The sequence below is a fragment of the Paramormyrops kingsleyae genome, chromosome 20 (assembly GCF_048594095.1).
Source record: "Paramormyrops kingsleyae isolate MSU_618 chromosome 20, PKINGS_0.4, whole genome shotgun sequence".
In the NCBI taxonomy this organism is placed as follows: domain Eukaryota; kingdom Metazoa; phylum Chordata; class Actinopteri; order Osteoglossiformes; family Mormyridae; genus Paramormyrops; species Paramormyrops kingsleyae.
The window spans coordinates 20,714,115-20,775,352 of NC_132816.1; the positions used below are offsets into that span (position 1 = coordinate 20,714,115).

At 48.8% G+C, this 61,238-nt stretch overlaps 4 protein-coding genes across 5 annotated transcripts; 3 read left to right on the forward strand and 1 right to left on the reverse strand.

Moving 5' to 3' along the window:
* Positions 1 to 2,085: 2,085 nt before the first annotated feature.
* fscn2b (fascin actin-bundling protein 2b, retinal) lies at positions 2,086 to 14,594 on the forward strand. Its single transcript, XM_023820302.2, has 6 exons — positions 2,086 to 2,302; positions 2,468 to 3,312; positions 10,129 to 10,285; positions 10,829 to 10,950; positions 12,063 to 12,230; positions 13,249 to 14,594. The coding sequence occupies exons 2-6, from the start codon at positions 2,490 to 2,492 to the stop codon at positions 13,452 to 13,454; spliced, it is 1,476 nt and encodes a 491-aa protein (XP_023676070.1). The 5' UTR covers positions 2,086 to 2,302; positions 2,468 to 2,489; the 3' UTR covers positions 13,455 to 14,594.
* Positions 14,595 to 16,370: 1,776 nt separating this feature from the next.
* Positions 16,371 to 24,636, reverse strand: faap100 (FA core complex associated protein 100). Its single transcript, XM_072703721.1, has 9 exons — positions 24,453 to 24,636; positions 24,205 to 24,372; positions 22,837 to 22,951; positions 21,888 to 22,738; positions 21,241 to 21,397; positions 19,563 to 20,478; positions 19,357 to 19,473; positions 19,027 to 19,113; positions 16,371 to 18,946 (listed from the first exon to the last, which is right to left on the reverse strand). Exons 2-9 carry the CDS (start codon positions 24,356 to 24,358, stop codon positions 18,818 to 18,820), a joined length of 2,526 nt encoding a protein of 841 aa, XP_072559822.1. The 5' UTR covers positions 24,359 to 24,372; positions 24,453 to 24,636; the 3' UTR covers positions 16,371 to 18,817.
* Positions 24,637 to 24,733: 97 nt separating this feature from the next.
* On the forward strand, positions 24,734 to 26,738 carry birc5a (baculoviral IAP repeat containing 5a). Its single transcript, XM_023820218.2, has 4 exons — positions 24,734 to 24,939; positions 25,065 to 25,174; positions 25,467 to 25,584; positions 26,152 to 26,738. The coding sequence occupies exons 1-4, from the start codon at positions 24,832 to 24,834 to the stop codon at positions 26,236 to 26,238; spliced, it is 423 nt and encodes a 140-aa protein (XP_023675986.1). The 5' UTR covers positions 24,734 to 24,831; the 3' UTR covers positions 26,239 to 26,738.
* Positions 26,739 to 28,858: 2,120 nt separating this feature from the next.
* On the forward strand, positions 28,859 to 41,952 carry tmem235b (transmembrane protein 235b). 2 transcript variants are annotated; one of them, XR_002839287.2, is made up of 5 exons: positions 28,859 to 29,315; positions 33,271 to 33,351; positions 35,969 to 36,106; positions 40,486 to 41,335; positions 41,471 to 41,952. XR_002839287.2 is itself a non-coding variant. In XM_023820287.2 (4 exons), exons 1-4 carry the CDS (start codon positions 29,138 to 29,140, stop codon positions 40,797 to 40,799), a joined length of 711 nt encoding a protein of 236 aa, XP_023676055.2. In that variant the 5' UTR covers positions 28,859 to 29,137; the 3' UTR covers positions 40,800 to 41,952. The 2 variants fall into 2 exon arrangements, 1 of the variants encoding a protein (XP_023676055.2); XM_023820287.2 differs by having other exon boundaries at positions 40,486 to 41,952.
* Positions 41,953 to 61,238: the final 19,286 nt, after the last annotated feature.

Sequence of the window (61,238 nt, forward strand, 5' to 3'; positions counted from 1 at the left end):
GCCGGCTTGGGTGCCATCTACAGAGCGGGGGCCGACGTAGTGTCACTTTGTGTGGGGCAGGGGGCGCGGCGGTGAAGCACACCTAGGGCAGCACGTGGCCTTTGGCCAGGCTTGCATAGGAACACAGAATAATCAGAAGCTCTGTCTTCAGTTAGATCTGGGAGAAAAGGATTTGGTACTTAGTCCAGACTGCTGCAGCGAGTATGTGGCCTAATATCTAATAGTTTTAGTGCTATTGACAGAAAATTAAGTTATAAGACAAAGTGAGATCCCAGTGATGTCCCCTGGTCTCCGTTATCATAATTAGTGTATCAGGCCTGGATCTGTAGCCTGGGGCAGGCTGTCGGCCAGCCCGCTTTGTGTGTGTAGATATGCCTGCTGGTCTCTTCCTGAGGAGGCCTGCCGTTTTCTGTCGAGGGAATGACTGGACCCTGCAAAATGCTTAATTAAAACCTTCGTTTGCCACTGCTGACCCACCATGTTAAACGTGGTTTTACTTATGTACTTAGTTGCCATCTACAATGTATCGTTAGTTTCCATTGTAACCGACTCAAAAGAATCTTAAACGAACAGAAGCTGAAAAAATTCCAAGGATTATTTAGACTTACACTGAGTCTGGGAAATTGGTGTAATCCTCTTTCTGAAAGAAAGAAAGAAAAAAACAGACAAAGGAAGATAAAAAGTTTATGCAAGGTTTGCATAAACAAGGCATGCTGTCCCTAACAGCAGCAGCTCTGCAGAGGAGGACGGGTGCGTGTTAGGACTGCATGTTATGTTGGTGTAACCTTGGCAGGCTGGCTGTCTGGGGGCTGTTTGTTTACTGTGATGTGCGATTGTGCAATATGAGTGTGTGTGTGTGTGTGTGTATTAGACACTCAGATGGTTAGAGGCTGACAGATGGAGTAACACTCATCTAACCAATCAGGACATGGGGGGGGGGCATGGATGGGATTGGAGTGGATTAATAACTCAAAGAGATAAAGCGTGAGATTACGGGTCAGCAGATGCATGCTGTTGTGGTTGTTCTCCTGCCAGGCGTGTAACGCATCATCTCCGTGGTTTTATGAAAATTTTCATATCTTAATCATTCAGAGGAGACTGTTATCCCGCATGATTCACAAAGCTGGGGGTCTTTAATACATCACATTGTGATACAGGCATGGAGTGGATGCAATTTCCTCTAATGCATCTGGAGCAACAGTTGCCCCTTTCAGGAATCCGGCTAGTTGTTTTAGTCACATGTTTGGTTTCTCCTACTGCCCACACGTCACTATCTGTGTGCATTTAGAGTGTGTGTGTGTGTGTGTGGGTAGGGGGGGCGGTAACCCACAGCTTCACACATACAATGGACCCACATACAGCACAAAGAAAAAGGTCCTATGAAGGTGGACTGGAGAGGCCCTGAACCGGAGTGGAGCCACGAAACCCCATCTGACACTGAGCTGGTAAGCGGACACCCTGGGCTGGGCCAGGCGACTCCTAGCGCCCATAGGTGAGGGCTCACGTTTCCCAGCGTGCCAGGAGACGGCGGGGGGATCTGCCACCTGCAAAGGCTGGAGAGGCCCAGCAACAGAGAGCGCAACCTGGGGGGAGAGGAAAAACAAGAGTCTGCATCTGTGACGGCCACGTTAACTGGGCGCAAAGGGAAGAACAAAGGGAAGGACAAAAGCCCCCCCCCCCCCCCCCCCACACTCATTGCTGTCATAGATTCCCTAAGTACAGGATCACTCTGCTCTGGACGGCTTAGAGACATCTAGGGGGCTAATCCATGATGCACTTGATTAAGAGTGCTAAACAAACACACAGCCGATTTTGTTAGGTAGGTAAGGCGTGGAAAAGTTAGGGGAGGGGACAGAGAGAGAGAGAGAGAGAGAGAGAGAGAGAGAGACAGACAGAGAGAGAGAACACAAGATAGAGGGAGGGGGAGTGAGAGAGGTGAGAAAGCAGAGCTACATCCATCTTCCTTTATCATCACACCAGGGTTTCTCATTAGCAAATCAGGGGCTCAGTAATCCAGCAGGAGAGGGAGGGAGAGAGGGAGGGAGGGAGGGAGGGAGGCAAGCAGAGCAGGAGAGAAACGGCAGGATCCGCGTGACGTCAGCGGCGCCAGGGATTGAGGTGTTGAGTCCTGCTGATTTATCGGAGCTGATAAGGAAAGAGAAAAAAGCAGGAGCCCGTGGAGGCTTCCCGGGAGAATCGGGAGACAGACAAAAGGAGGAAGCTAAAGAAAGAGAGAAGCTAGAACTCAAGAACATTCAAGACAATCCAAACTTAAGGACAAGGGCAACCAAGTGCAACACATGTAAGTATAAACCCTTCAGAGGACTTACAGGACGATAAAGGAGGGGGTGCTATTATTATTATTATTATTATTACTATTCGCTAATATTTTCAGCCATTTCTTTCTACTCCTGGTGCTCACCCCTCGCCTCCCATCCCTAATCTCCCCAAACCTCCTGTAATCCAGCAGCCTACGAAGTTAGACCAAGATGCCCATGAACGGGATAAACAAGGCGCTGAAACTGCAGTTCGGGCTCATCAACCACGAGAATCGCTACCTGACGGCGGAGGCCTTCGGATTTAAGGTGAATGCGTCCGCGACCAGCATGAAGAAGAAGCAGATCTGGGTGCTCGAGCAGGATGAGAACGACAGCCAGGTGATATACCTGCGGAGCCACCTGGGCCGATATCTGGCCTCCGACAGGGACGGGAAGGTGAGCTGCGGAGCGGAGAAGCCGGAGACGGATTGCCGCTTCCTGATCGTGGCACAGTCAGATGGCCGCTGGGCACTGCAGTCTGAGCCCTACCAGCGATACTTCGGAGGCACAAAGGATTACTTGTCTTGCTTTTCCCAATCCATTGGTGAACCGGAGCTATGGGCCGTACACCTGGCGCTGCATCCACAGGCTAACCTGTTAAGCATCAGCCGCAAGCGCTACGCCCACCTGGCCGTGTCTGACGATGAGATCTCTGTCGACAGCAACATCCCTTGGGGTGTGGATTCCTTGCTCACTCTTGTGTACCTGGAAGGCAAGTACTGCCTGAAGACATGTGACAACCGCTTCCTTAATCACGATGGCAAGCTGGTGATGCAGAGTTGCCAGGGCACGAGCTATACCCTGGAGCTCAAGTCTGGAAAGCTGGCCTTCAAGGACTGTGAGGGGAAGTACCTCAGCCCTGTGGGCCCAACTGGAACCTTGCGTTCTGGACGCTGCTCTAAGCCCGGCAAAGATGAACTGTTTGACTTGGAGGAGAGCCGTCCACAAGTGGTTTTCCAGGCAGCTAACAACAGATTTGTCTCAATACGACAAGGTAAATAGCTCATCTCAGATCTTGTAGTTGCTGGGTCAAAGTACTTCTCTGTAAGGTCTTTGTAAAGACTTTTCAACTAAGAACCATGTATCTGTAGATTTTTTAATTAGTATTTTCATAAATAGCAATTTAGGTTCTTGGCCAGATGTAAGCATACAAATTTTATTTGAATAATAAGTCAGCAGGTTATCGTGCAGTAATTTGGATTTGTTTGTACTGAACCGCAAGCTGAGAATCTGTGCACATGACTTCATGTTGCAATTAGGGACCAAGGTCGACTGTATGGTCGAAGGATCGATCACACATGAAATGCAGGACGCTGACAGATATGTCTTGTGGCCCTTGTTGTTTCGCCCAGTCTTTCTGTGATGACTTTACGTTCATGTATGCATTCCACTAAACGCTTGCTTCTACGGCGGCATGATATAACCACTAAATGTTTTTGACTCGTTCCACCACATCTCCGATCCAGTGGTGTCAGTTTATGGGTGATCTGTCACGTCGAAGCATCGTCATCCTTCCATTTATTCATTTGCGCTACTCTGTAAGATTTCGTCTTACGCAGTAGACACAGTGCGAGGACAGCACTAAGCTGTGCATTACCCCGTCTGAAGCTATTGGCAAAGAATACTCAATGATCCCCAAGCTGCAGGCCATGACGCACTTTACGTTCACTGCAACTGTTTCACTGCGTTTGTCTGAAAGATGAGAAACAAGCAGTCGCCTTATCTCTGCGGCAAACAGTGAAAAGATGCGAACAGAAAGTCGGTGGTGGGGAAGTTAAATCAGCCAATTACATAACTAGCCAAAAAAATGAAAGAGGGCCATTTTTGTCACTAGATAACAATATAAACATTTTTAGTAACTGTGATATGAAATGGCTGCTATAGAGACTCTCTGAATAGACAAACACTCCGGCCCATTCAGGCTGACCTGAAATGCACAGTGAGTCTGATCCAGCAGCCTGCTGTAATGTTCCCCTCCTCACTGTCCATTGTAAATTTCCTAAACCGTGGCCGGCATTCAAAGCACACCGCTCATTTCCAGCAGTCCCCCCCCCCCCCCCCTCAGGGCTTTCTAACAGAGACTCCTGTCACCAGGACCATGTACTGCAAACCTCGAGGGGTTAGCCAAGCCCAGCTAATTGTCCGTGTTGCATATTCGGAGCATTTCCGACGACCGAATTCAGGTGCAATTGGAGAGACCCCTTTTTTTCAATTACTATCTCGAATCTGATACCAAACCTTCTCGTCTCACTCAGCAGAACCCGTATCTAGATCCTGGATCCGCATGGAGAGATGAGGCCAAAGCTAACCTGGCTCATCTTAAGAAAGAAAAAGTGTCAAAGTCAGGTGCAATGAATAATTAATTTGAGGCGACATTTCATTGATGGTGGAGTCTGCTTTCAGAAACACAAGCCCTGGTCCGTCTTTATGAGGGGACAACAGGCACCACAATGGCACCTAAATCAGAGAGTCCTCCGGGACACGTGGCCTGACAGGGAAAGCGGCCTCGCTGAAGAATAATAATGTAGTGTGTGAAAGTGCCGCAGAAGGCAATGAAGGAAGGAGGTAGCAAAGAGGAGTAAAAGGAGGCAGGGAAGAGGAGTGGAAGGAGGTAACGAAGACAAGTGGAGAGTAGCTGAGGTATTTTTCAAGAACAAACCACCTTGGGGTCTAAAAACGATGCATCATCAGTGCAGGACAGGTGCAGAGCTGCCCTGCTGCCGTTAGCATCACAGAACTATAAATCAACAGGCTTCTGACGCTGGAACATGGAAAGAGCAGCGGGGGGCCGACATCTAGGAGGGGCGGCAAAACTTCTTGCCATGTGGAACAAAATGAAAGGATGAAAAGAATGAAAAGATTCCTGACGTAATGGTGACTGGTTGTGTTAAGGAGCAGTGCGGTGTCTGGACTTGAGGACGGGGATAACGGGGGTGAAGTAGTGGCAGGATTCAATCAAGCTACAAATCACCCGAGTTTATATAGAAAGATCCATAAGTTACGGTTACGCCTTCATTCGAAATGGCTGCCACTGCAGTTAAGATCCGTGTCTGGAGAACAGATCCAGAGTTATAACTTGAGCCAGTGGTAGTCACCAGCTCCATTTCTTGACCACCATACCACCTGCTGCCATCATTTAAAAAAGTTAAGCAATACTCACATTTCTCAACACACAATTAAATTTGAGCCATATGGCTGTTTGCGTTTAATAGCTTCCCAGTGAAACAGGCGAGCCATCTTGGTGGTGGGACGTGAAATTCCAGCATCTCCGAAACCAGTAGATGCAGAGCTTCGGAATGTTCTGGGCCTGCCTGCACACTGCTGCTGAGTCCACATCTGTCTATGATCACCTCAGCCTTCGTAACACGGGCACATTTGTTAGAGTCGGAGTTCAGGGTGTATCTCACTGCAGATATCCACGTGGCTGATTGCGTCTGCTATTCCACTGCCATCTGTTTTTGCTCTAGAGTGCAGTGACACCGTGTGTTACGGCAATCAAACGCAGACCATGGGGTTTTCAGCCTAACGTTTATGGAGCCCCGTGTTGGATGGATGGAGTAGCCAATGTCTTTGAGGAGGTGAACAGCCTTTTTCTCCATGGCCAAACTCCAGCTGCTGAAAGCAATTTGGTAGAAGCTATGACACTAATGAGCTTAGTGGTTCCTCACCAGCGAGTGTCTGGGGATGATGAAGGACAGTGGCGATGGCTTCCGAGAGGGCACGCTAACGCTCCCTAATCATTCACGACGAACGGGAAAAATTCCGCCCTCATTAAATCGAAGTTCTTTAAGCCCAGCTGCCACGGCAAATATTAATGGGCTTACAGAAAATGCAACCTGAACGAAGCGAGTAGGAGGCCAAAATTCTTCAACCACTGTAGCCACAGTGGGATGGACATGATGGATGGCTGGATTCAGGTGACAGGGTTTACAGGGCACCTATCTAGTGCTGAGTGAGAACTGACCACCAACACAAAAGACGAAGTACCAGGGGCCCTCGAAAGACACTTTATCCCATCCATTGTTGGCTCTCGGTTTTTCCTTGAGCGTTCTGTGGATTGGGGACCAATCATGGAACTCAATGGGACAAGCTGATTGTGTGCCAGCAGTGTGGAGGAGTGTTGAAGGCTGAAGAAAAAGGAATCAAAAAACGAGGGAGGAGAGAGAAGGGGAGGGCTGGGGGGGGGGGGGGTGAGAGAGGGACATGGTGTCAGCTTACCATCAATTATTTAGCCTCAGCTCCGAGCACCTTGCCGATAAATTACCAACGCCGTCTCCTGTTTTTCAGCTGGCACTCCTCGAAGTGGCCAGCGCCAGGAACTGGAAATGCAGCTCGAATTCTGGATCTGATTTTGGGACTCGTCAGCAGACATGTCCTCAGGTCCTCTGAAATCCATTACATCCCAGCTTGGTATAGACCACAGAAAGCTGTTTTTTTTGTTAATCATCTAATGAAACTCGTCCCATTCGCACGTCCCAGGTGTCAGTAGGGCACCGTCATCCACTAGTTCAATGAACAGTAAACCGAGAAAACAGACTCTGTGGTTGCTGGAGGTCATCCGCGGGCTTATAGGAAGGTGTGTCCCATAACCGGTGTGGTTAAGTGGTGTGAAGCAGTACTCCAAGGGTAAGTGTGGAGCAGCAGTCAGTGTAGGGGCCGTGAGCAGTGCAGACATCTGCACCGGTCATTAGTACAGTATGAGAAACAGGGATGTAAACAGCACAAGGGCTGGGGACAGGGAAAGCGGTCAGACTAGCAGTTAACCCCCCTGCTCTGCTGAGACAAGAAGCCACCTTTGGTGAAACCGTTTTGTGTTCCATAACTTCAGCAGCAAAAATAAAACACAAAGACTTCTTAATCTCTCGAGGCCTGTATGGACATCACAGTGGGCTGGAGGGATCGGTGCTGGGTTATGATTCCGAACCGTTACTGTTATAACTTACACACCTTCCTTAACACCACGCCTACAACTACTTATCATGGAAATAGGCAGCCATTTTGCACAGGAATATATATACCACACATCAGACTTTATACCAGGGGATATTTAGCTAATTATTTTGGAAGAAGATCGATAGATGTCCTTGGTTTTCTCATAGGGTCCAAATAGATAATGCTTACACTTCACTGATAAGTTCTGTGAAATCCGTATTGACCGCAACAGTTTAAGACCTTATTTTGCTGTCTTATCCTCATGTCAGATCTCTTGACAGTATTGTTTCCTTTGTTGAAGTGCCCTTCAATGTACTGTACTTGCCGCAGAGGAAACAGTGACCCCTACTGGTCCACCCACCCTATATTCTGGCCCGGTACTAGCAGTTTGATGGCTGGCAGAGGTCGTCCATCCAAGCGCAAACCAATCCCAGCCTTACATAGCGTCAGGGGTGATGTACCTGCTGGCAATGAATTATTCACTCACATATTTAGAAATAACATGACTCCGTGTAAAGCAATCAACATAAAATCATAATAAACATTCAGTGTCCACCTTCGAGAAGGGACACGGGCAATGAGGCCAGGAGTAGGTCAGTTTGAGGGGGGGAGGGGCAGGATTAGACATGCCTGATGGCCACTCGGCGTGTCACATGGTCCTCGGGAAGTCGAAGGGAGGGCAGCTGGCAGGGAGAGCCGGGAGCTGACCGCCACACACAGATTCGCCGGCCTGTAAGATCCCCCATCAGCCTCCTGTGTCGGCCCGCATGTGGTCCGGTCGCCGCGCCCGGCAGGGATGGAGCCGTCCGCTTTGAAGCGAACCTGCTTTGTTCTGACTTTTCCTGGGCCGGGCCCCCTAGCAGCCGCGGCAGCTCGCGGACGCAAAGCCGCTTAATGGTACCTGCACTGCCGGCTTTGCCAGCGAGGAGGGAATTACAGCCAGTTAGCTGACTGGGCTGGGGCTGGGTGGCTGAGGGCAGGATTTGCGCAGTAAAAAGGATTATGGAAAGAACAGAGGGATATTTCTGTGGCATCTAATTTGGACAGTGGCTAACACAATCTGCCGTTGTCGCTTTTGTTTTGCGTGGGCTGTTTACGCATTTGCCCGTTTCCTTCTTTTTTTTAAGCGCGGGCATCGCTCAGGGTGAAGGTTAAACAAGAATCGCTGTCGGAGACAGAGACACTGCCCACAGACGGAGTGGACTGACCCTTGTTATAGATGGGAGATCAAACCAAGTTCTGTTTTTAAAAAAAAATGTCAGCTCTATCACCCCCCCTCAACAGTTGGCACTCGAGGAAAGGTTTCGGGCTAATCTCTGAGTCCTGAGGGCCACCCAGGGCTCACACGCGGGCCCCCGCATCACTCCCAGAGCTTACGGGGGCTGGGTGCTGAGCACGGCGCAACATTGGCTCTGGGGACGTCCCACCCTGCAGTGCGGGGCCCGCCCTGGCTTTTAATCAAGCCGGAGTCGGAATTTGAATCATTCATGAGACACATGGGCCTGCAAATTCATTAGGGCCCGCCTTCGCGAAGACGACAGAGGCCTCACTTCAAGATGAATTCATTTGAATATCGGGACCCGGCGAAGGCTAATCAGTTAATGTATGCTAAGTCGCTCTTTACCCCCCGCTGAAGTTCATTCGTCAGCCGACCAATGTCCGCACATCCTTAAAATGCGCTACAGATTGAGCTCTGATTAAAATCAGTTCATCCAAAATCCCATCACTTGATTTACTAAGGCAATTTACAATCCCAAGGATTCAAAGAATTTGAAAATGTGTTTTTCATTGCAAGTACTTCCACGCTATTACATTATGAGGCTGTATATACTGATTCCCTCCAAATTTTAGACTATAAACTCCATGACAACAGCACTTATAGTTGCAAATCTTCTGCATAACACTGCTCCCTGGAAATTCCTGCCCACCTACAGGAATATCTTCCATAAAATCTTCTTTCCTGTTGTCTAATACATTGCTTCCAGCCTGAAATGTTGAGTGCAACCTCTGAGTCACGGACATGAAAGCTGAAGCATTTTTGTTCTTCCTTTTACTTTTATCGATGTCCTTTATAAGTAAAAATTAAACCCCAGCACAAAAACCAAAGCCAGTAGGACTGGCGAAGTCGCACAGCAAGGTCACAGCCCTGTGGAGAGAACGCTAGCTGCACTGTGCGTGTCTCACCACCAAAAAGTGGCAAACTATCGATTGTCATTAAAACAAAATGACACAGAGCCTTCTGCAGACAAAGCGAGCTCCTCCAGCCTCTCCACAGCTTGGTGGCATGGTACCACACAAGCTGCAAGCTGGCACTTCGGGGCCGACCCATTTGTGGGGGCAGTGAGGCTGGATGGACTCCACAGACCCTATGTGCATAATAAATTACAGCCCATGACCAATAAGCCCTCCCACTGGAGCCCGGGCCCTGGACAACTTCCCTGGTTTTCCCCCCGAGATGGTGAGCTGGGACCCCTGTATCGGGACACACCAGGCACAAAGCGGGGGCACACCTTAAATCGGCTAAATTCGTAATGTGCAATATATACATAAAACTTTGGGGAAAAGAAGGTCAATCTGGTTAATTCTGTGGGTCCGGCATGTGCGTAATAAACTCCAGGTGCTCAGCTCTCAGGAGAGATTAGCTCACGGCTGGTGTTTCATATAGCGCTGCTTCGGAGGAGTACGGGGGGGGGGGGGTGTAACGTACAGGATCGTCTTGGCTCTCCTCATACAGACGGATATATTATGACAGCTTCACTGAAAGCCGTACAGTAGCACTGCGCGCTTGGAGTGAACAGTTTTTAAAAATCAAAACAATGACTCTGACGCTTGGAGAGAAGCTGGCTGCAGACTTGATACCTTCTCATTTCCTGCGAAGGGGTTAGCATCTCGGCTAATCAGGATGACGAGACGGAGATGGAGACCTTCCAGATGGAGATCGACAAAGAGAGCAGGAAGTGTGCGTTTCGGACTAAAGCCGGTGACTACTGGACGCTGGTGTCCCACGGCGGCATCCAGTGCACAGCTACGGAAGGGTAAAGAATTCCTTTACGTTCTCTTCTTTACACCCATCTATTGTTGAATTACTCAGAGCTGCCACTGATTACCAAGGCCAGCTTGTAGCAAACCTAGAATATGTCAGGCAATGGCAGCCTAACACAGTGACATATAGTCCATGTGCACCTTATATGTGCATCTGTGACGACTGATTATATTTCAAGGGTTACTTGAATTTCACGCTCTATTGGTAACTCTGACCCAGTCACCTGACCATAACGATTAGGTCCTTATCGCTCAGATCTTATTAAAAGTACCGAATGCAAGCGTACTGTCTGAAATGTCCAAGACCTTGACAAGCGCCAACTTTAATCGAGGATATTTGCTTCAATGTGGATAGAGGCCTTCACATCCACTAGCTATGGTAGAGATCTCTTCCAATTTCTGGGCCATAAATGACCCACGTTAATGGTTTCCCAATGTGCTCAGCTCGCCCTTTTCCTGCTTTTGACATTTGTATGGAGCCCCTACCTTAATGAGCACTAACTGCCCCCCTTCTCCTCTCACGTCCATGACCTCAGGGCCGCCGACACCATGTTCCAGATTGAGTGGCGGGACCGCAGGGTGGCCCTCCGCGCCAGCAATGGCAAATACGTCTGCACGAAGAAGAACGGGCAGCTGGCCGCCGTCAGCGAGGCTGTGGGTGAGTGCTGGGGACCCGCCCGCAGCCCTCCAGTGCCCGCTCACCTTACGCTGGGCCTCCCACGTGGCCCGGTTAGATACCACATGGTACCGTGATCACGCTCAGCAAACCTTTATACTGCTCAAAATCTTCAGACAAAAGACTAGTGAATCATTTCGGCTAGCGAATTCTTGGTGGTATATAGCAAAACAGGAATCAGGCAGATCTGACTTTCCTCGACTCAAGCATGCAGACTTCAGCCACAGGACGTGGTTTATGCTGAAGCAGGAAGGCACACAACTGCCCCCTAGTGGCCATACGCCCAGGGTTCAGTCTGGCATTTTGTGGCGCTGTGGTCTTTAAGGACCATGATCCAGCATGGTAGTCTATCCTCTAAGAGTTAAAGTGGGTAAATAAAGGCAGTGATTAGCTTAATAAGGTGGTTCAGTGCTGAGCTAGAGTGAAAAAATCTCCAGGTTCCCCCAGTACATTAGAGGATGTTGCTGGATTTATAGGAATTTGTCTCTATTCTGGTCATGGTCTCCTCTCCTTGATATTCATCAGCAAAGGAACTGGCACATCCAGACTGGTGTCTGTTACACAAGACAACAGGGCCTTTTCTAGTGTGCTGTTTGGTTATAGGTAGACCAGGGTCCATATAACCACCTCACATAGAGCAGAAATCCAGCGAGTATTCAACCTAATCTTCACCATCTGCCGCGTAACGATGTCCATTTATACCAGAGAATTGTACCTTCACTAGGAACCAGGTAGGTGGGCAAACAAGTACAGTTGGGGTTTGGGATGAAGGGGAAATGTAAAGTTGAAGACCAGCGTCAATATGTAAGTAGGTTGGAATTAGCCCACCAATAAGAGGCTGTCTTATTTGGCACTGATAAACAGATGGCTCCTAATGGGGGGGAGGTCACTGAGCTTGAGACTGGGGATCTTCTGGTCCAGGGTTACAAAGCCCACATGTGGACAAGCTGGGACCAGGCACTGACATCATTGACAGATCGTTATTAGTGATCCAGTGCTGACCCAACAGTGTCCTTGAGTCGCCAGCTGGAATCTCACCAGTGCTGGGAGGCATCCAGTCCTTGGGTTTTACAGTCTTCCACCTCTGTCTTCAGGAGAGGACGAGCAGTTCTTGTTGAAGCTCATCAACCGGCCCATCCTGATCCTACGGGGGGAAAACGGCTTCGTGTGCCACCACAAGAGCTCCAACACACTGGACACCAACCGCTCCGTCTACGACATCTTCACTCTGCATTTCAGCGACGGCGCCTACCACATCAAAGGTGAGCACTCCCCGAGGGACCCCGAGATGCCACCATGGACGGCACCTTGCTGAGATGACCTCCAGCTTGTACCATGTGGTCCTAATGGTCCTTCAGGTAGCGTGATCAAAGCTGACTCATTTCACGGAAAAACAAGAAACTGTTGCAACAGGTACAGCATTTGCACAGATGTGAGTGGTCAGGAAATTAACAATGTTATCTAGTTAGCCATCTTCAATTCAGTAAGGTGGGAGACTCTCTGGTCATAACCAAACAATCAATCATTAACCTCAATCTTACACACAAACTTATCAAACCTTATGGAAAAAAAAAATAAGTTTCCTGATGTCATAAACAAAGCTAAGAGCATTCGTGTTAATTGAGAATGACGTACTAACTGTGACAGATTGCGATGTTTCAGTTATGAAAAAGCAGACTGAAAAAAAGAAATCACTCATGCCATAAAATATACAATTACTTGGAAATTAAGGACCTGCCCACAATATAGACGTGCCATATAAAATTTAACTAGCTGTATTTCCGCAGTAAGCCACCTGCACATTGCTCATGATATGCTGAGCAAGCGAGAAGCTTGGACGTTACAGGTGGTAGACGAGCCAAACTGACTTAAAGTATCCGTCTTTCAAACATGTCACAAATGCACATTCTGTTGATTAACCCGGTCAGCGTTTAGTTATGCCTTGCTGAAGTGCTGTCCGAGCTACATGCTTATAGATATTAGCCGCCGGAGTCGCTGTAAACGTGCAGGCGGAGAGTCGGAAGCTGACAGATACTGTTTCCTGCTTATGCTCTGTGTCACCTTCGTTTCAGGTTAGTCAGCATAGGCAGTGGCATTTGTGTTTGACTCTCACTTTAATTTCTGTTGGCACTGAAGCTGACTATGCTGCACTTTCTCTGGCCATGTGGAAGCCTGATGAAAGATGAGTTAATAAATGCAGCACATGTGGAACAGGGGAAGGGGACGCCATCCCCGTTAGCTCGGGCCAGCTTACAGCGAGTGATCTTTCCTCATTCCCAGGTACCAACGGGAGGTTCTGGTACGTCTCCAGCAGCGGTCTGGTGTGCTCAGATGGGGAGACCCCCGAGAATTTCTTCCTGGAGCTGCTGGAGCAGGGGCGAGTGGCAATCAAGGGAAAGAACGGAAAGTACCTGCGCGGGGACCAGGGCGGCACGCTGAAAGGCGATGGCGATGCAGCGGACAGCTCTTCCCTCTGGGAGTACTGACCCCTGCTGGACACAGCAGGAAGTGGCAGTCGCTGGCTCAACCAACGGAACAGCACAGAGAGGGGAATTGGGTTTGACCGTTCTCATCTCTGTTCAGCTGGGTTCTTCCCTATCAAAAGCAGTACAACTCAAAGAAATAATTCATATATGTGAATATACAGCATTTATATATTTTTCCTTGCCACTGTCCAACAAAAAACTAAGGTTAAAGGTTCAGTTTTATTCACACAGGCTTTATTTCAGAGCACATAGCCCAGGAAGCGATTTCTAGAAGAGCTTTAAGGCTCATCTGCACTTATTCCTGACAATAAAAGAGTTAATCTCCAGGCATTACATTTCCTTGAAACAATCTGAAAAAAGGGCTATTTGTAAGGACTTGGAAGTTATTTTTTATGTTTTCATCCACTTATATTTCTGTGGGGAGGAAAAAGAGTTTCTGATAAGCTTCACGTCCACTTCTATTGAAGAAATATGCAATTTAAATCAGAAGGTCATTACATTTTCCAGTCCTGATTAGGTGGTAAACAAGATTCAGGATATTATCAGTGAACAGTTCAAGAAGAACAAGCATCATTGATGATAACTTGGAGTCCTCAAGGAAGTATTTTGGAGGGACAGAACCTTCTGGTATAAAAATTGCCCTCTACTACCAAAAACATGAAAGGCCTGCTCTTTGAGATCCAGGTACACTGGCACAGAATTGTTTGAAATGTATATGGTGGCCAGACCATCATAATGTTTGAGATGAAGGATTTCATTAATTCATTAATCCTGCTGTAACAGACATGTCTTCCAAGTTCCTTAGTCCCCATGTGGCAATCTAAAGTCCTCAAAATGACTACTATGGTATACTGCCAAGGGGCTTTAACCGAGCTCCGCAGACCCTGCCACACAATTCCTTCATCTCGTCCCTGCTTACCCCAACCCTCTCCTTATATTGTCTATGTTTTGCCAATCCTAAAGTAACACCTTCCAAAGCAGTTTACAGTTAGAAGTTACAGTCAGTGTTGTAATAGTAAGCTTATCATACACTGGTGATGGACAAAATGACGCTTCCTGAGCCATTTGCAGTATTTTTTGACCCCACTAGATGGTGCTCTCTGTTCCAAAAAGGGCACACAGCATGCCCCAAAGCAAGCCAAGAGCACCATCTAGTGGAGTCAAAAAATGCAGCAAATGGTTCATGAGGGGTCATTTTGTCCATCACTACAATGGACTTAACATATCAGTAGTAAGCAGGATCTCATAAGATGTGGTCACCAGGATAATATATCAGGTTCCTCGGGAACATGAACCCTCGTACAAACTCCAAACGGAACCAGGGCTTTGTTACCCGAGAAACCAAAGCCAGTAGGTTGGAGTGTCAGTCTATTACTTAACAGGATTTCATTAAAGTTAGAGGCAAGCTAGTATTCTTTTGGAATATTATTGTCTGAAATTGTTATGGAAAGAATAAACCACAATAAACGTGACATTTCTCCTCGATCTCAGGGTATTTGGGGCTGTGTTTTCTTCCACTTGGCACGAACGTGCCACACTATGCAATCTGTTCATTAACAATAATTACCAAGATTAATTTCCTTTCTTCTTCATGCAAACGGTTATTTTACAATTCCAGTTATCCACAGGTGAATACGGTGCCACCTGTTAATTAGATTTTAAGGCCAGCAGGCTACATAAAGGCAGAAGAAATCCCATGCTGTGCAAGTTCAGCTGCTAATGACCCTGCCAGTCATGCATAAGGAGCCGATCTCACAGCCGGTCTTCAGCTTCCCCCCTTTTACATTAATGTTAATCGGTTTGACCTGGGTCTCACCATTGGATTTAAACCTCTCCCATCTCCTTCACCTTTCATAAACTAGTCCAAGTCCAAGGTAATCCTTTTATGCCAATCTTATACACCATTGTCAAATAAATATATTACAACAGGTGCAAGGAAAAACCCATTTTGAAAACATCATAATAAATCATTATGCAAACCAATATTTTCACAATTTATGTTAATGTAGCTATAACAAGAAATAACCTATTGCTATTTCATTGGACTGTTTCCCCGATTTGAACAGATTAAATATAGAGCAGAGAAGGATTAATATATTAGCATGTGCTGCATACTCTTTCCAGTAGGTGTCAGTCTTTGCACCCTCAAAACTGAGGAAGCGCCATAAACCTCTCAGGAGAGACTATTTTGCTTATCGTTACATAAATGTTACAGTCCCAGCATTACATAACCTTTTACATTTTTCCATATTCCAAAAATTACATGGGTCACATAAGCAGCACAGTAACCAGACTGCGTGGATTGCAGATGGAATAGCAAAATAAAAACAGGGATAGTGTTACAGAAAGGGTCCTGCTGTAACAGGCCATGTAACAGCATGAAAGGGTGGCTAGATTAAGTAAAGTCCCACAGTAAAATATCCAGAGGTGTAAACTGGTATATTTAAGTCGCTGTGAAAAAAACGACAATCAAATATGAGCCATGAATTATTACAGTAGTATTCAATCACATCAGCACCTCTCTAGAAATGAAGAAGAATATGCAGAAGATGAAACGCTGCCTAAACCACAAGAGCAAACGTTCTGCAGATAAAATACAAGGACCACCCAGGGAAAACCACAGACCACCAGTCACAGCACCCTGACCTCAAGGCAGACCCATCGCACACGTGAAATACACAGCTGTTTGACTTCTGCAAAACGGTCCATCTTTGCAAAGACAGAGAGGATCATGGGAATATTTACATTTCATCTATACACACAAACCTTAAGGCTATAGCTCTAATAACAGACAGCAGCAATAAAGGCAGTACCTCCCCCAGAACGCTGCCAACTCCAATCCCAGAAACTCAATTTTATCCCTGTAAAGGGACTTCTTTAACTGACCCAGTAAATTCAGACAAAAAAAACTGTAAATGTCTGTAAATGTGTTCATTTATTATTATTTCAAATAATCAAGATCAAAAGGCTGAACAGACATAGTTACCAACAACATAAAAAATTTGGTACGTTAGGGCAATGTTTTTCGACCTAGCCCTCTGGGACTGCCACTCTACGTCAGGGGTCTCCAACTCCAGTCCTGGAGAGCTACCGTCCAGCAGGTTTTCTATCATACCCGGCTTCTGATGAGCCACAGCTGTTCTCAGGTAAATGCCAGGCATAGATGTGGCTCATCAGAAGCCAAGTAGGATAGAAAACCTGCTGGATAGTAGCTCTCCAGGACCGGAGTTGGAGGCCCCTGCCCTACATTTTGGGTCCCTCCCAGCTCCCTGCCAGATAGTCTACAATTTTGCTGCTACATTTTGGAGTAAAAACATGGACTGTCTGTGGGCCCCCGAGGACCATGTTAAAATACATTGTGCTAGAGCACTTCGTGTATGAAAGACTAAGGGACCCAGAGGCATTCCACAGCACCTATGGGTATCAGTCGTTAAGATGATCTCCAAGCGGAGGCACACCATCACCTTTAGGGGCTTCCCCATGAATGAAGGCGGAAGCACGTTCTCAGATCTGGTATGGTGAAGACCGAGTCCTCCTGCATTACCCGCCTAGGGTCACCATAAATAACCTGCATGTGACTCACTGGTAAATCCAAGCCAAAAGGAGGCGGTCACTCCTTTTACGAGGACTGTGGTGACTGATCCCTGAACTCTTACCACATGCTACAGTGGACTGTCTTCACACCAGAAGGCAACTTGAGGGAGAACGTAAAAACATCAGCTTCGCAGAAGATGCGTCTCCATCTGAAGTTCTTCTCACCACGACCAGACATACAGCATCACCCTTAATTCCTGTGTGGGCAAAAATTATACAGGTGCACCTCTAACACCCTCTACAGGGCAAAAGATGAACTACACAATTATACGCTACAAGTTTACCCAATTCTGTTGTGTAGACTGTGGCATGATTTACTAGATCAATTACAATTAGTTAGGACTATATACCACACAAAGACAGCAACTGCAGTTAATTTTTTATACATCATTAGGAACCAGACTAACTGGATGGTGTGGTGAAAAAAATACTCCAGTGCCCCCCAGCACATAAATCCCCGAGAAGGGAAGAGTCAGAGCCCACTGGAGAGCAGCTGCTTGTTCACAATCAGTTATTATTGTCAGACGTGAAAATGTCCCATCTAATTAAATGATACACGTGGCATCCAGCTGTGCTCAAACTGCTTCTCTTTTTGCCATAGTAGCCCATTACTCACGATTAAGCCGGCAAAAGCTTGCATTTATTTACTGGTATGCAAATGGAACGTCTTAGTGGGTATAAATATGTGTTTCTGGTTTGGCTCTCAAAGAGACTCTCACATTCAAAAAATGGGAAAAGGGGCAGACATGACATAGCCGCCCGATGGGCGGAGCCTCGGTGCCTGTGATCGGACAGGCAGGGCCCGATGGGCGGAGCCTCGGTGCCTGTGATCGGACAGGCAGGGCCCGATGGGCGGAGCCTCGGTGCCTGTGATCGGACAGGCAGGGCCCGATGGGCGGAGTCTCCGTGCCTGTGATCGGACAGGCAGGGCCCGATGGGCGGAGCCTCGGTGCCTGTGATCGGACAGGCAGGGCCCGATGGGCGGAGTCTCCGTGCCTGTGATCGGACAGGCAGGGCCCGTAACCCCCAGCTTCATGGGTGCTGCTGCCCTTCACTGCTAAACTTACTCACGTACCTGTGTGCCAGAGAGAGCAAGACAGGGTAGACAAAAAAAAAAAATGTCCCCACAGGAATCAATAGTGTCACTATGTTTTTTTTTTTTTTTAAATAAAAAAAAAAGAAGAAGAATGGCGTCTCTAGGAAGGTGAAGGTCAGCAGTATTGCACCATCCTGGTGGCTAATGAGCGGAGGCTAGGCTACCAGCCGCTGGTGTCATGTAGGGTGAGAACAGACAGCAGCCCCTCCCCCGGCCCACTACCCCTTCAACTCATAGCCACACACGTTAAGCTTAACAGCATCTGACTCTAAACAACCCCGGACCCCCTCGCCAACATCAGGCGCCCGGCCGCCCTCCGCCGACGACCGTTACACGTTCCCACGATGAGCCCTTCGTGCACGAGCATCCGGCAGTGAAATGTCACGTAAAAATGTGGGATCCGCCAGGCCAAGACGGATGAAACGGTGCTTCAATATGAGCTCAGCTGAGGGAAGCCCGTTCTTCCTTAACAGCACGCTGCACATTTATTATTACAGCTCTTCAAATACCTGTATGTAGGACTTTCTCTCAATTGACTTTACTCCAAAATTACTTTTCTTAGTTTGCAGGTTAACTGACTAAATTTTACTCCTTTACATAACACAAAGTACACAGAGAGAATGTAGATCCATAGGTCACTGGTCACTGGATTCAGCTGGATTCCCAACACGTGTCAGAGGATGAGGAGGGGCTGCGTTCTCAGCTGCGTGTACACGCGCAGCAGCGTGTCCGCCGCTCGCCGGGTCACCCCGGCACCCAGGGACACCAGATCGCGAGCCTCCCAGATCTCCCGTAAGAGCGCCTGCAGGAGAGGAGCACAGAGTTAGCCGGCCAGGAGTGCGGGGAGTCCCAGACAGGAGGGGTGGGGGGGGGGGTGCTCACTTCAGCACGCTCCAGGGCTCCTCGCAAGCTCCGCCCCTGCAACTGTGCCAGATCCCCAGTTGCCTTGGTGACCCCACCCAGCAAGGCCTGCGATCGAGACAGAGGGGAAGAATCTGAGCCACGACACGATCAGGGGCAGCACACTGGGTGACTCTAGGTTCATTAAAAATGCCACATAACCAGCTATTTTACTGCAAAGCATTTACATTACATATGTATGAATTCAGTAGATGCTTTTATTCAAAGCAGGATCCCCAGAGCAACTGGAGGTTAAGGGTCTTGCTCTGGGCCCAGCGACCTTCCCTGAGCCACACCAACTCCCCTCAGTACCTGGAGGCGGTGAAGAACAGCATGATGCAGCCCACAGAGCGAGACCAGTGAGGAACTCTCCAGCTGAACCTCCACAGCCAGAAGAGGCCCATCTGAGCTCACCTCCTCAACCGTCACCTGGGCCGACCGGGGAAATTGAGGTTAAGACCAGTAAATGATGGCATGAACTCGCAGGTGAGCAGACGCCACAGACCAGAGACACACACCTCTTTGGCCATTAGCTTCAGGCGATCTCCTTGAGGGCAGCGAGCACACACCACAGGGGAGCTCAGGTCTGCTCTGGAGCGGTTACCAGGGCAGCTGGACACCAACCAGGCCAGCAGAGAAGCACAGAGGGACGGGCCGCCTAGCGTAGAGCCTGCTAACATGGCCCTCAGCAGTGCCGATGATACCCTTAGAGTCGCAGTGAAGGGGCCTACCCCCCAGGACCCAGGACTAGGCCCACTGCGGCCACAACTCCACTGCTCCCACCTCCGGGCCCGCAGGAAGGTCTGGATGGGGTCTGCTGAGCTGCTCACGCCGGAGCAGAAGCCATCGGCGTTAGCAACAGGTCCATCAATGTGCAGACAGTGCAGCCAGTCTAGGGTCACAGCATCAAGAGCCAGACTGACCAACCCAGAATCGGAGACCAGCCTCGACCACGGGGTCCCTCTGAGCAGAAGACACTCAAGCTCCGAGCGTCCCAGCATGCTTTGCAAAGAGTAAATGAGTGAAGAGCAGACCTTCACAGGAAAACGTAACTCATTCCCGGCTGCCAAGGGCAACGTCACTTTCAGGGTTTTACCAGGAGCCAGTTCTTCAAGAGGGAAGCTGTAGGTTTTGGTGGCCATGTCTTCCGAGGTCAAAGAACTGTATGAAGGTACCACCTGTATACACAAAGTCCAACCACATTCGAGCACATAGCTGCTGGAGTTTTCCAGAACGCAGCTTAAGGTCAAGGACTCCTCTCGCAGTAGGCTGACCCACTTGGTCGTAAGATGAAAGCTGATTGGAGGCTTGCAGTCAAGATGCCCCTCCCTCCCATTCTGACTGGGCAGCAGCAGACAGCAGATGTTAAATACTTGGTTAAGTTTCTTGAGAGCCGTGTTCCTCACTTGAATACTACTTTTCAACAAGGATGCTCTGTGTAAAAAGATAAACAAGTGACTCATTGGAAAGATGTATGTATCAAGCGTGAGGAAGCCAACGTGGTATAAAACAAGTATAGCAAAACAAAAATGGTCACAGGCAGGAATGAATGAATGCAGAACTCAGCATCCATGTTCCTGGGGATTTGTACTGGTGACATACACTATATGGACAAACGTACTGGGACACCAGCCTGTCCAGCATCTCACTCTGAATCAAACGGTATTAACATGAAGTTTGCTAATGCTTAGATGCCATAATAGCTCGGACTCTTCTGGTAATGGTTTCCAATAGATGTTGGGACATTGCTGGTGGGATTCGCTGCCATTCAGGTTGGGTGTTGACGTTGGGTGATCAGCTCCCTCTCTGTCAGCTTATGTGTGCGCCACGTCGCAGCCGGACTTGCTTCCAGATGTTCCCACTTCACAATCACTTCACTTGTGGTTGACCTGAGCGGCTCCAGCAGGACAGAAATGTGGAGAACCGACTTGCTGGAAAGGTGTCCAGTGGTGTCCAGTGGAGGTGCCAGGCTGACTGGCCTCTTCTGTATGACCCCCCTCCCCCCATTCTGCTGCCATTGTTTGATGCTGCAGATTGCATGGCTGTGTGCTTAATTATTCACCTGTATGTCAGCAGTGGGTGTGGCTTATGTGGCCCAATCCTTTAAATACTACGGGTGTCCCAATGCTTTGTCCATACAGTGTACACTGCTGCACCGAAGCTAAGGTGTATACACACTCCAAGAATCACACCCACCGCTCTGCAACATTCCCGATGCCAGCAAGAAGGTCCTTCATTTTTTGGCCGACCTGAGAGGGGGACAGCCTTGAGGGCCCCCCCCCCCCTGACCCCCCCAATGGGGTTATCTGCAAGAGCCTCCCTCTGTCAGATGTGGCCATGAGCTGCACGGCACCTGGCACAGACAGAAAAGCGAAATCAGCACACGGCACAACCACAGGACCACACCGGCAGGCAGGAGCGAGGCGGGCACTGCAGGGCCCGTCCCAGTGCAGCTCCATACCGCGAACAGCAGGTTCAAAGACAACGCACCTCCATTTCACAGCTCACCTGCATGTGTGCTACAACTGCACCACTCAACCGTGCAGTGAAAATATCTACATTTCCCTGTAATTCAAGCAGCTCCCAAGATAAAAGGGTAAGTATTTTCACGCACAATAACAGGCACACTACTGCACAGCGCAGCCTTCAAGGGGACAATTTCAGTCGGCTCTAAAAGCCAATTAAAAATAATTATTATTACGCATTTATTGATTTAGCTCGGCTTTCGCTGAAACTGAGACATCGTCATCCCCGTCTCCCCTCGTCTAAAGTCACGTCAGAAGATGCCAAACCAACAACCCAAGATTCTCAGCGACATGCATAAGAGCTTCTGGTTCTGGTACCTGTGGAGGCCGTCGTAGGCTTGGCCAGTGCTGTGACACCGCAGACGTTCAGGCTGACTGGGTTCTGAGAGGAGGAAGCGGGTTCCAAGCCCGTGGTTGGCTTCTGCTCTGTGTTGCCCAGCGACAGGACCAGGAGGTCTGAGCGAGTGCTGTAGTACAGCCGTGTGCCGCTGAGGCAAGCCGTCACCACGGGGCCAGCTACACCCCACTCCCTGAATGCCAGCACTGTGCACCCCTCCTTCTGCTCAGCCAATACCAGCAGCACCTTACCAAAGCCGCCAACCACCACCAAGCCCCCAGAGCTGCCGTCACCAGCCATGGAGATGCCGAGAAAGACGATGGGCTCCTCCAAGCTGTGGAGAACCTTCACCGCAGGACCCACATCCCCAGGCTGCTGTAGGGCGGGCAGACTGCAAAGCCTCCCGTCCGGCAGGCCGCAGACGAACATGGGCAAAGGGATCAGCGATGAGTCAACACCAAAGAGCAGGCTGAAGAGAGCCGGGTCCAGCATGTGGCAATCGCTGCCCTCTGGTGGCTGGGATGTCAAACTGCACCTCGCGTACACACAGAACAGTACTGGGCGCTGAGCCACGCTCTGGCTCCTTGCTCCAATGGCACCCCCGCCTGCAGGAGTAGCAAAGATGTGGCGATCTGCGACCTTTCTGTGCTGTGCTGCACTGGCTTCTGGGATCTCATATAAGCTAAACCGCCACCTGCCATCCGCCAGCCCCACTGTCACTAAGACACCGTCTGCCACCACAAAGGAGCTGACGGCAGGGTCTGCGATCACTTGGGAATTAGTGGCAACACTTCCTGAACCGCTGTCCTCAGACGAGGGGACCGAGGAAGACCTGTGGGGGAGACCACACAAAAAAAGGCCTTTTGCGGTTAAATCTGTGAGCTGTGTCATTAAAAACTTTTATCCCCAGATCTTAATATCCTAGAGTACCTGAGAAGCTGTGGAAGAGGGACGAAATGTATCCCGTCGTGCTCACAGAGAGCGTACATGCCTTGCTGGTTAGGACTCGGCACCAGGCACACGACAGGGCTGGGGAACGTGTGAACTGCCTGCAGGGTGACAGGCAGGGGGACACAAGAATATAGCGGGCAGCATCGGAAAGCAGGAATGGCAGGCGCCACCCCCTCGGGCACTGCAAAATAACTCACAGTTCCAGCAGAATAGCTCGACATGAAATCACTGGCCTCCCCTGAGCTGTAATAATCTTTTTTTTGCTGTGAAATCATCAAATCAGCAAACCTATTACATTTCTTTGCACCGCTCTCCTTAGGAGAAATATAAAAATATTTTATTGTTCAAAATACACATTTTAACAATCCTAGGGGTCCGGAGGATTGAACAGACAGACACTACCTTCCCAAAAATCTAAAAATGCCATTTTAAATGATTATAGCCATTTCCTAATATAATCACGTTCCTGAGTGTCTCCTTCAGGCACTCCAGCCTTTTTCCACGGACCAAAGACATGCAGTTTAGTTTATAAATCACCCTTAATGCATGCTGTTGCCTCTGTTTGTATGCATTACATCCACCTCCTTGCTAAATGCTGTAAGCGTACTTAAACATTGCACTTGATTACTGGTTCTGAGAAAATGGATAGAGGTTTAAATGAATGCAAAAATGAACTGTTATTTTGCCAGGCTCCGGAACCTGAACAAGATAAGCTACATTTATAAGCGGTTACGGAGAATGGATGGATGGATGTTATTTTGCCGCCAATTAAATTTTAGAGTTGAATTTCATTTTATTATCCCATAAACAGCGGTTTCTGAAGTATCGCGTTTGATGAGGTTTAACGGACAGGAAGTTCAAACAGGTACAAATGTAGCTCATCTGGCAAAATAAAATCACGCAACGTCACACAAATTTTGTGATAATGTAGTTTATAGGCCTTCACGGTAGATCAAAATGCACACGATTGGCAGCAGTGCTGGGAACGTAACGCTACGTATCTGCAAGCATTAAATGGCAGGGCTGCCAGCTCTCACGCATCTGGCCCGAGTCACGCTTACGCAAGAAATCTTAAGGCAAATCCATATCATTCCATTATAAACCGAAAATGAGCTACATCAGAAGCTTATGGGGTAGTCTGCAAACCCTACAGACTGTTTATAAGGTAATAAGACTGTTAGATACATATTTGTGTGTGCAGGCTTGTCTCAAATTGAGAATCTCACTCCAGCCAGCTCACCAAGGTTGGCAACCCTAAAGAAGTGAGCTGAAAGTGAACCTGCTCTATAATAATAATCACACCGCTGAAAGAGGTTACGTGGAGATTAAAAGTCTCTGCCGAAGTACTTGCCTTCACCGTCTGGCCCTCAGTGCTGTGCAGGAGCACCAGATTGCTGCCGTTGCTAAGCAACAAGTCGGTCCCGGCCCAGACCAGCGTCGCCGACCCAATTGGACGATCCAAAGCGGCCAGAGACCTGACCGAACACCTTGATCCCTCCATCAGGATACCGGCTCCTACAGAGCGCGTCAGCCTGTTATTAACCTCACCATGAAGAAGCCGTTCGTATTTATTTACAAGGCCGACAGCAGCTTACTAGTAGGTAAGTTTTAAAAAAGATGATATGTATTACAGGTCCAGTACAACCTGATAATTTGATGGTAAAATATACTTTAAAATGAAATTTCACTGATAAATAAATCCGAAATATTCCTCTTCTGAGCAAGAAACTTCCTCCAATGTCCCGCGCGCTGCGTCGTAACCAATCGCAGCCCCTCAAAAAAAAACTACGATTCCCATGATGCCACAGTGACGCTCGACGTCCCGCCAATGGGAGCGCTCGCAGAAAATTTAAACCTGGCCACTGACGAAGTGAGTTGGATCTGAACTAGTTGAAGCAAGTACGAGAAAAGGGGGAGACTTTAAACGTTGTTTCGAGACTGATACGTTATACCACATAAGTGGCATTTAGTACAATGGATCTATTCACTTACGAGGAAACTAAGATGTACTTTTATGAGAACAGGCTGAAGACGTATTCGGGATGGCCGTTCGAGGATGGCTGCGCTTGTACTTCGGAAAACGTGAGTGCCGGGCAGCGGGGCTGCGGCTGTTTACCCGGGGCTAAATCAGACCGGGGCTGAAGCTCCTGCTTCCTTTGTAAGGTAACAAATGTCGGATTTGACGCCTGTGTTGACCCCCCACTCAGATGGCCAAGGCCGGGTTCATCCACACGCCGTCGGAGAACAGCCCCGACACGGCGCAGTGCTTCTTCTGCCTGAAAGAGCTGGAGGGCTGGGAGCCGGAGGACGATCCTGTGTAAGGCGACTGTCGTTAGGCGAGATTCACGATGAAATGTGGAAGTCTGATTTACTTGTGGAGGAAATTTGGGGGGTGGGGGGCAGGAGCTGCTCATCCTGTAGTTGATGTGAGTTAATCATCTCTGTTTATATTTATATAAATGTAAATATCTGTTTGTAATATCTCTGAGAACAGCCATTAGGGTACTCTGTGAAAAAACATAGTGATGTTGGAAATATTCTGCAGTGGTGTATTGGTCTCTGGACATCTACGTGTGTGTGTTAAAGCTGCCTGTTCCTTCACATCGCAGGAAGGAGCACAAAGTCCATTCACCAGCCTGCAGTTTCATCACGCTAAAGAAGTCTGTGAACGAGCTGACAGTGGAGGAGGTCATCAAACTGCAGAAAGAGAGGGAGAAGTTTCTCGTTGTAAGTGCCTGTTTGCCTGCGATCCACTGTGCTGATGTGGAAGTCTGTCGCGTGAAAGCGTGTTGTCCTTTTGTAGGACTGCAGTTTGAATTGTCACATCAAAGATTTCTGATAATGATGACGGTCACCTCGAAGCTGCTGTAATGATACAAAATTAATAAGCTACAGCTGCTGAAATTTGTGGTTTCAATTACGAGACTGCTTTAAAGAAACTCGCATGGCGATATAATGCTTCTGCATTTCCTGAGGAGGTCCTTGGACTCTTAGCATTCAAGGAACGATATCAGACTGTAAGTGCCTGCTAGACATCTCAATTACAGTTTCATAATGAGGCCGCATTTCTTTCTTGCTCTTAGAATGCAGAGCTCACTAAAATACGATTATAAATCTATAGACAATATTAAAATTCACATTTCACAGTATTCTCAAGTGTTTGTCAGACTGGTCCGCCGTACTGAACTGCATCATGTTTGGAGATCCCTGAAGATGGATGGAAGCAGTGAAGTGCTGTTCCCCCCCTTCCCCCACCCATAAAACCTTATTGTGTCTGCAACTTTGCCCTTTCAGAAAAAGAAGTGCAATCACATCATCGAGAGATTCGAGGATGCAGCCAAATCGCGGAGGGCCGAGTTGATTAAAATGGCCATGGACTAGGAGTGACGGACTGTGGGTTCTGTGCAGACTCCAGTCCTCAGTGATCCTCCTGAGATTTTTAATTTGCTGTTTCTGATTTTTGATTTTGCCACTCTAGAGACCGCCTCGTCCACTGGCTGAAATATCTATGCTTTAGTTTCCTGTCTCTCTGGGTGGACACATGCATTGCTGCACAGGCATTACAAGAGAAACGTTTTTCTCCATCTTCAAAGTTCCACCTCCTGCCCCTAAACTGCTGTTGCCCTCGGTTACCGTGTGACGCTGACTAGTTGCGCAACCGTGGCTGTTTTCAGTCATGGTCCCACACAAAGGGGTGTATTCTCCAGCCTGTCTGATTGTTGTTGTCATCGATTACAGCCCCCTCCTATTTTCATGTCTGCCGCTTTCATTTCCGTTGTTTGAGTATCTGTGTAGTTTTCCAAAACTCCTGTGATGATTTTACTTCAGAAAATGCTAGCAAGAGTTTGTCTGGGATCTGTCAGAGCCTTTTTTTTTTTTTTTTTAAATATAAATTTTTCTGTTTTTAAAATTCTGTAAATAAATTTGCGTACATTTGGTGACCTTTCTCTCTGGTACCTCTGCTGGTTTTCGCGAGCTGCGTCAGGGTTGCTTAGATGATGGCGACGTGGGTCTTTCAGCCGTGTGATGCCCGGGAAACTGTCTGCTTTTTTAAAAGCTGCAAAAACTCAGGAAGGTGATGTAGTTCATAGCTTCTAGGGCCTCCGAGTATGGGCTGCTCAGGCAGGCTGACAATAACCCACTGACCTTTATGCATTCATACTTTTACAATGTTGGTGTAGTATTTAGTAATGGCCCATTTTTCATCACTCACCAGAGCGAGCTACTCTTACTTTGTTTTTTTTTAGCTGTAAATAATACTGTGGGGAGCGTAAACCTTGAATTACTCAGCCTTTAATATTTGTTATTTTAAATAACTGGGGTGGTGTCTCTCCGCTCCAGGCTGTACAGACCTTAATCTCTGCCCCCTATTCTAGCACCATTACTGTAATAGCACCATCGGAGCTGGTATATATGAAGTTGCCTATGAAGATGGGTTCGTTCGGGAGATTTCCAGCATCTGTTCTTGTGGCTATGGGGTTGTGTTGACAGAGATGCATGGCAAACATTAAGTAAAATCCTGCTGGTTATTTCTAAGCAACAAAGTGCATCTTGTATTAGCCCGCAATTTGACGGCGTGCTTGCTAGATACCCATGGGTAATGCATATGTTAAGTACAAATGGATGCCGGTTAAGCTCGTTTTAGTCCACTTGTACTGGCTGCTCTATTTAAATAATTGGCTATAATGAGTGATTATTACTGTGTGCCTTAGCTGCTTGTAGCTCCCTTTTGTGTCGGTATGAAGGCGATTTCGCACATTTAAATGTTTTTTTGTGTCTGTTTTATACCTGGACATGTTTCTCAAATTATAATTGTACCATCCGGGACGTGGGGAGTTCTGGTCATTTATCTGCCTCCTGGTAAGGGATTTAATGATTCAGGTGTTCTCCACTCTTAATCTGGTAACCCTGTAGACCAAAATGAACTGATGCACGCGCGAATTATGCCGTTTTAAATGCGATGTTCATAAAAGCTGGTTAAACAGACCGAATGAGGCCATTCGGGAATTCGATTCACGAAACATCGTGTAGGGAGACCCGAGTCATTTATCTGCTATTAGTCAGTTGAGCTTATGATCACTAAGCATTTTCTGGTTTAGAGTGAATTCCGTCATCAGCCGCTTCCGGCTGTATAGTGAGTCTTTCTGATAAAGATACCCATAGCAATGTTTCTCGTAGCCCTAATTGTTTTATGAATGACAGTTTTTGGCAGATTCACACACATTCTGGCGCCACCTAGCCTACACATTTCATTCAGAAATCTCTAGTGAATTTTGGGAAATCGATTTATTACGGTTTTGTGAAACAGTCACTAATCGGGGAAAAAAAACAGCCTGTCGATTTTTCTGAGAAAATGAGTTTAACGTAATTATTACCATTTCGGTACAATAAATGTCTCCTAATATTGTCAGAAGGTGCCTATTTGGTTAAAAGCCGATTCTTCATTCTCTTTTTTTCTCCAGATTTAATGTAATGGCATGGCGTTTATTAAAATTGTCATCAGTGGAAGAAATGGCGCTAATTTATTCGGCACAGTGAAGGTTCCTTTTTCACTTCCGAAAGCCGGGTGTTGCTGCATTAATGCGTAAAGTGCAAGATAGATAGATTTACAGAAAAAAAATCTCCACTGGCCTTCGTAATAAAATTATTTTATTTAAACCCATGTATTGCATTTATATCCTATTTTATCCACCACGCTGTGCACGTGAATATGTCAATGTGTAGAGGGGAAAGCTTAATTATATAAGCTAATTTTGCTAGTTTTCTTAAAGTCCATGATCGTCGAATGTGACCTTTTTTTAAAAACCGGAGATTTTGCTTCGCTTTTGATTAAGCTCTGATTGCACACCAGGCCCAGCCCCATCGACAGCATCTTTTCCTTTCACATATTTCCCCCTGGAATATGTAATTTATGCAACAATGACGTGGGCCACAAGATTGGGAATTCATTGCTTTCGGCAGTCGACTGAAAGGTCCATTTCATTTCCTGTCGTTGCACCACTGTAAGCCTGACAAGTGCTTGGTTAATTTAAGTGCAAACTTAGTCATAGATAAAGTGCAAGTACATTACACTAAGATCTCAAGACAAAACTGAACTCCACATCTCCATAAAGGTCTGATTCGTCCCACTAGGGTTCTCAAGTTATTGAGAGAGAGAGAGAGAGAGAGACCGAAAAAGGACGGAATACGGGCAGTCCGTCTGCGTCATGCCACTTTGCGCTTAGGAAAGTTGCACGGAAGTGCCTGGGCATCCTTCCCGGTAACAACCTCGGGCGGAAGGATGAGACTGAGCTACGGAACCACGGTCGTTACGGCTGGCATCGCTGGCATCGTGAGCTTCGGTCTGCTGGCTGCAGCAATCGGGACCGAGTACTGGTACATCATAGTGGTGAACAGACCCAACGAGACTGATTCAGAAGACCTGAATTCCCATTCTGGACTGTGGAGAATATACGAAGGTAAACTTAAGGATGCTGATGCTGATTTATAACGCGTGTTACGAGTTGGCGAGATAATAGCTATTGTGAGTCTATAATTGTCTGTATTAAGTCCATGTGACGGGAAAGAACCGACACAGGTTTGATGCAATCGTTAGTTCTGAGACTAAACTGTGTAATCACCCTATATTTGAAGGAATATTCAATTGCAAATATATAGATTGCTTAACTGTGCTGAAGGGTTTACAACAGGTATCCGGTGCGTGAAAGTCGCAGAAGATCCCTGCAGCCGAACCCCTGAAAATGACTTATTACAGCCTACTCGGTTGGAAAAGAGAATAAAATCAATTAGACTATTTGCCACATACGACAATATTATCAAACTCGCGGGGATTATACGGTATGGTACAGGAGTTCCATCATAACATAGAGTTGATGTAGAGAGTTTTTCTTAATTTAAATTATAGATAAGCTCAAATGCTGCCCATTTAATTTTGCCAATTTCTAAAAGCGTTTTAGTATTTTGTGCCTTTGCACTTCAGCTATGTTGACACCACAAACCTAGGCTACTACGGGGGGAGCGGCACCACTTTTTTAAAAGCCGTCGCACGGACGTGGCGGAAGCGTGTGTCGGATTTGAAGACCCGCTCCATACATGTGTGCCCGCCGGGTGAGACGCGCCAGCTCCGGGTCTGCACGTGATTCCCGACTGAAACGCACCTTTCGCGCCGTGCCGGTCATCTGTCCAGCTGTCATTTTTCCCATCTGAGATTCTTGTCGCCGTACGTGATTGCGACCGTTTTGCCATATGTTAGCTACTAGCCTATATAAAATAGCGTTGCGTGTTTAATTATTCATACTTCTTGGTTCACTCGTACTTAAAAATGCTGTTTAGTAGGTGTATATGACCTACAGGTGTACTCTAGTTATTAAGATATATTCGACGCATAAAACGAAAAGACTACATAGAACCTGTGGATTAAGACCTGGTAGTCTTACAAAATTAGTAGCACTGGTTTGTTTTATGCAAAAACAATTAAAAGAAGAACTGATCATTGTCTCCTAAACGCCAGATAACATCACATTTTTAACACTAAATCTCGTACAATGTGAAGGTAAGAAAATGTAATTGCGACTCTCCCGATTTCCCTCCGATCTGAAACATAAAGCACGATTTGAGCCGCTCTATAGGTATACCATTATTTTATGGGAGGGAGAACGAGATATTTAAAAGAGTATAGGCCTACCTTATGGCGAATTGATTACTATTGTAGAATGCATACTAGCATTACTTAATTTGACTTGTGTAAATTAACGTGGGGACTGTACCGGTTCATACAGATACGGCGGATTATTACAGTGTCCCGCAACCCTCACCATTATAACAAGGGAGCTTAAGTTAATTTATCAGCACTTAATTATTAACAGTACTTGCATGAACTTTTTTAATGACCTACAACGAAGCAAATGCACCATGAATTGCAAATGAACAGGCAAAAACGGACCTTGCTACTAAGACACAGACGAAAGAATAGTCACATTACTAGCCGTAGGTTGCACACACCGTAAGTATCTGCAAGTGACCAGAGACACATCAGGATGCGACAAGGATCACGTTCAACACAGGTAAGTACAATGCACGACTTTCAGGGCACGACACTAATATTTAGGACTACATAGACAAGAACTATTTGCAAGATTATTTACACGAAATGTGCTGGGAGCTGCACGTGAGCTCCCCCCTAAGGGAGCCATCTTGAAGATGGGCGTTTCTCAATACCAAGAACGCAAAGATCGCGCTTGCTGTCTTGGCAAGACCGGTCTTGCTAACGTGCCACACAAGAACGAACTGGGGATGCAGTGATTCATGGGGTTGGTCTCGGTTGGCGAGGATGCAACCGATGTATCCTTGATATTTGGGGCGGGGCAAGAACGACATCCGGGGATTTTTACCGTCATGGAAGGTAAGGAGCGTGCGCTGATTAGTGTGTTGCTGCACGCACCAAATGACAAACCACCTCAGGGATGAGAGTCTGACTGCAGCCATGTGGCAGGTGATACCTCAGCACCACACTAGTCCGAATGGACCGGTGAGTTTTTTTCTGGTGGCTGGAGTGCCAACCCTGCCACCAACCCCCAAGTTTCTCCCCTGTCAGTTGGAGGACCTGCCTGCAGGGCTGGATGTAGATTAACGTCATACCCAGGACAAAGCAATTGCAGGTTAAGGGCCTCGCTCAAGGGCCCAACGGAGCAGTCATGGAAGATGGACATAAGATGGGTACACGAGAACTCAAGTATGGTCAAGTATGCATATTTGAAAAAAAAAAAACCAAAACAGTTCCATTGCAACATAATACACATTAAGCATAGGATTTCAGCAATGCTCAATGACCGTAATTGGACACCACAGAGACACGCAAGTTGCATGTGATTTTCAAAAAATATGATGTGATTTTCTTCACTGAATACTTGCTGGGATGGTCATATGCGGAGATTTGTGGCAGAAGTCCCAGATGGACATTTTCATTTGTACTTTATGTTAGCTTTCACTACATCATTTGGAGAGAAATAGTTCATTTGTGTGTTTTAATTCCTGGCAGCATCAGTCCTGTAATGTCTGCTTGTGTTATTTCCTGTTCCTGCAGGTTACAAAATCCATGTTGGCAGTTGCAACGCTATCCTTTTACACTGTGAGAGATGCACCCTAACCCCTGCCCCTGGGGATTGTGCTTAAAGCATTCAGTTTAGGCGGTGTGAGCTGGTCCAGGTCGGGGGGTGGGGGTGGGGGTGGGGGGGTGTCGTTGATGGACTGTTTAACATGCGTTGAGTTTAGATGTAAACGCTGGTGTGACATACCTCTCCAGATAAGGCGGTCATAACACTCTGGAGCAGCGGCAGGTGCCATTCAGGGTTAAACTTTTTTATTATTATTATTATCTGAAACCTTTTTTTATTATTTCAGTTCGTTTAAGAGTTTAATTAGACGTTTGAGTTTTACACCTAAAGCCAGTGACTGGAGACTGACTGACTCTCTGTATAATGATTTTAATGAGCTCATTATGGCCTGAGGCAGAAAAGGAAGCAGCATTCATCGTCTGAGTTCTCAGCACCATTTGGAGGGTTTTTATGCTAATGCCCGATTAGCCACACAGCTAATAGACTCTAGAGCAGTCTGTTAAAGGCGAGGGGGGGCAGCCTACCCCCCAGATGTATTTAGTATGAGGTCCCTGATTCTGTGTTACTGGCTGGGGAAAGTACTGTAGACCTGATTTTCACTCTAATGTATTTGCGATGATTTCTATGCGCTCGGCGAGGTCTGTGTGGATGCCTGGAGGCTTCCACCCCAAGCCGGGTGAATTCGTTCAGACAGCCGGGCGTAGTGTTTAAGTTACATTACAGCCAGTTAAAACTTACATTCTGCCTCTGTTGGGACAGTATGGCAGAGGCGTGCGACAAACACCGCCCACCATCTCTGATAGTCGCGTTAATCTGTTTTAATGGGGTATGACTTTATACATAAATCTCCAGCAGCTTCCTCCCCACCCGTATTAGGTCCGTTAACGTGCCCGCGATTACTACTCACCCACATACCTAAATCGCATTTCAGCGTATTGCATTTTTAAATTTAACGGCATCGCAGACATTTGCTTCTGCATCCAATTAATCTCCTAATAGTTTGCTTTCCAATGCGATCACCCGGCGTGCCTCACACAGATGTAACAACATCATAGCAAAGCGACTGAGAAAAACTAATTAACACTGGAAATTAGAGGCAATTAACAAATTAAGGTCTGGGAGATTAATGCGAGAGGTAACCGAGTAGAAGAAACAAAGTCCTTTTAAATCACTTGTAATCAAACTGAAACACAGTCCTGGTGCATTTCCTGTAGCTATCCATGCCGTGCTTGGATAATGAGACGTGGTGCCTCGTGACGCACTGCATCGCGGACCTCAGCGTACTTCTCTCTGATTGCAGGCAAGGATGACATCTCCTACAACATCTATTCATTCTCTGCAGACACTTCCAAGTACTCGGAAACCGAGAAGCATCTGCTCGGTGAGTGCAAGTGCGCGCCCTGGCCGCGAGGCGGAGAACTGCACGTAGCGGCCAGGGTATCTCTTCTGGGGCACGGTTGGATGGGGGTAGACGCCATGTCAGGACTGCAGACATCGTGTAGGGCTACATCCTCCTGCCCAGTGATGTAGGGATCCAATTATTCAGTACAAAACATGTAAACAAGGAGGTATCGCACTGGGAAGGGGACATATCACCTGCCACACATCTGCCGCCACCATGCATCAGTGAAGACTAGCTTTGCTCCGTCATATGGGCCCAAACGCGCGTGAAAAACCCGAAGCGGATGAACTGCCTCCCATGTACAATCATTCTAGCTTGGCTCTAATGAAAAAGCGGCATTTTGAAAGTAACTGGCAGGAACAGAAACATGCGTCTCCTGGCTCTCCTAACAGACTGATGAGCCATAAGAGGTCAATCATCGGGTTTCCATGACAACAACATGTGTAGAGAACACATCCGCCTAAGTTTTCTGTCGTTTGATTGGTCGAAAGAAAAGAAAAACACAGAGCATGGTATATGCAGTCGGTATATTTGTATTATTTGGTGTGTAGTGACAGTTTTGACTCGTGTATTGTCTTTATTAACAGACAGACACTTAATGCTTGTGGCTTGGGTGTGTGTTTTAGTGCTTGTATGTTTGCATTTATGTGCAGTGTTTAGCTGTGTGTGTATGTTTAACTGTAGTTTTACAGGCATGTGCCTGAATCTGCATCTGCATGCCTGTGTGTGTTAAAGGGGCAGTTTACCCTAAAACTGATAAACGCTACCCCAGGTAGCAAGACGAGACTGATCCGGATCTGGGCCAAATGTTGGTCAGAAATCACCACACACCCGTAAACCGGATCTAGCCTGGTGTCTTTCTGCACAACGGTCCAGTACTGGTCCGAATCCGCTTTCTGGATTTGAAACAGATGAGGACCGTATATGGCCAGAGTTACATTGAATGTTACCCAATCTGGCCTGTATCTGCACCAGAGTCAAAAGTTAAATTCAGATGTGACCTAAGCAGGGGTAGTGAGTGACTCAGTGGGCTAAACCTCTCTGTCTGTGATTAGAAGGTTGCTGGTTCGAGCCTCAGCAGAGGGGGCTGCCCATTGGCTGACCCTGCACTGTGCCCCCCAAGCTATGGGGAGTAAGATGGGGGTCTATGCACAAATAAAACATGTTTGTTTGTTAAATGTGCCTCAGACTCGTTTTTTTCCAGACTGACAGCAGAATAATTCTGCTCCAGGATTCTGCCTTAACACACGCGGCTGGTGAGTGGCTCAGTGGTCTAAGTCTGTGTTGATTAGCCAGAGGTTACTGGTGTGAGCCTCCGCAGAGGGCACTGTCTGTCAGCTGCACCGTGACCCCTAAGCTATGTAAGATGCAGCCTAGTGAAGGGAAGTGTCCCAATGTACCTGTGCTTATGCACAAGTGAGGCATGTTTGTTGCTTAAATGTCCTGGAGCAGATACCTTAATAAATGCTTTTATTTGTACATATACAGCTACACGTCTCTTTAGAGTACAGGGTCAGTCAGCACCCCCAGAGCTGGGGGTTAAAGGCCTTGCTCAAGGGCCCACAGACGTGTAACCATTCCAGCGGGGCCGGGGCTCAGGAACCTCCGGGTCACAAGCACAGAGAGTCTCAGCCACATTTAATAAACAATCATGCATCATCAGTACAAGAAAACGTACCTCAGAATGCTTCATGTCACTGACCACATCTTACTCTTTATTACTTGGAGGTCACAGTGCAGGGCCAGATAACACACAGTGGACTCTGCTGAGGCGAGGGCTCGAACCCACAATCTTCACCCACAGAGACTTAGCCGACTAAGCCACTCACAGCATCCACTGGGGCTGTATCTGAATTTAACTTTAGTCTCTGGTGCAGTTACTGGCCAGATCCAGTTTACGGGTCTGTGGCAATTTCTGAACATTTGGATCCGGTTCAGACTCATCTTGGTATGTGGGGCGATCGCCCCCCAGGTTCTTAGCGCATCAACTGCTCATCTGGTAAGTGACTGATCATACGTATACAGTCAGGCGAATGCGTGCCGGATCTTCAGAGTGCATACAGAACAACTGTAATCATTCAAAACTCTGGACAGATTCTGGTATAGACTCTCCTGCCTGAATGTCACTGGCACCCAGATTTAAGGAGACGCAGGCGGTTCTGGCCCAGAAACTGTTGCTATGTGGGTATGTTCTAGGGGGGCTTTAGTGCTGTCTATCCATCTCGGTTGTTCTGCTGGCAGTTGCCTAATGTTGTAGATATCGGCCGTGGGAATGTCAGGCTTCTCTCGAATGTAATGGGAGTGAACGGCATTCTTTCTGCGGAGATTAAAGTGTCAAAAAATACATCAGAATAATTAAGATACGAGCATGAGCACCCTGGGGCTATCTTATGTGCAGTGATATGATTGGTGTGTGGAGTTCGGTGTGTGTTCAGTTTTGGCACTTTTCCTTTGGTATTTCTGTGCTTTGTGTGTATAGGTTTGTGTGAATGTGCCCATGTCTTTGCAGAGTTTATTTGTAACTTTGGCAAAACGTACGTGTGTTCATGCCCTCACATCCCTGGTCTGACTCTGTGCTCTCTGGCGCCCCCCACAGGTCTGCACAGGGTGATCGTCATTCTGCTGCCCCTCAGCCTGGTGCTGCTGGTCTTCGGAGGGATCTTGGGCCTCGTCAGCTCGCTGGCCCGGAGCCGCACCCTGCTCCTAGGGACTGCCGCTTACCTTCTGCTTTGCAGTAAGTGCCCGCCCCTGGCCAGGGCGAAACCGTGAGACTGCAGGGCCGTTTTTCCACTTGCCAGCCACCTGCAGGTCTTCATCAGCCCCTGTTTTAATCTCTGCATCTGTGCCTATCACGGCGGTGCACAGCACTACAGAATGTGTTCTGAGCGCTGCTGGAAATAGCCGGACACCCCCCTGTTTTTCTGGACACGGGCAGCTTCAGGCTCCTGTGACAAAAGCGGCTATTTTGGACTACCGTTCCCGCAGGGAAAAGGGTTTGCGGATAATTCGTGTGTCAACAGGGTGCTGGCTGCTCGTCCTGGGTATTGGCCAAATAGGGGCGAGTATCCTGCTTGGGGGGGGTCGTGGTTAAAGGGAGCCTGTGCTGGGCTGTTAAAGTCGACCCGGTCACAGTGAATGAAGCCTCTCATTTTTGGTGGTGGAGAGGGTCACAAGTGTTGTTGCCATGTGGAGCAAATTGGTCTACAGGCACCAGCCGGCGGTCTACAGGCACCAGCCGGCGGTCTACAGGCACCAGCCGGCGGTCTACAGGCACCAGCCAGTGGCCTCCCTTTCTCGGTTCTCTACGGCTCAGTGGGATGGTTCCAGCCCCATAGCACAATAATGCTCTGTGGGCGCCACACATCTGAAGATGCCATTGAAACTGAAAACACAGGGATAAGGATTTTTTCCTTGAATATCCATCAAAGGGCTGTTGATCCAACTGTCCCCGAAAACACAAGGAGTCATAAACTAAAGCCGTCATAAGCTGCGACAGCCACAGGGCAAAATTCTGCCCCCAGCGGCGTCGTGCGGAGGCTTCATGCATGGATTCAGCTCCACGGCTCCGGAGCAGCAGCCACGTGTCCTGCCTGGGTCCAGCATCGCCGGCCAGCTCTGGGTGCCGTACTCCATCCCCTGCAAGCGCAGGCCGTGCACCCGGCAGAAATGGATACAGATCAAAGCTTGATCATTTTACCTTCAGATACAAAAACTGAAAGAAAGATGCACGGGTCTATGAGGAGTTAGTTGCTGGCAGGCCCTTTGAAGATGCTTGGTGGGCTTTGCTGCGTGCTGTTAGCTTCCAAATGAAGCCCTTTATTTACTGCTGCCCCATGCCATATCCCATGAGCCTCTTCTGCTGTCAACAACCTGGCAATATCTATCTTACCTGAAAGATGTCCGAAAGGGGTTTTGGGCTGGGAGGAGTTCATAAATGTCTTCTCTGTAATAAAGAAAGGAATTTCAGTTGGGCATGCAAATTATTGTGCTTTCTTTAGACAAATAGGAGACCACAACAGGCCAAACCACCACTAATGGGAGACCACTGTGGACCAGACCACTACAAATGGGAGACCACAGTGGACCAAACCACTACAAATGGGAGACCACAGCAGGCCAGACCACCATAAACTGGAGACCATAGTGGACCAGACCACCACGAATGGGAGACCATAACGGACCAGACCACTACACACGGGAGACCACAGTGGGCCAAAACACCACAGACAGGAGACAACAGTAGGCCAGACCACCACAAACACGACACCAAGGTGGGCCAGACCACCGCTCAGGATCAAAGCCATTCCGGTGGCCTATCAGAAGAAGCCTAGGGTGTGATGAATATAACATGGTTCGCACACACAGACACGATTGTGTTAAATTTATTTATAGACATCTGGAACGACCATCATAGCTAAAGGGACATTCAACTTAGGCTGGAAATAATTTCTCATAAATTAATCATTTTTTCATCACCGGGCCATTTTGTACAGACCCAGGAGAAAATTGCCTCTGGCCCCCTTTGAGGAGTGACCTGTCCGTTCTTTCTTTTCTCTTTTATTTATTCCTTCATGGACAGAGACTATGTGAGGCAGTAAATATCACGGCAATAACTTAAATGTAATGGTTTCATCTGCAGGACCTTGGCCAAGCTAACAGGGGAAGGAAAGTAACCATAAAGCACACCCCCCCCCCCCCCCCCCGCTACACCTCCGCTGCGCGGCTCAGAGCCACTAAGCACTTTGTCATCCACTCAAACACATTGTGTGTTTGATTATACAAGCTTTCTTCCTATTAAATTCCATTGCAATTGGGTAATTTAGTAATTAGAATTCCATTATTTATAATTAAAAAGTCTTAATGGGTGAGCCGAATATACTTTTATACCAGAAATACTCTTGAATAGCACTTGAATGATTGCTTGAGTTCAGTTGGCAGTGCCCACCAGCGAATCATCTTTTCCTCTGCTGATCATGTGATCGGGAGGCTCTGTAGATACTCAGGCCCTGTATTCTGTCCCCGGCGGAACGGCATTCGAACAAAACATCAAAGCCCCTCATGCCGCCGCCGACTTCAGGCATCACATCAGGGGGTTTCAAACGTCAATGTCAATCTCAGTGGCAAGCGTGGGAATTCGGGAATATGTCTGCTGATGGAGGTTCTCGACATGGACACTGCCTTGTAAGGTAGTGTTTACATGCTTTGCCTTTCTCAGATTCCTGGCCCTACAGATTCCTACTGTTACAACGAGGAAACAGGAGCAGGTAAGTAGCAGATTAGATGTTAGCTTCAAGCGGCCATATGAGGGACTGAGCACCAGTGCTCACTTTAACATGCCCAACTGTGCTGGGGGACAGGAATCAGGCCGGCTGTGCCGGGGGGGGGGCCAGGTTGGTTGTGTCGAGGGGGGGGTCGGGGAGTAAGGCTGGCTGAGAACCTACTCCTTAGCCCCGCTGAGCAGAGATGTGTCAGGAAACGACTCCGGTAACCCAGGCAACACATGACAGAAAAAGAAGCATCCAGAAAATATAACATCTGGAGGGCAGGTGATCAGATGGACCCGACGCCCGTCTGAGGCTCGGTCCCGTGGCCGCGGCTCCCAGTCAGGGGACTCAAAGGTTACGCAAAAGTAGGTCTCCGAGAATCTTGGCATTCAGCTCACGCATCCGCAAGGTGGGAGGGGGCGTGGGGGCCTGCTGAGAAGGTCAAGGGGAAGCTTAGCTCAGAAAAAGCCCCCCCCCGTGCGGCCACTACACGCTGGACCCCCCCCCCCCCCATCAGGATGGAGCTCAGCTCATGGACATCATGAAGGACTACAGAAACAAGTCAAGCTGTTAGATTCTCTGCACCATTTCGCGTGTCGGCAGTCAATTACACTGCAAGAGGACATGATGTTACGAGGACGCGTTGAGAGGGAATGATGTGCACCTTAAATGGGGGATGAGCCCCCCCCCCCTGTGTAAGTTGGCACTGCTTCCTCTACTGGTAAGGAGGACCATGTCCATCATCGTTATTGGTGCATTTCTACACAACGAGGAGGTCATATTTTACACAGGATCTCAAAAAAATCACCTCAATATCCAATGCTCTTCTCTTTTCATATCGCCATGTTTAATGGGCTGTCTTTATGTCTTTATCCAAAGTGGTCTATCTAAAGTGGTGTATAATTGAGAAAGCAGGATCAGATCGTCTCTAGAGCACATGGGGGGGGGGGTTTAGGAGCCGCACTCATGATCCCAACAGGGAATCCATACTGCCAACCACAGGATTCGAACCGGCGACTTTCCAACCGCAGTGCTAATCCCCGTGAGTCTATGGGCCCTGCTTTTATCAAGCTGGTTTTGTAAAAGTCTGGTCATTTTGTGCTAACTAAATAAAAGCTATAATCTGTGTGCATCCTGTCTGCATTTAACTCCATCTCTTTGTCTTTTGCATTATTATCAGTTAGAGCGGATTGCTATGGGATGGAAACACTTTTCTGACGCATTTTATATAAATGGGTGTCATTTCAGATACATGAGACCTCACTGCACCCTTCGTCCCACCCCAGGGACGCAGAGACAGGTGCATAGAGTCTGCAGGCCCCATAAAATGCATTGAGGCCTCATCAGATCTGTGCCGAGCAGGATGCAGGAACCCAGCTGCGTCATGCGATTTCTGAACTCAAACCCTTTTATTAACTGTGGCCATAAGGAAGTCTGGGGGGTGATTGTGCCCCCCCCCCAAAAAAAACAAACAAAAAAAACACCACAACCCCTTTATATAGGCCTGATCCAAAGTTCACAACTCCTGCAGTGTAAAAAAATTCACTGTCACCATGGAGCGAGTGGAGGTCAGAGGTCGCTTGGGGCTGAGGAGGCCCCTAATTCCTTATGCCCATGCTGAGTGAGGCTACAATGTACTGTCGATTAACATTTGGTTCCGCCCACTTCTCTGACCCATGATTCCCATTGAGTGAACCTGAGCAGTGATTGGACGGCCCATTGAGTGGACCTGAGCAGTTATTGGACGGCCCATTGAGTGAACCTGAACAGTGATTGGACGGCGCAGTGTACTCCCGCCCACGGTGGGGCTTCTCCCGCTCATGTCCTCCCTGTCGCTGTGTCTCCCCAGGCCTGCTGACGCTCTCGGGGGTCAGCATCTACGTCAGCTACTCGCAGCAGGCCCTGGCGGAGCTGGAGCGGGAGCTGGGCCCGGAGGAGCTGGCCCACGTGGGCGTGTCCTTCGGCTGGTCGCTGGTTCTCGCCTGCCTCTCCTTCTGCCTGGAGGTGCTGGCTGGCGTCCTGCTGCTCCTGGCTGCCAGACTGGCTCTGCTGCAGCGGGGGCCCGATTTCACCGCCGGCTTGGCCTGGGCTGGGGCCCCGGGCCCCGAACAGCCCCCCTGCCTCTCCTACCTGCCACAGCCCAGCCTCTCTGTCATGGAGTAGCCCCCCTACAGCTCCCCACCCACCATAGGTTGCGTCCAAATCCCAGCCATTATTTCAATGAAGCTCAAGAGAGAAGTCAGACGCTTGCATCTAAACGGGCAGCTTCTTCCAGCTTCAGCATCAGCGTTTACGCGGGAAAGGCTGAGCCTGTGGACCACATCTGTAATTATCAACTTATTTTCATGCTCCATGTATCAATAATATAGACGGTAACACTTTCTATGAATGCCATGTCTGTGAGGATGCATGAACACAAGTATCTACAGTGTGAGTTTAAGTAAAGTGTGTCACCTTCACAAGCGGCATTGGGACAGGTGGCACTAGTGGCTGGGACAGAAGCAGCTCTGGTGTTTGTTGGGACGTTCCTGGGCAGAACGGCTCTCTGCAGTGAGGGTGGAGACGCATGGGACACCATGGCCCCTCCAGAGCAGCCGACGCCCCCATAACGGACCTTCTCGGCCATGTGAAACCCACCCCCCCGTCCTCACACAAGCTTGCCTCTCTGAATTGCGCATCGCAAATTAGCCCCAAACACGGTAAATATACCTGCATCGTGTGCTTTTGTATCCGGCTAGATTGTCGCATTTTATTTTGCCATTAATTTGTTTACTCGGCAGACGTTGTGTGCAGCCCTGTCATACAGCAATTAATGCGTAATTTGTTCCTGGCAGAGAACTGGCACAGAATTCAGCCGCATCATCTAATGTGAATGGATTCACAAATCAAGGACCGCTACTGGCTTTAATTCACTGAAATTTTATCACAAAATTGCAGACATCCGTTTGCCTGTGATTTGGACGGTTGTATTTCATTGTGAGCAAACGTCAGACTTGGCTGAAGAGAATCGTGCGGCTTTACCTTGGAGAACTCGCAAAAACCCACAGAAAATTTTGATTTTTATGCCTTACTGATTTCATTGTTTCTTTATATTTGGCAGGATGCCTGAATGTGGTCACCTGATATGCGCAAAATGTGTCTCTAAATGGATGCCTGAAGATGTAAACGATGTTGTGTTCCAGTGGCTTTGCTGCAGCCTGCACTGAGGGTTCATTGTCCTTTATCCTACACCTGATGTAAAGTAACCCTCTGATTGATTCATTTTCCTGTTTCTCTGAACTTCACCTGTGGAGGCGTCCAGAATAAAACAACATAATGTGCCACATACCGTTTTAGAATTATATTAGTGCCCTAAAACTGCATCTGAATACATTTTTTCCCTCCAGCATGGCTCACATTTCACATCTCAGGTCTGTAGAAAAATATCCTAATGGATTTTTTTTTTTTTTTTTTTTAATGGACATTCATCTGCCTCGCTGGTGCCAGGGGGCGCCGGAGAGACTTGACCTCAGTTTGCAGGAGGTCAGCGCCTGTGGGAAAGGACCTCCCTCTGCCCCCCAGGCAGCCTTGTGTGTGGGCTCAGAACCAGGATCCCAATCAGCAAACTACCAGAATAATTAGCTATTTTTTTTTAAAGACTTTTCCTTTATTTGCATGATGAATGCTGGAACACACTGCCCCCGGTGGAATGGGAGCTGAATTGCACATACACATACTCAGAAGGTCATTAAAAAATAAAGCCCCCGATGTTTTCCTGGGGAATTAGAAATGCAGTGCCAGTGCCGGGTCTGGTAACGAGGGCCCCTGCAGAATTAAGGCGGCCTGTCACCAAATTTAACCGACCTGGGCACCGGATGAGGCAGCTGAGGACGGGTCCCAAGGTCACCCTATGCAGCAGGCGAGCAGCTCATTCATCACGTGGGCATTGGGTCAAAGACCGGAAGCCCCTCCCAGCTGGTGCAGGGTCAAAACCGTCAACCTTGCGGTTTAAACCGCACAGTTTGGTCACAGTCGCAGCATGCTGATGGCATCCCAGCTTCCCCAGTGAACGGTTTCACTGGGACACAACCGACCTCAGCATTTGGGCACAGCAGATCGTCATAAACAATCCAGTCCCACTCATGAAGCCCCCCCTCATGGCACCTTCACGGCCCCCCCCCCCCCTCCAGCGTAAACAGTGCTGAGCCGTCTCTGCAACTCCACAGACAGGGGAACGGATCACAGCCAAAGCCGTACGAACAGATATCAGTGTAGGGGCCCCGTGAGCAGGACAGCACCCCCCGCTGGAAGGAACGGCAGTGGCGCGGCAGCCTGAGGCCATGTGATTGCCTGCTGACATCATGGCGGCGTCGCTGTCTCCGCGCCGAGTGGCGGGGTAATATCGGTTTGCCGGGAAGCAGAGCGGCCGTGTCCGATTTCTGAGGAGCCGGAGTGGATTACAGAGACACAATGCCGGCGAGGTACGCTCATTCCGCTTATCGCAGGGTGCGTACGTGCGCGGGAATCGGATAATTAGCCATAGCACTGGAGCCGGTTCCAGTAAACAGGGACCTTAGGCTGGAACAGGGATCTCGCCAATCTCTGCTCCACAGGACCATGAACACCGTCGTAAACCTCACAGGCAGTGCTAGGGCGGCCCCGCTGAGGGGTCCTCGCTCGGCCTTTAGTGCTGACCCCTGCTGCTCACGCGGCCGATGGACACTCTAGACATGCAGCCCAGATCGTTAATACAAGGAACGTCACAACTGGTGCTTCGAAGACTGACGGTATGCTGTCATTTGGCAGTGAGGATCATGTGACCAGTTCCTGTTCCAGGGAATCGTGGGTAAACTGTCTGGCTAGTTATGCTGGTTGCCCAAAAAATCCTGTTGCCTGTCTATTTGAACCCAACCAAGTTATTTTTAGAATTTTTCAGATTCGTTTGACCTTTTTGCAAAACAGCTGATGACCGACTCTCCTCTATAATTGTCCTGTAAGCGGCTGTGATGCACAGCAGTTTGGCCTGTGAGGGCTGAAAGCTTCCCAGCGCTAAAGAGAGCCAGGCTGCCTATTACTGGCAGCGGTACCTGGCAATGGAAACGAATTCATGTTTCAGCCTGTTAATTGTCCGGCAGCTTAGCGCAATTAATGTGTCAGCCGTTAACAATTCATCATGTCTACATCATCGCAAGAAGATCGATAAAGGTTTACAAATAAAGACAGAGAAATGACATCCCGACATCATCTTTGTAATAGCACTTCCTGATAAAAAAAGAAAAAAGCCTTGTTAATGCAGTAGGATCATGTGAAAATGTGTGAGAAATTCCATCAACGGCTCCCCCGGCAGCGCTCTGGTCCGGAACGGAAAGCACGTGTGCACAGACTGCGGCTCAGACCCCGTGGGGTTCTGGGCCGCCTTCATTTGGCCCAGGTGACTGCGAGCGGAGGCATGGAGCAAAGCACTGTGGGATACGCGCCTTCACACACCTTCACATTGCGTTCTTTCTGAGGTGGGAGTTTGTGGTGGGGGGGTGGGGGGGCTGGTTTATGACCGTACTGTTTAATTAGCACCCGGCTGGCACCTGGTTGAATTGCCATGCCGGGGAATTACTCTGGCCTGACAATTAGCGCATGCCACGCCCCCCCGCCTCCGAGGACACGAGCCGGAGTGTCCCCGGAGATGCCTGCCACTTGTTTTGCGCTCTGCGGCCCTATGTTGGAGTGGGGGGGTGATAATTGTGCCTTCACACCCCGCGTACGTGTCCTTTTCACCGACGATGAGTTTCTCACCCAATCAGGTAAAGCTGGCTGGCTCCTTGCGGGGGGTCCGGCTCAGGGAGAGCAGACACGGAAAAATGAAAGGCAGTGGGTGGAAGGTGGCCCCCCCCTGGCAAACAGGAGGGGGCCGGTGATGCGACGTCTGCAAGCCGCAATGTGTTTTGGCCGCTTTGGAAAGGATGTGGTCATTGTCACCATGCTGAACGGAATCTCCAGACCGTTACCGCTGCGGTCCATAAATCACACACTTGCCCCCCCCCCCCCCATAGAAATCCGATCTTCCTCCGCCAGGGTCCTAGAGGAACACGACCCAATAGAGTTACTCCGCATCTCTGTAATGCTGCACCCCAACAACCCGCTGGAATGAAAGGCTGCAGATGACTGCAGTTTGAATAATGACCCTACCTACCAGGGTGGAGTCGTAGGGACTCCGACAACTTCAATGACTCGACACCGCAGGCGTCTCCATGGTAATGCGGCGTGGTCAAGGGCTGCGGGCAGAGTCCATCACCTCTGCTTTCATGAGCGTGAAGTCAGACTGCCTCTATATATAGCTCTACATGTGCTGTAGGCTGGGTCACATGTGCCAGGTAGGCAAGTCCAGCCAGTCATAAGCAGAGCACTGCACATAGCCCCAGGGACAAACACAGACCATCCCACAACATAAACCGACAGTGGAATAGCCAATCATAAGCAGAGCACTGCACATAGCCCCAGGGAGGAACACAGACCATCCCACAACATAAACCGACAGTGGAATAGCCAGTCATAAGCAGAGCACTGCACATAGCCCCAGGGACAAACAGACCATCCCACAACATAAACCGACAGTGGAATAGCCAGTCATCATGAAATGCCCCCAGGTGCTGTTTGTCACCCCCCCCCCCCAGAAAGCAGGGTACCAGTCCTTAATCAGAGGTTAAGGGACTAAATCATTCTACTGACTCTGGGATTTGAACCACCGACCTTCCGATCACAGCACAACCCCATTGTTTCTGAGACTGGGGCAGCACAAGCTGCTCAGAATGGCTGTCTTTGCTGGAGCAGATGTTTTCAGGAGCTCTACAAAGACAGGCGGACATCTTCCCTGCTTTTGAAAGGGATGCACATATCCGAGCGATAAAAAAGGATCACGGCTGGATCTCTGGGGACGGACTCGGGCTCCATATTTTTCTTGACATTTATTTACTTAGCAGTCAGTTTTGCACAGAAGTAAACTTGGCAGCGAATCACATTGCAGGTTCTTCCTTGAGATATTTCTTTTAACAAGCCAACCAATTACCACATCCGAGAATCCAGGGTTTGACTCTACCAATCAAGAACAGGATACTTACAATCAGTTACCAACCAAACCATCCATCTTCTGTACCCACTTGTCCTGTGCAGGGTCAGGGGGGTCTGGAGTCTATCCCAGAAGCTACAGGCACAAAGCGGGGACCATCCTAGGGCGGGGCACCAACCCATCACAGGGCACACACACATTCATACTTACGGACAGTTTGTTTTTGGACTGTGGGGAAAGCCCACAACAGCAGAGGGAGAACATGAGAACTCCAACACTGAGCAGAGGCTCAAACCCCGGTCTCTGGGGCGTGTGAAGCAGCAGTGTAAACCACAGTGTCACTGTGCCTCCCCTAACCAAACCAAACGATGAGAATGCTGAATTATTTTAACTCTTTCCTTACTAGGACCTTACTAGGACTTTATTAGGGTTCGAGAAAAGAACCCAGACAAGATCTAGAAAAGGACATGGGAAACAGTTTTCGGGTTTCTCTGTAGCTGACATGACCAGCTCCTTACATTTCCAGTGCTGCAGTGCCCCCCCAGCACCAGTAAACACATTTCAACTGAAACAGGCAATTACGGCACAGTTTGCGTAATACCCCCGCCTCTGTCAACTGTCCCACCGCCATGAGGGAGAGATCGAGAGATCGGCTCTTTATCTCTGCTAATGGCCCTCAGATATTAAGGATGGGGGAGGAGGGGTACGTCTGGGCGGGCAGCATTGTGCCGGTAATGATGTGACATCCAAGTCATCTTCTACATGACTTCACCTACACCAGTGGTTCTCAATCCTGTTCCTGCCCCCCCCCCCGGCATAACATTTTCATTCAACCCTCCCTTAATCAGGCTTATATGGTCCTTAATAGGCTAATAATGAATGTAACAGGTTAACAGCAGCATGGGCTAGGGTTAGGAACAGGATTGAGAACTACTGACCTACGTTAAGGATATCACGCTTCATACAGCATTGTGTAGCGGAGACGTTCGGTCCAATGCCCCAAACTAACAGTCTCTGAAGAGGCAGGCCTGAAGGTGGTACTGAAAACTAACTGATCGATCCTCTTTTAAAAAAAAAAAAAACACTAAAAATGCACCACAATCCTCAAACCGCAACTGAAAAGTCTACATGTACGGCATACTTAAAAATTAGGGGTGCACCGATCGATCGGCGCACCGATCTATCGGCCTCGATCACGTTAATTTGAGGGGATCAGAAATCGACCATATTCCCATGAGATCCACCGATCTTAGTTATATGCTTTTAAATCAGCCTTTTTTCCCATTCCCGAGAGAGGTGCAGTGCAGGCTGCCTCCCTCCCGCCCGCCCAATACGTCACACCTGTGCTGCCGTGCAGGAGGAAGAAGAAGAAAAAGGAGGAGGGGGAGTTCGAGGCAACATGTCCTCAGTTTGGAAATTTTATACCATAAAAGAGAATGAGCAAAGATTCGCAATTTGCAATTCATGCCAAGCGGAAATAAGCCGTGGAGGGGTAACTAACAAAGCGTTCAATACTACAAACAGCAATGCTCATTTATATGTTCATTTATATTTGAGGACACTACCTCATGTTTTGTGAGTATTCATATCAATTTACTCAATAAAAATGGAAACATTGAAGTAATTGTCTTTTAGTTATGAAAGAAACAAGATCGGCAAAAAAAAAAATCGAGATCGGCAGGTAAGGTTGTCTAAGGATCGGTGATCGTTGATCGGCCAGAAAACTGCAATCGGTGCACCCCTATTAAAAATAAGTTTAAAATCCATGCAAATGATGTGTGATTGATTTAACAGGGCGACTCCAAAATGTTTCTTCCCACAAATGACTGAAGTGAAATGCCATCCTTATTTAGCTGGTATGATAACAAACACAGGGTTACACAGTATACAGCACCAACACCTCTTTTCTCTTCAGAGTACTGACACGTCTCAATATCTGCTAGTACTCAATAACAAGAGGATTACCGGCACCTGGTACTCAATAACAAGGGGAATACCGGCACCTGGTACTCAATAACAAGAGGATTACCGGCACCTGGTACTCAATAACAAGAGGATTACCGGCACCTGGTACTCAATAACAAGAGGATTACCGGCACCTGGTACTCAATAACAAGAGGAATACCGGCACCTGGTACTCAATAACAAGAGGATTACCGGCACCTGGTACTCAATAACAAGAGGATTACCGGCACCTGGTACTCAATAACAAGAGGATTACCGGCACCTGGTACTCAATAACAAGAGGATTACCGGCACCTGGTACTCAATAACAAGAGGAATACCGGCACCTGGTACTCAATAACAAGAGGATTACCGGCACCTGGTACTCAATAACAAGAGGAATACCGGCACCTGGTACTCAATAACAAGAGGAATACCGGCACCTGGTACTCAATAACAAGAGGAATACCGGCACCTGGTACTCAATAACAAGGGGATTACTGGCACCTGGTACTCAATAACAAGGGGATTACTGGCACCTGGTACTCAATAACAAGTGGATTACTGGCACCTGGCACTCAATAACAAGGGGATTACTGGCACCTGGTACTCAATAACAAGGGGATTACTGGCACCTGGCACTCAATAACAAGGGGATTACTGGCACCTGGCACTCAATAACAAGTGGAGTACCACAGGCTTGTACTGAATAACAAAGGGAGTACAGCCACGTGGTGCTGAATAGCAAGGGGAGTATCTGTTACAGCGGTGGGGCATAGTGCAGGCAGGAAAAATAAGGCGACGATCCACTTGCAGCTCCAAGAGACAACAGGGGTTCATTGGGGAAACTAAATCTACAAAAAGAAACCAGGTAGAGTAGCACAGAGTACCATCTAACAGTAACAATACACAGAGTAACCTTAACTGATCAACATACAATGACTGACTGGAGAACACTGCAGGGGCAGGTACTTAAATACACAAGGCTAACAAGACAAGGCAGGACTGGTGAGAACAATCATGAGGCACAGGAAAGCAGTAAACAGGTGGATGTAATAAACTAAATCATAGAACTGAGAGACTAACAGAGACACTAGGAAACAGAATCTAACACTAGGAAAATACCAAAGACAGGTAAAACATAACCAAGGGCACAAAGCAAGAACTGAACCAGAACACAAACCACAAACTAGGAACAAGAGAACTAATACAAAAGAAACACTAGGGAACAAAATCTAATAAATACAAAAACAGAGGAGGTTGGCCTCAAACTCATGACTAAAGGGCTTACAGCCCTATACTCAGCCCATAGAGCCATGCGGGGGTCTGGGGAAGCACACTAAGGACTTGGAGAACAGCGAGGACAGGATGGCCAGCGACACCTGCTGGCCAAATGGGGAGGAGACACAAAAGGCTGGGGCGGATGCATGCTGACCCTGACAGTACCAGCCTCTGGTATGGAATAACAAAGGGAGTACCGGCACCTGATGCTGAGTAACAAAGGGATTACCGGCACCTGATGCTGAGTAACAAAGAGAGTACCGGCACCTGATGCTGAGTAACAAAGGGATTACCGGCACCTGATGCTGAGTAACAAAGGGATTACCGGCACCTGATGCTGAGTAACAAAGGGAGTACCGGCACCTGATGCTGAGTAACAAAGGGAGTACCGGCACCTGATGCTGAGTAACAAAGGGAGTACCGGCACCTGATGCTGAGTAACAATGGGATTACCGGCACCTGATGCTAAATAACAAAGTGAGTACTGGCACCTGATGCTGAGTAACAAAGAGAGTACCGGCACCTGATGCTGAGTAACAAAGGGATTACCGGCCTCTGATACTTAATAACAAGGGGAGTGCCAGCAGCTGGAGTTGAATAACAAAGCAAGTACTGGCCTCTGGTACTGAGTAACAAAGGGAATGCTACTGTAGCACCTGTTTTCCCCCATTTCAAGCACTCGTGTTACCTGCAGAAAATTTTGATTGGGGTGACCACAAGGGGCCGATTACCTTTAGGGGGTGGCATGGAACAAAAATTAAATGCTCAGCCAACATGTTTGTTAAGATCATAAAAGCAACGCCTGCAATACAAGTACTACCGCTAATCTCGAAATAAATACTAACATTTCCTCGGGAAGCACCGCATTTTTCATGGTTCCTTTTTATTATTTTGAGACGGACTGGCAGTAGAGGTGGCCGCCCCTTAGATCGAGCCCTGGTTTGAATGTGTAAAATAGGACAGAGACTAATTATTCAATGCGGGGGAAACTGCAGGTGGTGGCAGATTTCGAAAAGCATAGGGATTTAAGCGTTGCCTTTGATGTTTGGTCAGAGAAGGGTGATGACAGTGAAATTATTTACTGATGAAACTCTCTGGGTCTAAACCTCTTTCAGCGTCCAACACCTTAACATTGGCTTTGATTCATTTCTGTGGCCGCAGAATTTATTACGAGAATGAAAACCAAACGCGCTCCTTTGCTCGCAGCTTGGTGTAAATCTGGGGCTCTGTGATAAGCCCTCATTACGTCTAAACAATAATAACCGGAGCGATAATAAACGTGCGTCTCTGCGCTGTCGCCAAGTGAGCGGGGGACCGGGAGCCGTAAGCCGCTGGAGTTCTGCTGGAGTTAGTCTGTCTTGGCGGATGATGGCTGCGTGGTGCATTGTCTGCTGCCTGAATGTCGTCCTGAGAGCAGAGCGACAGCTGCGCTCTTTGTCTAGGGAGAGAAGTATGGCGTGAATAGGCGGAAGTATGAATAGATCACTCCATTCATCCAGCTGCTTCTGCTGGAGACAGGATTATTATTATTATTATTATTATTATTATTATTATTATTATTACGCAAAAAATCACTTCGCCCCCTGCGCTGCCTAAATCTCCTAAATAAATAACTACTTTATTTACGATTTAGTGTAATGACTGCTGGTGGCCTACAGGGGGCCCCCAAACCTCAGGAACTCACGCAAATGCCTGGTTTGAATGGTGATAAAACCCCTGCTGGCCGTGGGTTGTGTGTGCTGTTATTCGAGATTGCGGGACCTTAGGCTCATTATTCCAGGGAATTCCGAGTAAAGGTGCTGGGGCTTAAAATTGGTGCCTAGATGAAATCCCAAAACAGGTCCCTCTGTCCCCTTGAGCTGGTTTTTAACATGAACAAACACACACACGCGCCTCTGGCTGACTCACACACATCGGTCCAAATGCATTTCCTGTCCCCAAACTGGGGGGCGGACTCACCGTCATCCACACACACACGCGCAGTGAACAGTGTGAGAGACACTAACACATTCAGATATATTGCTCAGTCTGGCATGGCCACCTGTGCTGACAGTGACAAATCATGCATTAATAAGCTATGAGGTTGGCTTTCCCGCTTCGAGAAAGTCACGTGCTTGATTTATACAGCCTGAAAATAAGCTGGAGAAGAACAACAACAAAAAATATTATTATAAAATGAGATTCAAACACATTTATGGGTCAAGATGATTTAAAACCTGAATTATTTGATGGGACAGCCTAAAAAAATGGAAATGACGTTCAGATACTCCCCAGACCTTTCGTGGGGGAAGTGTGAGCGTGATTCTGTGGATTTGGTACCTAGGCTGGTTCCTTCCATGAACGCATGCGCTGAAGTGTGTTTTCCTCTGAAACAAAGAAGGGGGCGCTGTTGCCTCACACCTCCAGGCTCATGGCTTCGAATATCTCCTCCACTGTGTGTGGTGACCCCCCCCAGCCTTGTGCCCTGTGCTGCGTGGGGTGGTCTGGCTCCAGGTGCCGCCCCCCCCCCCCCTCCCAACCAACATAAGCGGTAAGAAGATGGATGAAAGTAAGAAAATATAAAGTAAGAAATGAAGTGAAAGAGAAAGATCCACAGCGAGCTCGGTAATAAGGGTGTGTATAATTTGCTTGTACACATTAATGACTTCCTCAGAAATGGCATTGAAGCAAATAGTGATGGTCCGTCTTTATATCGTTTCTAAAACATCACACGGCAAATGCCCAGGGGCGCTGGGGGGGGGATGTTACCAAGGTGACGATTTGTAAGGGAGTCCAGAATTTCTAGCTCTGCAATTATAAAATAGCGATTAGCACATGAGTGTCCATTTGAATGTAATGCTGTAATAAAAAGCACGATGCTCGACTCAGTCCACGCCGCTCCAGGCAACTTCACTTACCAAGAGACACCATGCGTCGCGTTTCTGATGCAGATCGGCAGTTACCCGTTGAAGGCCATGGATGGTTCTAGCGAGTGCTGACTGAGGGGCGCCATCGTGGACGCAAAATCTGGTTTCTGCTATCCAGGGCCGGTCGGTCCTATAGGCAACATAAGTAGCCGCCCAGCTAGGACCGATACTGCTCTTATCACAAATCTACAACCCAATCTCTGCAAAAACCTAATGAAACACTATGATGTGCGATTCATTACGTTTCATTCCTGACCTCTGCTGGACAGAACAACCAAGCCAAATAACACCCAGCAGTGTATGACACGATTTGCAGGTAAGTTCAGTGTTCAGTGTGTGAAAAACATTAATATTGTGGTTTTGCCTCAGAAAGAAAAATGGCTCGATAATGTGAATCTGTTCCGCTAATGAGGTCTAAAAAAGCAAGGTTATCATCCACAACGGGAATGACGAAAATTTACTGAATGGGGAAATAAATCGATATAAACAACCCAGTATGAGTCTGCCACAAAACTGAAGCTGCAAAAAGAAATAGATTTTAATCAACAAAAATGAGTTTACAATGTCGTCAATGTAAAAAAAAAATTAACATTGTCTTCAATTGAATTGAAGATAATAATCTTTACGGTTATATAAGTGTTATATATTTAAGTGTTATATATATGTATACAAGAACAGGTGATATTAGAAAGAGGTAAACGAACGTGAAGTATTCATGAATTCATCCACACGATGTCGCTCTAACACTAAACGAACATCAGAGATCGTTATATGCGTGTGCGTTTCAACGGTGTTTTCTGTAATTGCGAAAAGAATGAAAATATAAATGGAAGCAAACTTATCACAACACCAGAACTCATATCCTCTCCTAAACGCGATGGAGATGTCTTTTAGAACATGTTATTCGTAAAGATTGCACATCGTATGGTGCACAAATCAAGTGTAATATGACTTTTCCTTTAAGAGTGGGAAAGAGAATTTCCTGAAACCGCTGGACTTATATATAAAAAAAACACTTGAATGATTGGAGAACCTGATAGCGGCAATGTGCGAGCAATGGAAGAAGGCACTGTAACAGCTCGGTGTAACAGCACTGTAACAGCTCGATGTAGCAGCACTGTAACAGCTCGGTGTAGCAGCACTGTAACAGCTCGGTGTAGCAGCACTGTAACAGCTCGGTGTAGCAGCACTGTAACAGCTCGGTGTAACAGCACTGTAACAGCTCGATGTAGCAGCACTGTAACAGCTCGGTGTAACAGCACTGTAACAGCTCGATGTAGCAGCACTGTAACAGCTCGGTGTAGCAGCACTGTAACAGCTCGGTGTAACAGCACTGTAACAGCTCGGTGTAGCAGCACTGTAACAGCTCGGTGTAACAGCACTGTAACAGCTCGATGTAGCAGCACTGTAACAGCTCGATGTAGCAGCACTGTGACCGAAAGTCTGGCATCTGCAGCTGTACTTCACACACCTGGCAATGGCAGTCATATAGAAAGTAGCCTCAGTTTAAAATTTGTGTACTTGTGTGAGGAGACCTAGGGGGGGTTGGGAGGGGCTGGTGTGGGAGAGCTGAGATAATCTGTCCAGCTGCACACGAGTTTCAGCTTCCAGAGACTGGAGAGCCGACCCCCAGTTTTGGCACCCCCTGTACGGGATCCGGTCCAAATGCCCCCTCCTGTGCCCCATGCCCCACTGCTGGCCCTCAGTCGCCCGGCCTCCCCTTCTGACAACTGGTATCATACCCGCGACCCAGTGGCACTTTCTGGTCCATATAGCATGCAGACACACGCAGATATACATAGAGAAATCCCGAAATGCACACCACTGACACTGCAGTCTTTCCAGCTGCAGCCCCTACCCCCCTTCTTGGACAAAATCTGTCAAGACTGAAGTGGGCTCACAGCTGGCCGGGCTTCCAGTAAGAGCTGGGGGGGGGGCGGGGGGGGGATCACTCTTGTCTAACTGTTGCCAGGTCCTTCTTGTCCCGGCTATCAGGCTTCTTCCATGCATGTGGATTATGGGATGTTTCCAGAAAGCTGCAGGATCATGCCAGAACAGGGCCCCCATCGTAGCAGTACCGGCTCCAGCCAGGGGAAGCTCTGTGAGCCAGCGGTGCCACGTAGGGGCCTAGCTAGTCATGTGATCTGTGGCCCCCTCGCCTGTACCCAGGGCTGCTGTGTGCACCATGTGACCTGCACTCACGTTTTCCCTGAAACAGTGTGTGTGATGAGGCAACAATGCAATAACTAAAGAATTGGTGCTCCGCCCATTCCTATATGCCCCCCCCCCCTCCCCCCCAGGGCCCAAAATAAGAGCCTTACTGGAAGGAGGCCCTTGTGTGATTCCTGTTTTTGACTCTGCAAGGGGAAGCGTCGCTGTGCATCAGGGCTCGGCCTTAGGACCAAAGTGATATCCTGGTGACCGGGCTGAGCTTTGGTATGAAGCCCTGATTAGTTCTTGTGGCCCAGGGCGTCACTCCGCCCCCCACCCTCCACTACACCAGCACGCAAACTTCCGCACACACATGTTGAGGATCATGCCCCAGGGAAGCATACACACACGCATACATGCAGACACGCACACATACCAGCACGTCCGTGTCAATCACAAAATCACACGCACACAGCAGTCGCTCAAGCTTCTCACGCTTTGTGAATGTAAACAGAGGAGATGTGGAGTGGGATTCCCAGAACTACTCATTACACAGTTATTCAGCAGTAATGAGGGGTCCTCACAGACCTCTCCTTTATGAGCACTGCTAGAAAACATTCTGAGCAGAGCCACTCCCACTTCCCACTCTGAGCAGAGCCACGCCCACTTCTCACTCTGAATGGGGCCACACCCACTTCCCACAAGGCTCCACCGTCACCTTCAAGAACATATGACACAGGGTGACGGCTGCATGCCTCAGCTAGTACTGTTCAGAAAGTGCCCCTCCCCCCCCCAGCTGACTCTTATACGGCATGTGACACGGTAGGTAGCCTCTGGCCTGTACCCCCCCCTCGCCCAGCTCACCGGCTGCTCCTCTGTGGCGGCAGGTCCAGGCAGGTAGAACCTCGGAGGCTTCCGGAAAGCCTGCGCACGTGTCTGTGTGTCTCCACCTCTTGGGTCGTTCTGCTCCTTCCTGCAGCGGCCAGAGCGGGTCTCAGAGCCCCGAGGGAGGCAGTATGCATCCAATGCTGTGACCTCGCGACCTGTGGCTAGGGGGGGCACTAGGGGCCACTGAAGAGGCAGAGGCACTGGGGGGGGGGGGTGCATGTCCAGGAACTTGGGATGTGGCCAGAGGGCCACTTCCCAGCAGGCCGCTGTCCCAGTAACCATGTGATTTGACCTGGGGGTGGATTGATAAACAAAAACCCTGTGTTCAGATAGATGGATAGATATGCCCCCCCTGGCCCCGCGCAGCCCCTCATGCCCCCCTGTGGCCCCTCACAGCCCCTTTTGCCCCCCCACTTTGGCTCCCTCTGTGACCCCCCCATATCCCCCCAGCCCCCCGCTGCCCGGCAGCATGGAGCTGGCCCCCTCCTGTGTGGGGGCGCTGTTTGATCTCACAGACCGATAGCAGATGTCCCCGCAGATTTTTATCTCAGTGATATTGAAGCAACTACCGTTTCTCATAACATCAGAGAAAAAAAGCGACCAAGGAAACAAAAGCTTTTCCCAGCAACCAGGCGACTCTCTCTCTCTCTCTCTCAGTCTATCTCTCTTTCTCTCTCTCTCTCTTGCTTTCTCTGTTTCCCTCACTCTCTGTCTCTCTCTCTCTGTCTCCCTCTCCCCCCATTTTCTCTCTCTGTCTCCCTCTCACTCTCCCTTTCTTCTCTGTCTCACTTTTCCTCTCTCCTTTTGTCTCCCTCTCTCTTTCTGTCTTTCTTTGTCTGCCTCTATCAGTCATGCACAGTCTTGGCCTTTAATGCTGTCTCCCTGTCGGTCCTGCTTTCGCACATGCAGGGCGTCCCAGGCTGACCTCACGGCGGGTATGTCCCCGGCCAGCGGCGTCTCCCCGACTTCACAGTTACTGTAAATATGAATGAGCACAGACACAGCTGCGGATCAATGAGGCCAACATATCTTAGGTTGGTGAGGGTCGCCATGTTCAAATGAATGAGCCACGGTGTTGGGTTGCCAGTTGTAAATTCATGAGGTTGAATTCTAAAATGTGTGTGTGTTGGGGGGGGGGAGTTGCCAGGTGCAAGTGTGTGTGTGTGTGTGTGTGTGTGCGGTTACCGACCCACAACCAGTCCCCTTTTCGTGATCGACCGCCTCTCTCAGAGCAGAGACCCAGCAAAGCGTCTTATCCTTGGGATGCCCCCCCCCTTCCCCCCACCACGGCACGTCAGAGCGGTCTGGGCCCCTCGCCGCCAGAACCGCCGGGCATCACGCTGTGGGCCGCCTTTGGGTCGGAGCGGCGATTCCGGAAGCCTCCGCGAGTCACACACATACAAAGACACAAAGGCAGCAGAACAGAGGAGCTTCTGTGCAGCAGAAACAAGGGCTGCTCCTTCTCAGGCATTCCTCTGACGGGATTTACAGGAAGCCGGCGGGCAGCATTTACTGTATGTAAAGAGGGGAGTCTGGTTACAGGGCAGCAACTCTGTGTGTGTGTGTGTGTGTGTCTTAGTCCCCACAAGGGGAAAGTCAGTTTTAAAAAAATCTGTGACTGCAATCAAAAAAAAACTAAAAAATGTCTTTTATTTGGGTTGGTTACTTATGGTTAAGGTTAGGGATGGGTAGAGGTTAAGGGTGTCATGATTGGGATTATAGTCTTTCCCATAGAAATGAATAGACGGTCCCCATTTAGATAGGAAGACCAACTTGTGTGTGTGTGTATGGGGGGGGGGGCGTACAGAAATCCTCCTCCTGCCATGATCTCTTCCCCCATTTCACTGACAGCAGGCCGTGACTCCAATGTGAGAAGCACTTCCTGTTGGCTCACACGAAGTGTCACCCAAATGTACTTCCTCTTACAACCAGGAAGGACAGAGTAGACCTGCCCCCCCCCCCCCATCCACCCCACTGTTACCACAGACACATTCATTCTGGGTAAGTTCAGCTGGTTTGCATTCCTTAAATGGAAGCCTATCAGATCTTGGATACCAAAGTCTACCTGGTGGTGAATACGCCGAAGATACGATCTGCCTGTGTGATGGTGACTTGGAGTGAATTAAATGTCCTGCTGATGTCATCATCAGGGGGCCATTTGGGATGAGCAGCAGGGGGTGTGACCACCGGGGATGAGGCGCTGGGGGTGAGGAGCAGGGGGTGTGACCACCGGGGATGAGGCGCTGGGGGTGAGGAGCAGGGGGTGTGACCACCGGGGATGAGGAGCAGGGGGTGAGGAGCAGGGGGTGTGACCACCGGGGATGAGGAGCAGGGGGTGAGGAGCAGGGGGTGTGACCACCGGGGATGAGGCGCTGGGGGTGAGGAGCAGGGGGTGTGACCACCGGGGATGAGGAGCAGGGGGTGAGGAGCAGGGAGTGTGACCACCGGGGGTGAGGAGCAGGGGGTGTGACCACCGGGGGTGAGGAGCAGGGGGTGTGACCACCGGGGGTGAGGAGCAGGGGGTGAGGCGCTGGGGGTGAGGAGCAGGGGGTGTGACCACCGGGGATGAGGCGCTGGGGGTGAGGAGCAGGGGGTGTGACCACCGGGGGTGAGGAGCAGGGGGTGAGGAGCAGGGGGTGTGACCACCGGGGGTGAGGAGCAGGGGGTGAGGAGCAGGGGGTGTGACCACCGGGGGTGAGGAGCAGGGGGTGAGGAGCAGGGGGTGTGACCACCGGGGGTGAGGAGCAGGGGGTGTGACCACCGGGGATGAGGAGCAGGGGGTGAGGAGCAGGGGGTGTGACCACCGGGGGTGAGGAGCAGGGGGTGTGACCACCGGGGGTGAGGAGCAGGGGGTGAGCTTCCCATCGCGCTCCACGGCCCGGAGTGGAAACAACCGCCGATACGAAGTGGCAGCACATCCTGGACACACGACCTGATTGTTGGAACCAGCTGCTTCAGGTAAAAAGCCTCTGATGACACAGAGGGGAGAGTGGGAGGGGGCTGGGAAAGGCGGGGGGGGGGGGGGGGGGGGCATGTCCAGGGACAGGAAGCTGTCTGGGCCAGACCACTGGGGAAGAGAGGGGAGGAGATTTTCAGATGAAACAAAATATTTAGCTGCTGGGCTGATACCCTCAGCAAGTCTAGCCAAAGGCTCCGGCTCCCGCCAGCATCTCACTGGGTCTTGTTTTTTTGACCCAGTTCTGGAGTCCAATCGGCGCCTCCCTCGCCCCGCGACTGCCAAAATGGTTCTGAGGACAGTAACACTTTCGTAGACGTTCCTAGAGCAATCGGGGTTATGGCCGCCGTGCGGCTCTGTGGGCAGGACTGTGCGAGGCCCTTATAACCTGGTCCTCATTTGCACGTATGAATACGTCACTTCGGGTGAATATGTAAATATATCACTCTGTCACATGGGGGTAACAAAATGAGTGTGCGAGAAAAAGTGTAAAAGATAACCCTCAGGCTACCAAGTGAGGTGTGGTTCCGCCCACTTACACTGTCTGTGACTGATGGGGGTTGGGGGTGTGGGTGTCGGCGCAGGGGGGGCATCGTCGTCAGCGTGCTCAGATCACCCCACTCCTATTCGCTGTGCAAAAGGATAATCATTTTGCCTCCAAACCGCCCGACACCTGGTTGGCATGGCAACAGTGTGTCGGGGCCTTCCAATAACAGGCTGAAATAACAAACCCATACCCTGATGTCCTGCCCAGTACTCACAGGCCCCGCCCCACTCAGGGACCCTCTACCCCTCCTCTCCTCATTCTATTTTCTCCTTCCTTTCTGTGTTTTTTCTTTCCTCTCCCATCCGCCCTTCAGTCAGCACCTGTGCCCTCGTAACACGCGGCTAGTGAAACAGTAAACACAAAGTAGCAATTTAAGGACAATGAGTCAAGCTGAGTTACGGTGACACTCTGGGTCAGGTTCAGGTCGGACACCAGTTCCGTGACCTTTGCCCGTCCTGGTTTCAGACATATTCCTGGGGTCACTGGACTCTTGATCCTATTTAAAGAGGATAACACAGAAAATTATTTAGCTAAACATTCATGTTTCATTGTATGAATAAATTCCGGGCAACCTCTCAAATCACTAACTTAAAAAAACAAACATGCACAAAGGATTTGCTTAGTCAGCGTGACAAGCCTCTCTGACCGACAATAGCTTCGGGCCGCCATGCCCACTGGAACTCGTTGTCATCTCCGTTGTTTGGCTTTCTGCGGTTCTCCAAACCCGTCGAGCCCCCTCGTCGCTGCCTTTGTCCTCTCGCAGAACCGGCAGCTCTGTACTCCAGCTTCCCGTAACGCTGCAAGCGCCGCGTCCCGTAATTGTCAGCCAAGAGGAAGTGACCTCACGCTAAGCTCCCGGCATAGGACGCTTTTTCTTAAGGTGCCGTTTCCTCTTCTTCATAATCCTCTTTTTTTTTTTTTTTTTCTTTTCCAAACACAAGCAATTCCTCAAAGTTTAGGTTTTTGAGGGCCGTACTGGTTTACAGTAAAACTGGGGGTTAAAGGTCTTGTCTAGGGGCCCAATGGTGACATCACTCTGCTGATCCTGGGATTTGAACCCGCAACCTTCTGACCCATTGAGTTGCATCCCAACCCTCAGTACCTCAGTAAATCAGTAGCTGTATACTCCTGTTTGGTGTGAATTGCCTATATGTGAAAGGTTACAACACAAACCTGTAGAACTGCAACTTGTAAAGCTAGTAATGACCTGCTCCCAGGCCTAAACCCAAAAAACACCACAACGCCAGTGGAGAGGAAACCAGACAGAAGAAACCGCAGGACAGCTGTTTGGGGCTCACAGTCACATATGACTGTCTCTCTGGCACAAATAGTAGCGAGTTGATGTCTGTGTAGGTTCTCAGTCATCCAGGACATGATACTCTTAAGGGCTTGAATCGAAGGCTGCTGGATTTCTTTTTAAATTTCTTGAAGACATTTCACCCCTCATCCGAAAAGGCTTCTTCAGTTCTAAAATTCTTATGGGGAGTTCCAGGTATTTATGCTCTAGTGGGGGTGTCACCTTGAAAGCCGTCGTCGACACACCATAGCGATTCGACGTATCGTAAGTTACAGTCGCTGCACCCAACCTCATAGTGGAGTCTCTCCGGGAAAGAACGTCAACCTGGTGGATGAGGATGTTCTGGGAGGCCGTCCACGTCCGCGGCGGGAGGAAGATGACCAGACAGATCCCAAGTCAGACCCCATTTCAGGCCCCAAGTCAGACCCCATGTCAGACTCCAAGTCAGATCCCAAGTCAGACCCCATTTCAGACCCCAAGTCAGACCCCAAGTCAGACCCCATTTCAGACCCCAAGTCAGACCCCATGTCAGACCCCAAGTCAGACCCCAAGTCAGACCCCATTTCAGACCCCAAGTCAGACCCCAAGTCAGACCCCATGTCAGACCCCAAGTCAGACCCCATTTCAGACCCCATTTCAGACCCCAAGTCAGACCCCAAGTCAGACCCCATTTCAGACCCCAAGTCAGACCCCATTTCAGACCCCAAGTCAGACCCCAAGTCAGACCCCCACTCTTGAATGTGTGTGTATGTATTTAAAGCTTAATTCCTTCATTTCTGTAAAACACTGTTTTATAATTAAGAATCACGCAGGCCATTGCCCGTAAAGCCGCTTCCTCCCATTTTCCGGCCCCATAGACGACCTCTTTGTGATGGCAGGTCAGTCCGAGGCTCTTGTTTGCGTGACTTAAAGCCCAGCCTTTGCCTCTCTGCCTTCCTACAGACATATTTCTGCTGATTCCGAGATAAAAGCCAAAAGAGTCGCATGAGGATCATTTAAATATTTACACACGGCCTGACTGGCGAGGGATTAAAAGCTCGGCACGCAGCCGTTAATGGCCGACTTTCGCTTACCCTGTAAGGGCCTGAGGGGGGTGTCGCAAAGCTGGGCCCCTCCCTGGGATTCATTAGGAATTTGGTAGCCTATCTGTTTGAAGAGCAGATCAACATCAAGGCCGGTTGTCAATGCTGAAGTTAACACCATAGTAATGAATGTCTGCACACTCTTGTCACAGCGCCTTGGGGTGACTGTGTTATGAAAGGCACTATAAAAATATAAATTGAAACTTCAACAAACACCATTTGCAGGAAATATGGATAGCTGACCTCCCCCGAGCAGGCGGGGCACCGGCTCGAGGCCCAACATGTTACTGGAGCCGTACATACACGAGGCAGGCAGTTCACGTGGAGACACACCCCGGGGTATTTCCTCACACGCCAACGTGTGCTCTCTCCCCCCACGAATGCACCCGCAGGCACGCCCTGCCACAGTCAGTCAGACTCCAAGGCCACGCACCAACACGCACGTATTTGTGTCTGTGCATGCCTCTCCCCTCGCCCATGCGTGAGCAAGGGCTGTGTTTACGTCCGCATA

What these genes read in the sequence shown, in the direction of transcription:
- fscn2b (XM_023820302.2), top strand. Translation starts at nt 2,490, where the DNA reads ATGCCCATGAACGGGATAAACAAGGCGCTGAAACTGCAGTTCGGGCTC. An exon ending in CAGTGCACAGCTACGGAAGG is followed by an intron (nt 10,286 to 10,828) that starts GTAAAGAATTCC and finishes CCATGACCTCAG; the next exon opens with GGCCGCCGACACCATGTTCC. An exon ending in CGGCGCCTACCACATCAAAG is followed by an intron (nt 12,231 to 13,248) that starts GTGAGCACTCCC and finishes CCTCATTCCCAG; the next exon opens with GTACCAACGGGAGGTTCTGG.
- faap100 (XM_072703721.1), bottom strand. Translation starts at nt 24,358, where the DNA reads ATGGAGGGATCAAGGTGTTCGGTCAGGTCTCTGGCCGCTTTGGATCGT. An exon ending in CCTCTTCCACAGCTTCTCAG is followed by an intron (nt 22,739 to 22,836) that starts GTACTCTAGGAT and finishes TCTCCCCCACAG; the next exon opens with GTCTTCCTCGGTCCCCTCGT. An exon ending in GCCTACGACGGCCTCCACAG is followed by an intron (nt 21,398 to 21,887) that starts GTACCAGAACCA and finishes TGTCTGTGCCAG; the next exon opens with GTGCCGTGCAGCTCATGGCC.
- birc5a (XM_023820218.2), top strand. Translation starts at nt 24,832, where the DNA reads ATGGATCTATTCACTTACGAGGAAACTAAGATGTACTTTTATGAGAAC. An exon ending in GCGCTTGTACTTCGGAAAAC is followed by an intron (nt 24,940 to 25,064) that starts GTGAGTGCCGGG and finishes CCCCCCACTCAG; the next exon opens with ATGGCCAAGGCCGGGTTCAT. An exon ending in GAGCCGGAGGACGATCCTGT is followed by an intron (nt 25,175 to 25,466) that starts GTAAGGCGACTG and finishes TTCACATCGCAG; the next exon opens with GAAGGAGCACAAAGTCCATT.
- tmem235b (XM_023820287.2), top strand. Translation starts at nt 29,138, where the DNA reads ATGAGACTGAGCTACGGAACCACGGTCGTTACGGCTGGCATCGCTGGC. An exon ending in ACTGTGGAGAATATACGAAG is followed by an intron (nt 29,316 to 33,270) that starts GTAAACTTAAGG and finishes CTCTGATTGCAG; the next exon opens with GCAAGGATGACATCTCCTAC. An exon ending in AACCGAGAAGCATCTGCTCG is followed by an intron (nt 33,352 to 35,968) that starts GTGAGTGCAAGT and finishes CGCCCCCCACAG; the next exon opens with GTCTGCACAGGGTGATCGTC.